This window comes from Anarhichas minor, unplaced genomic scaffold, assembly GCF_050575085.1.
Source record: "Anarhichas minor isolate MPS153535 unplaced genomic scaffold, ASM5057508v1 ptg000058l, whole genome shotgun sequence".
Classification (NCBI taxonomy): Eukaryota; Metazoa; Chordata; class Actinopteri; order Perciformes; family Anarhichadidae; genus Anarhichas; species Anarhichas minor.
In genome coordinates, this window is record NW_027466504.1 from 4,895,013 (window position 1) to 4,967,101 (window position 72,089).

Consider the following 72,089-nt stretch of genomic DNA (forward strand, 5'->3'; position numbering starts at 1 on the left):
GCTGATTAATGTGCACACTTTAAAAAACAAATCTTTATAAAATGGTAAAACGTCTGGCAGCAGAAGTTCCCATTAAATTACAGTAAAATATAAATATATTCTACTGCAATAAAATACCATTAAATACAGATATTAGCTATGGATACCTACTCTGTAATTGTACAGCCAGTAAGTAGATATGAGAAAATATGTTAAAGGTATAAGAGAATACTGCTAATAGAATTGAACTAATTGAACTTTGGTTATGTTTTAACCAAATGTTTTGGTTATGTCCATCTGTCTGTTAATGTTTAGATTTCTGGAGATAAAACTAACTTAATGTTTTATCAACATGACAAAAGACGTCATTTTAAATGCTCATCCTATAAATTTACAGTGTTTTACAAGTTAAATATTGTTCATCAACCTCCAACAAATGGAGCTGAGCTGTTTCTCCTCATGATCTAGCTTCAGAGTCCAGAAGTCAGTAAAACACAGAACAGTAAAATGACATGTAAGTGTCCTCATAGAAAACACTGTGGGCACTGTGGGAACATGTGGAAGCTTTCATTTGATGGATTGTTCACTTCACCATTTGATCAGTTAGTAAAAGGTCGACTACAACCTGGTGATCAATGAGAGAAAAGCTGAACACTAAAGAAAACACATTCAAACACTATCAAAAATGGAGTAAATGTGTTGAGAAGCAGATGAAGAAATGAACATGAAGCTTTGTGGACTTAAAGGATTGAAAGCAGCAGGTGAGAGCAAACAGAGAGTAGGCTCGTTCGACATAAGCCAGGCGTGCGCAGAATCGATCACCGGCGATCGGCGCACAATGCATGCTGGGTAGATTTGCGTCCGATTTGCTCTGACGTCATGAAAATGTGGGCAACGATAACCTCACGAGAGCGGGGTGGCCGCAGATTTTAGAGCCAGGCGCTGCAGTTGCTCTCCACTGACTGCGTGACCCCAAAGATCAAAGAGCTGATTGCTGGGTTAAGAGGGTTGTCTGGTGCCCACAATGTCTGCTGTTCAAGCCTTGGCCTTTGACCTGTCTCCTGTCAAAGACAGCCCACTGCTCCCCATATATAGGGATGGGTCAAATGCAGAGACAAATTTATCCTTAATTAACAAGATAAATATAGTATAAAAAAATGTAAATCCTAAATGTCTGTCTAATTGTAATACTTAACGCTAGATTGTTGGCTATTAGTCTCATTTTGTGCAATAACAATAATAATATATAAGGTTATTTATTTAGCATCTGTAAATAAAGATAGGGGCTGCACGGTGGTGTAGTGGCTAGCACTGTCACCTCACAGCAAGAGGGACCCGGGTTCGACCCCCGATCCCGGGTGGTCCTTCTGTGTGGAGTTTGCACGTTCTCCCCGTTGCAGCGTGGGTTCCCTCCGGGTTCTCCAGCTTCCTCCCACAGTCCAAAGACATGCAGCTTAGGTTATTTGGAGACTTGAAATTGCCCGTAGGTATGAATGTGAGCGTGAATGTTTGTCTGTCTCTATATGTGCCCTGCGATGAACTGGCGACCTGTCCAGGGTTTACCCTGCCTTCGCCCAATGTTAGCTGGGATAGGCTCCAGCGCCCCGCGACCCTCAACAGGATAAGCGGTTTGGATAATGGATGGATGGAATAAAGATATTTATTGAGAAAGCCTACGTCCTACTTGGTGTCAACATTTTTTCAGTCAGAGCTCTGGAATGTGTCCATCGATTAATGATTGTGAAGCATCACAAAACATATTAAAAGAAAAGCACAATTGTCACTGATGGAAACTTGCAGCGTTGCTTTTCCTCCGTGTAGCCTGTTTATGTAGCTGTGATGTTTGGACAGTTGGTTCAGTTTTTAAATTTACGGTTGTATGATTTAGAAATGACGCTATCTTCACATATATTTATTTTAGTGCTGGGCAAGTTAACGCGTTCATTTCCCGTTAACGCATTCATCAATTAACGCCAACAATTATTTTATCGCTCGTAAACGCATTCTTTTAATTTATTATAATTGAAAGACAAGAGACAATACATAGACATAACAACAAGAGGATGACAAGAACAGTGGCATAAAAGGCAGCAAACATCCTATAGTCAGTTGTGTATGTGTGTGTGTGTGTGTGTGTGTGTGAACGCGTGTGTATGTCCTTGAGCCTTTTTTAAGATGGGAAAAAAAATGATCTCCGTGGTCAACTCAGCAGACACTTACATGTTAGTGCACCTATATGCTGAAATTCATGGTAAACACATTTAAACGGCACAGATCGGGAGCGAGCGAAGGATTTTGAAAGTTAGCGGAAAGATTAACGTGAGACAACATCCGGTTTCTTCAGACGAACATCCGGTTTTCAGAATAAGATGCCAACAAAGTATGAATTATATTCACATTAAGTATAAAACATGTTACCTGCATCTCGTGAACCAAATGTTATTGCCCTTTTGTTCATATAGCAGTACTTTTAAAATAAAAGTGCGCAATACACTACTTTTGAATTCATTATTGAACTTTGCCATAACAATGCGATTAATCGCGATTAATCCCAAAAAATCCATGCGATTAATCGCGATTAAATATTTGAATTGTTGCCCAGCACTAATTTATTTATATAAATGTTTAAATAAATATGACATCCAAGAACTAAAATATGCCCAATCTTATATCCTCAATTATAATAATAACATAGTTAAATATATAAAAAGACATCCAAACTTAAAGACCAGCAATTTTGGGGTTAAGTGTCTTGCTCAAGGACACATCGACATGCTCCCAGCGGAGCCGGGGATCGAACCGCCGCTCCTCTGATTGAAGGACGGCCCTGCACTCCACTTAGCCACAGTCGCCCAAGATCAGTTCTAGACTATGGCTGTGTGGCTTAAAGGTCGGCGTCTAAAACCTTGTTGGGAAAACTGGATGTAATACAAGCATCAAGAATATGTAGTGGGGTCTTTAAAACAACATCTGTGCCGGCATTGCAGGTAGAAATGGGGGAAATGCCGTTGGAATTGAGAAGAATACAGATAATGATGACATATTGGGTCAGTTTACAAGGACATAACAACCATCCAACAATAAGTGCAATTGAGCCATGCTGGGAACATGACAAAAAGGCCAACAAAGAGCTTTGGTTGGGTTGTTAAGAAGAAGGCTAGTGAATTAGGTTATAGGAGTTATTCTCCAGCTATTCCTCTTTGGTTACTGCCACAGCCAGAAATTGATCTTGGCCTCCTTGAACTGATGAGACATGAACGTGGGGGAAACTGTAAGATCTTCAAGTCATACATCAGTTAACACAATTAAATACAGATTTATGGATCTAAAGACCCTAAAACTGGTAGAACAGCAGTAGCAGCAGTAATCCCAGAATTCCATTTGGAGTGTGAAGAGACTCAGTGATGATTTATTTGTGTTTACATGTGAGATGATGGCCATATAGTTATTGCGTTACAGTGGGTAGAGGAGGTCAGGCCAGAGAGAGTGGTGATTGCATCAGACTCATGTGCAGTGCTAATGAGTTTGACATTGTGCCACTCCAGAAACAGAGAGGATTTACTGTTTGAAATTCTACAATCATTTTTAAGAATCCATCAAATGCGGATAGCGGTTGATTTAGTGTGGGTCCATGTTGGAGTCGATGGCAATGAGAAGGCGGATAAAGCAGCAAAAAGGGCTTTGAAGAGTTGGAAAAATAACGTTAATGTAAATATAAGTAAGTCAGAAGCTAAAGTGGTGATTAAGGAACAAATTAAAAAGATATGTCAGAACGAATGTAATAAAGGGAGTAAAGGAAGATATCTGTTTAAAATAAACCATTGGTTGGGAGTGCAGGATCTAGTGGACGAACTAGAAAAGAAGAGATGATTATGACAAGACTAAGGAATGGCCATACTGGTCTGAACAGTTCCCTCTATGTTATTAGAAAGCATAATAATGGAAAGTGTAAATTTTGTGGAGAAGAAGAAACCGTGGACCATGTTTTATTGTCCTGTCAGAGGTACGAGTCAGAGAGAGAAGTTTTGAAAAAAAGGTCTAAGAGAGATTGGAGAGGAAAGCTTTAGTGACAAATGTTGGAAACTTTTTCTGGAATATTTAGAGTCAACAACACTAATGAATAGAATTTGAGAAAGAAATGTATTATTATTTATTTGTTCTATTTTATTATTTTATTTTTTCTATATGTATATATATATATATATATTTATTTATTTATATACATATCTTTATTCATTTACACACATATGTATATGTATGTGTGTGTATATATGTATATGTATTTCTTTTCGTTTGGTTGTCGTATTAGAGTCCTTAGTCCACACTCCAGATCAGTGAGAGGCGGTAATGCACCCGAAAGCTGTTTGCCAACCGCCAAAAAAAGCAAAAGAAATAAGAAGAAGAAGCAGGCGGCTGAAAACGGTCCGACTTGAACACAGTTTTTTGTCAACGCCCCTTTCTACGTCCGCCTGCTCTCGTCTGCTTTCCAGGCGAGGCGCAGTTCAACTCGAACAAGCCTATTCTCTCAGGTGTGTTTCAGTGCAGGAACAAAGGCCCAGGTGAGCTCTCTGGTCCCTGTTGGGTCCTAGTGCTCCACAGCAGTAACAGTCCTGACAGACCCCAGATCAGACTGAACTCATCTTCTTCATCACAGTGTCATCATTCAAAGCAACACTTCATCTGGACTTCAACATTCAAACTAACAGCAGCTTCTCTCTGCCTGCTCACACATCTTGTTTCCCAGCTGACGTTTGTGTTTGAAAGCAGCTATAAACAATCACACGTTCACAACAATCAATGATGTCATTTCAACCAATCACAGCTCCACTTACTGAACTTTTAGCATGAACTTCATCAGTGTGCAGCTCTCTTCTGTCCTCAGCAGGTCTGTGTAGAAAAGGAGCTCCGTGCTTCACTTCAACTTCAACTTCCATCAGACGAAGTGAAGTGACGCAGCTTGTTATGCTTCATTAGAGAGAGGGTGTGTTCTCACGTCACCATCACAGTATGCAGTCTGACTGGTTGGACTGAGTCTCAGTCTGAGCTGCGTTCACAGGATCAAATGTCATTGTGAACAGAAACCTCCTCACAGCTCAAACAAGAGTCTTTCAGGATCAAACTCTGCATCTTTGGAAAAATCATTTCAACTTGTAAAGAGTTGCTTTGACATCAGACTGGATTCTGTTGTTTAGACCAGATAGTTTAGAGGATCCATGCACGCCCCTCTTTGTCACCTTGTCTTCTTGTATGTAGACTAGTAGGGAACAGATGATCAAGCAGAAACCTTTGCAGCAAATGTTGTGTAGAGTTTATCTTCAATAAATACATTCACTAAGACAACAGAGTCTGACCTGAGAGTGTTTTTATTCTTCACTCCACTTTGTGGATCTGGTTGAACCTGTTGGGGCGGGACAACTTACCCACGTATCAGTCTCAAGCTGCGTTCTAAATCATTTACTTTTTCTTTTTACTTTGAGGACATACTGCAGCTTCCCTACAAAGTACATACTGATGCATGCAGTCTGTATTCAACTGGGACATACTGCTTCCTTATAACATGGCACCTTGAACTTTGACCCTCTTGCTCAAATATCTACTGTGCAAAGGATTGTGGGTCAGAATAGCCAGGAAAGCATGCTGGCTTGCATGCTGCAAAATGTGACCGAATATAGAACACAAACTGTAATTCCTGCAGCAAACACCCCCAAGGTGGAAACAACACGACGAGCTGTTGCCGTCCGGCCCGCGGGAGGTCATTGGGAAATTAGGAATGAAACGTAAATAAGTGTACATCATGCACAGAATAGAGCTGCATTGCTTTTATTTTGAAGGCGACTTTTGTTGTTTTTTTTCTTCTCAATTTAAGCACGTTAGTGAATGTGTGTGAGCAGCAGCGTCACTGCAATGTGTTGGCGAACTGAGTTTACGGGAGATGTGAGTTAGCTGTTAGCCCTCAAAAATGTCAGCCTGTGTTAAAAAAAGAAAGACTGACACAGAGTGCAGAGTTTTTAACAAAACATGGACTTTAAAGTATTTCTTTACTGAAGTCAAAGGTAAAGCCGTGTGCTTAGTTTGTGGAGAACAAGTCGCAGTGTTTAAGGATTACAATTTGAATCGTCATTACGAGAGGAAACACACGGAGAAATACGAAAGATTGACGGATGCAGAGCGGGAACGGACGTCTGAGGCTTTGCTAGCTAAGCTGCAAAAGCAACAAGGCCTTTTTACACATCCAGCTTCACACATCAGGGATGCAGCCGCCAAGACCAGCTTTGTGATATCCCACAAAATGGACTCCAAGTGCACCGTAACGAGGAGGATCGAGGGCATCGCGGGAAATCTGGAGCTTCAGCTGCAAAAAAAAACAGATCATTTCGAATTGTTCGCCTTGGCTCTGGACGAGAGCTGCGATGTCCGCGACACAGCCCAGTTACTCACCTTTGTACGAGATTACAGAGGAGCTGGCAGCAATGCAGTCAATGAAAGGGACGACGACGCGGAGTGATTTGTTCACGGAGGTAGATGCATGCTTCCACAAGCTGGGACTGAAATGGGACAAACTGGCACGTGTCACAACTGATGGTTGTCCAAATCTGACGGGGAGAAATGTCGGACTTTTAAAGCGGATGCAAGATAAAGTGACTGAAATAAACCCAGAACTGAAATGTGTATTTTTGCATTGCATTAAACATCAGAATGTGCTCAAACTTAACCATGTTATTGATGTTGTAACTAAAATAGTTAACGTCATCAGGGCAAGAGCATTGAATCACAGACAGTTTGTTGCACTCTTGGAGGAGCATGAGACTGAACACAGTGACATAGGCTAACACACAGCTGGCAGGTGGCTCAGCCTGGGCAAAGTGCTTCAAAGAGTTAAGAGTTCGGGACCTGAGAGCAGAGATTCAAGAGTTTTGTGAGAAGAAAGGCGAGGACATCCCAGAGCTCTCTGATGTAAACTGGATGAGAGATTTGGCATTTGCTGTTGATGTGACTGCACTAATGAATGATCTGAATACCAAACTGCAAGGCAAGGGCCTCTTTGCACATCACATGTGCAGCCTGGTGAAGGCTTTCATGACAAAGTTGCAGTTTCTTTCAAGCCAGATGCAGGTAACACTCTCACCCACCTGCACACCCTGAAAGAAGCCACACCATCAGTTGAACATCTCCACAGGTATCATCCATGTTAGGGGCACTGCATGGTGAGTTTTCAAGACTTCAAAACAGTTGAGAGTGAAATGCACATGATTTCTTCTCCCTTCACGTGCAGTGTGGATAATGCTCCCAAAACTTTGCAAAAACATGATCCCCGTCAGTGTTCTACTATTATATATGGATATTACAAATGTATATGTTGTTTGGATTAATCCTGCTGCAGATGTTTAAGGTGGAGCTCATTTTAACTCCTTTATACTCTGTTGTTCAGTTTGGGTAGTTAGGAAAGGTTTGACAAATTATAATGTGCAAAGTAACTAGTAACTAAAGCTGGCAGACAAATGTAGTGGAGTAAAAAGTACAATATTTCCCTCTGAGATGTAGTGGAGTGGAAGTACAAAGTTGAATAAAATAGAAATACTCAAGTAAAGTACCTTGAATTTGTACATAAGTATAGTACTTAAGCAAATATACTTAGTTACATTCCACCACTGATCATAACATTTACTGTTACCACTCACAGCTCATCAAAACCATACAATGTACTGCTTGTTATAAAGAGGTGGAATAATATTGAGCAGGATTGAGTTCAGTCTATTGGTCCGGCCCTCCACAACAGTCCCTGTTTCTCATGTGGCCCCTTGGGAAAAATAATTGCCCACCCCTGGTCTAGACAATAGGGGGTGGTAGACCCAGGTCGCTCAATATCATCCCTGAAACCTCCAGACCATGAGGTGTTGCCCCAGAATCGGGCATGAGAGGATGGAGTCCTCTGCTTGATGCAGAGCCATGGGCAGGTCTGGTAACCGCTCGTGATGCAAGGTGCAGGAACCACCTGGTGCCCGGACTCTCCAGGGCTACCAGTAACATGGACAGGTGCTGCTTACCAGTAACATGGACAGGTGCTGCTTTGAATCCTGTTGAAGTGTCCACTCCCAACGGGGGACATTGGGTGTTTTCTCTATTAGTGAATAAGAGAGAAAAGGTGATGATCTGCCCACATCAGAACAGACACTGCTGCCCTGTGAAGGGCCGGGGATCTGACAACCTCCTGTCTGTTGAGGTTCACCTCCACAGTGGTGTTGTCCAACCTCAACATGACGTGCTTCCCCCTCATTTGTGGAGCGAAATGGTTCAGAATCTTCTCGACAGCAACAAGCTCCAGCAGGTTGATGTGATGGGAGGAGTCCAGCCATGTGCCTCCACCCTGGCTTCTTGATGGTCCCGCCAATTTATTTTATTTCAGAATCAGGCAGAGTGAACAAAACAAACTTCCTTAATAATATGAGGAACTCTGATACTATAGGACCCCAGAATGACTGCAGCTTTTAGAAAAGATCACTTGATCAAGGCCGAGGTTGACCTCAAAAGCTAAGGGTCATAGATCTTTTTTTAGTACCAAACTTGGTTGAACAGTAAATATAATCACAGTTGGATTATGAGACAATCGGCACCTAAAATACCTCACCACCTCTCCTTCATAGGAGCAAGACACAACGACTTTAGTTTAGCCTCCTTTTGTAGCTTTTATCTCTTTGTAGTCATTTTGAGTCTCTTATACAGTTGTTTTGAGTCTCTGTAGTTGTTTTGTGTAACCTTCACTGGTTCAGGCAGACTTGAATCAAAAAGCCTGACAATGAGACAGTTGAAGGAAAGTTCAGTTTACTTATCAGGTCGGGTGAGATCAAAACAGGGAGATCAGTCACTCAGGATACCAAATCTGAAAAGGTTCAGGTAGAAAATCCAAAGTCCAAGAAGCAGACAAGCAGAGTCAGAACAGGCAGATCAGATAACACGGACTAGGAAACACTGGAGAGTTTGACAGAAACATACAAGTCAATCTGACAAGGACAGAGTGAAAGTAGACTTGTAACAATACTGAGGGACTAATGAGAGGATGAGCTGCAGGTGAGGAGACGGTCGGGGAAGACCAGAGGTCTCATTTATGAACCAGAGTGTAGGATCCACAGTGAAAGTTTGCATACGTTGAATTGTACATACGCTAAAAAATATTATGATTTATAAAACCTAGTGTACTCCTGTTAGTGAGCTATTTCCTGTTTTAAATCTCAAATCAAGCTGTAAATGTGAGCAGCTGGTTCAGCCCCACATCCCTCCCTCTACACGCCCACACTCAACCGTTAATGGTCAATGCAAAGCACCTTATGAATGTTGATGTATAGAAATGAGCTGCTGATCAATGAGTCTTTACAGTGAATCACGGACCAAGAGGAAGACCAAGAAAATACATTTTAAATTAAGGTTCATGTGGATGAGGTGATCCCTGAACACTAGTTCCGTCCTTGTGACGCACACAAAATGTATCGTCACATTTTTTGTTTATTTGATAGAACGAATTTCTGTGATTTTGCTAATCATAATAAAACGTCCTCAGAAGTGTATTCCTATCTATGCCCAGGTAGCAGTTCAGCGCTGTGGTTTCGCCTCGCGACAAGGGACTTGTATGTACGCATGCAGCGTATTCTCATAGCTGGAGAATACGTTACATGAGGGAAGCCACACGTTTAGTCATTTCCTGTTTTTCTCAGGTTAGTGACATGTAAAGTGCACCAAATATGACATATGAAGTGGGGACCAATGTGTACTGAACATTTTTATAGATTATTTAGTGTTTCATGTAGTTGTTTGGTAGCTACATGAGTGTTGTTTTAAGACTGACTGTCGAGTGCTTGCTAAACGGAAATTGTGTTTCGCAAGACAGAAGGAAAGGTTATGCTGGGTGCCCCACAGTCGAAAGACAAGAAGGTTAGGCTAACTGAAAACTCTGAAGACAATATGGACAGCTGTCTGTCTTTATACGTCGGCCCCGTAAAAGTCTGTTCATTATCACCTATCATACACACAGTTTCACTCAATGACAATGATAAAACAATGGGCCCGGGACAGCAGCTCGTATTGGGACATGAAGGGGACCCATGGGTCTGTTTAAAGTTGGGAATTCTAAAATGAGACAGATCTGAAATGTGCCTGGTCCTGGCTCGAGATCTTGACTCACATGTTGGATAGCATCGGCCTGAGTCAAGTGTCGAGTGTCATTTGGCCTCTATTTCCCCTTTACTTCCTGTCATCCTGACTTTAAAGAAGGGGTGTCCTCGAAAAATACCAAGTATTTTCATAGCGTCAACTGATTGTCAAATCACGTTTTTTTTTTGCCCATTCATCAAGCTCTGTTTGAGCAAAAGTACAGTACAGAAACAAACTAATATGAATACAATTAGAAAACAGCCGTGACCGGGTCGATCGGCCGCTGGGACCTCTGAGTGACGGGGCAACCAATCGCCCCGAGGCAGCAGAGCGAAGAGGTCGGGCGGGGGTGTAGGGCTTGACCATGGCCTGGAGATAGGAAGGAGCTGTTCCTTTCACTGCCCTGTAGGCTGCACCAGAGTCTTACACTGGATGTGAGCTCTTACAGGGAGCCAAAGTAGTGTTAGGGGCCTTAATCTCTCTTGTTTTGACATGTTTTGCTCAAAAATTCTTGAAATAAGTGAACGTGCTTTGGAATCAAGCATTGCTATGTAATTTCATTGGCCAGAACTTGTCTCTTATTCTATCAAGAACATTTCTAGTAGCCTTGCATTACATCCCTTTTTTTTTTTCTGGCTCCTGTCGTACTTTTTGTTTATAATGAAGCGAATCGACTCTTTATGTTCTAGTAGGTTGTGAATAGCTTATGAATAGGGTATTTTAATATTGTTACTATTTATTTATTTATTTGGTTTATTTAGTGAAGTCTGGTTCAACCACACAGCTACTTTCATTTGTTGTCTAATTAGGCCTCTTGTCAGGACTTTGTAGATGTGTACTGACTGAGCTCTCTTTACACCTTCTGACTCTCCTGGTGTGTTACTTCTGTTAAGGTGGTACGATTCACATCTTAATGATTTATTAACTCTCTTTTTATTGTGGAAAAAATAACACCCATTATGTTTTGTGTCAAAATGCCCGACACTGTTTATTAACACTCACAAACAAGTTCAAATTAGTAATATTTTATTTTGTCTTGTCAGAGTATTCAGATAGAAGAAATGGTAATAATAATAATAATAATATAGTTTATATATCATTTGATTTGATTTCTTTTTTCTGTTTTATTTTTTTACAATTTATGGTATTTTGACACTTTTCACCTCTCATAGATAATCCTACATTTCTTAAAGGCAGCTCTAAATATCAACAGTGAAACCAAATGTCACAAACTGTAAGAGAAATATTAGTTTTCAAGGTGAACACAACGAGGTATTTTAGTAAACTAACATTGTTTGAAATCTGTTTAAGAAGTTCTAGATTTCGTTCTAACTTCTACGAATATATCAAATATTCTGTCAGTTAATCATTCTTTTGTGAATTTCAGGTGAGTTTTGAGACTCATTTAACAGTTATGTTCAGATTTCAGTGACAATTATTTTATGTAAGCAATTGGTATTACAATATAATGAACCATAGCTATTTAATCCAGCACATCCACACCTGGATCAGTGGGTAATGGTTTTTACTGTTTTAATTCTAATCATAGAGAGGGCCATGTGACTCATCTGAGACACTTGTAGAAAAAGATCCATAAAAAACTCTCATCATAACTTTCCCCAATTCGTGTGAACGAGGTTCTGTGAAGAATTTTAACCCACACACAATGCATGCTGGGAAGTGTGCTTACAACTTCTCTAAACAAGTTAGTTTGATGAGTTTAGGTAAACAAAGATAATGTGTTGTGTGAATATATCATACAGCTCCAGACCTCCATTAAAAATCAAAACATTTGAGTTTATTCCTCAAATATTATTCTCAGATGTTACATTACAATTATTTTATAAAACATCTGGTTTCAACTTAATGAAAACAGGTTTAATCATTTCTAACATGCATTTAAAATCAGATGAACTAAATATACACGAACAGCCATTGAAACAGCTCATATTGTGCATTACACTGATAACAGTACCTTGAGTGCAAAGCATATTCACATAACACTGCAACATTTGACAAGTGAAATAAAATGTTACATGAAGCTCAACACAAATACACCAGCTGCAGACTGCAGAAACATGAATACGCGCATGACGGGATGGTTATAGTCAAAATCAATGTAATTAACACAATGACAAGAACAAACTCACAAGAACCAGTCACATATATAATATGACAACAAAGCAACAAATCAATCCAGCAAACCTGCGGCGCTAAAACACGTATATTCCACCGCACACTGAAGAGCACGGGCCATTCAAAAAGTATTCACATCAGAGGGAACAATATTAACCATATCATAAAAACGACACCATAGACAAATGAACTCAGTAGTAACGCTACTGCAGATGTAAAACAACAAAAGCAGTTCACTTATCAAAGCTGCTGTTAACTATTTAAATACAAAGTCCATCCTCCTTTCTTTGATTACAAAGAGTTTAATACCGCGGTTGTACAGAACATCAGTGCGGTTCAGTTCTAGCCAGAGGTCCTCTTGCGAACGTGTTCGTTGAGTTGTAGATGCACTCGGGTTGAAAAGGTTTTCAAAAGCACCGTAGCTTGTAAGTGTCCTGCCGTGCTATGGTGTGTTGTTGCTGCCTTGGTTAGCCACCTCAGGTGAGCAAATCCAGCGTAGCTCCAAACACCAAGACGCTCAGTCGCAAATAAAACGCATTCATAGCCATAAAATGTGCAACGCTTCTCCGACGCTGTCAGCCAGAAATACCGTTCGTAGTTGCTGGACTGAAAGTGGCGCACAAATCCTTTTCCTGGCTGGGTTAGGGCTGATCTCCAGCTTTTCTTGAAATGTCCTTCTCAAGAAATCCATTTCTCCTCCTCCTTCAGCCATTGAGTGTTAAAAAAACAAAGCTCGGTAAATAAAAGAATCTACACCAAGCAAAACGCTAAAAATGTCATGTCAATGTCATAACTTCTTACATATATTTCAACTTGAACTCTTACTACTACTAACTTCTGCTAGCTGCTTCAGCTGCAAAGGGTTTCCTGCAGGCCTCGGGCCTCTCTTCTTACCTAGAGACAGCATAGGGGCGAAATCTGATTGGATAAAAGCTCTCCTTAAAACAAGCTGTAAGCAGAGCAACTGAGGAAGACAGTAACTATGCAATGAGATAATAAGCTAATGGGAAAAATAATTAGAATACATGTAGTGTATTTATGAAAAAATATTAAATTATATCTCAGCAAATTATTAAATTATATAATAGCTATGAATTTGTGATTCTGTTTAGGCCAGCAGAGAAGGCTTTGCTGGCCCTGACGCCCCACCACTGGAATGTGGGTAGGAGTTTATCCTAAGGGTGGTGTTTGTAGTGTTCTCTCTCCAGTATGCTAGAGGTTGATGAAACAATACTCTGAACAGAGTGATGTAACTTCAACAAACTTACTCTCATTCTTGAAGGTCGTACATCTTATGTGTCCAAACAGAACATCATGTATTCCTTGGATTCCCCGGAGAGAGCAAGTCTCACTATATTACAACCCTCTCTTATCTCTAGATGAACATAGATGTGTTATTAGCAATGCTATAAATGAACTGAAATAAAAAAGTCTCCGTATTTTAACTCAAAGTGTCCATGAGTCTTTTCTTCTTCTACTAACAATGTGCTACTTTGCAGTGATATTTGATCAACAATCTCTTGATTTCTCCAGAAGTCACAAAGTACCTGCTGAACATGGTGCATCCAGATAAATGTTCTTCTCTTGGTGATGAAGACCTTCATCATCTGGAGGGTCTGGAGTTTATGGTCAGATAATGCGCAATGTTGAAATATTAATCAGACAAGTTTTAATATTTATTTTGGGTAAATTATGAATTACATATGATATAAATCAGGACATACAAATATGATAATTACATAATTGATTACTTAACAATCATTAGATTAAGCGATAAAAAATAATCATTAGGTGCACACAAAGAAAATCTATATAGATTTTCTTTGTGTGCACCTAATGATTATATTTATATTTGTATATATATACATTTTAAATACATCAACTTGCAATCTGGAAAACCGTAATGAACATTTTTCCCTATTTTCTGACATTGATTCATGAATTAAGAAAATATCTGACATATAAAATCAATAATACATTTTTAGATGTACTTAATTAAAGTATCTTTTACTCAAATCAGATATGTGACTAACTTTTCTGACTTCATGGGGTCAAAGGTCAACTGTGATCAGTTATTAGATAACTCGGTGAATCTGGATCAGAGCTGTAGATATTTTGATTGACAGCGAGACCAATCGCTCACTTAAACTGAAGCATAAAGTCATATTTATATTTGTAACTAAATTATAGACTCATTCAAAGACAGCCCCCTTTAATTCATCATATAACAGTTTTATAACAGCTTTATAACAATTTTACAACAGTTTTATAACAATTTTATGACAATTTTATGATGTGCCATGATATAAATCAGATGAGTGGAGACACTCAGAGTTTACTATTTAGTAATAAACTATTTAAATGAAGCCAGATTTTCTTTTTCTTTCAACAGAAAGTGTGAAATCTTTTAAATTTGATGCTTTTAAAAGAAAAAAAGAAAAGAAAAATTAGTTCACAAGAAGAAGATAAAACATATAAAAGATCAGTGTTCAGATTACAGAAAAGTAGTCTTAAAAAATATAAAATGAAAGTATCAATAACAGAATTAATTAAAATAAATGAAATCAAATTGTATTTTATTGATATTTCATGTAAAACGTATTTTGTTTCATATTGTTTGAAACATATTGTCACTTTAGTGCAGAGGTCTTCAACAGGGGGTCCGCGACCCCTAGGTGGTCCGCGGCGGTACTGCAGGCGGTCCGCGAAATTTGTGGTTGATTAGACAATTACATTTTTCTTTTTCTAAACATGAATCTGTCCATTATTTTAATAGTTCAGTATTGTATGCAAGATAACAGGTATGTTTATGCATGGCAGTGGCACTAATTTTCATTTCCACCTTTATGTTTAAAATGAAAACGTCAATTTGAATAGCTTGTATGCATGATTATCATGCAATTGACAGACAATGTTGATATTGGCATTGGTATCAGCTGACAAGGTATGTTTATGAATGGCAGTGGCACGGCCTCCCTACTCACTGTACCTTGCACATGTTTAAAATAAAAACATGAATATATGAACCTGTGTATTATTTGAAAAGCTTAGTATTGAATGCACAATAAAGAGGTATTCATGGTACTAGGCCTAGTTTAATATAAAACACAATTTTATACAATATATATAGTCGGGGGTCCCTGCTCCATCTCTCTCTCAGTTTGGGGGTCCTTGGCCTGAAAAACGTTGAAGACCCCTGCTTTAGTGTGTTTGATTTGTAAATTTGTAAAGGGAAATATTTTATTCCACAAAAAACGTTAATATAAGATATTTCCTACAGCACCTGAAGGCACCACAAGAGCCCGCCTCCGAGAAGCCCTGATTGGTGGAGAGCTGGTGTCGTCAGAGGAGCAGGAAACAAGAAGTAGAGAACCCGGAGGACAGACTTTAAATAAACCATCAGAGATTCAATCTTCAAACATTTGTATCTGCTGCAGGTGAGTTCACTTCCTGTTTGTGTTGTGAGACACGTGACTGACAGAGAGACAACAGCTGATTGACGCTGTGAGTGTGAAGCAACAGCAACATGATGAGACAACGACAACTCTTTACTTCAGGAAACTACAGTATACTGCAGTACGAGGAAAAGTACTGCATGTTCCACATAAAAGAATACAGAAGTATTATCAGGTAGTAGTTCATCATACAGGACGATTCCATCAGTGTGATGTAGTCTGATATACAGTATATATATACATACAGTGCCTTGCATAAGTATTCACCCCCCTTGGATGTTTTCCCATTTTGTTGCTTTTATACATGAAATCATGGTCAATATAATTTTGCTTTTTTGTCAAAATTTGCAAAAAAGCTTCTTTCATGTCAAAGTGAAAACAGATTTTTACGAACTAATGTCAATTAATTAAAGATATATAGTGTAAAATAAGTGTTTGCATAAATATTCACCCCTTTAAAGTGACTGACCTAATTCAACAGAAGTCCAGCTAGTTGATGCCAGCAGTGTCACACGTAGTGAAATGGAGATGACCTGAGTGCAGTTGATGTGTGTCGAGTGATTGTAGTATAAACACACCTGTGTCTGGGAGGTCCAGTCTCTGGTTCATCAGTATTCCTGCTACAATTGCAACATGAAGACAAAAGAACACTCCAAGCTACTCAGAGAAAAGATCATTGAAAAGTACAAGTCAGGAGATGGCTACAAAAATATTTCCTACACACTGGACATCCCACAGAGTTCAGTTCAGTCCATCATTAAGAAATGGAAGGAGTATGGCACTTGTTTAAATCTCCTAGAGCTGGCCGTCCTCACAAACTGAGTGACCGGGCAAGAAGAGGACTGATGAGGGAGAACACCAAGACACCTAGGACCACTCTGAAGGAGTTCAAAGCTGCAGTGACTCAGATGGGAGAGACTGTACATACAGCAACTGTTGCCGGGTTCTTCACCAGTCGAAGCTGTATGGGAGAGTGGCAAAGAGAAAGCCACTGTTAAAAAAAGCTCATATGAAATCTTGCCTGGAGTTCACTCAAAGGCATGTTGGAAAAATTGAGCTTTTTGGCCATCAGACTAGACGCTATGTTTGGTGAACACCAAACACTGCACATCACCACAAACACACCATCTCCACCGTGAAGCATGGTGGTGGCAGCATCATGCTCTGGGGATGCTTCTCAGCAGCAGGCCCTGGAAGGCTTGTAAAGGTAGAGGGGAACATGAATGCAGAAAGATATCGCCAAATCCTGGAGGATAATCTGACTCAGTCTGCAAGAGAACTACGACTTGAGAGAAGATTTATTCTCCAGCAAGACAACGACCCAAAGCATACAGCAAAAGCTCCACAGAATGGTTCAAAGACCACAAGGTGAATGTTCTGGAGTGGAAGTCAAAGCCCAGACCTCAATCCAATCCAGAATCTGTGGCTGGACTTGAGAAGAGCTGATCACGCCCGATCCCTGAGCAACCTGACAGAGCTTGAGCTGTTTTGAAGAAGAATAGAGAAAAATCTTAGTGTCCAGATGTGCCAGCCTGAGTGAGACACATCCACACACACACTCAGTGCTGTGATTGCAGCCAAAGGTGCATCTACTAAATACTGACCTGAAGGGGGTGAATATTTATGCAATTGTTGGGGCTAGATGTTTTCAAGGGAGACCCAGACCGCACCAAAAATGAACTGGATCCGGTTAACAATCAAAAAGTATTTAATAAACAAGAGAAGCTATAACAGTTGCAAACTGAATTACTCTATCGATATCAATATGTCCCCAGGGCAGAGTTCTCACAAGGCCCACTAAATAGCCCAGCCCAGCTGGTAAACTACCCAGAGTGGTAACGGCGCAAACTCTGGCAAAACCCTCTGGAACTAAGCCTATATTTAAAAGTCTCTGTCCGAAAGTTTAAATGTCCATTATCAGCCTCTGTGATTGGCCGAAATTCAATAGCCCCTCCTGGCTTGGGGCAGTTATCATCTCAGTGTTTGGTTGAAGTCGTCCGGACTCCTCCTCTGGTCCTGGTGGTCAGTTGTCCCTCTGTCCTCTGCTGCACCTCTGTAAAGTCTCACTCAAAATGTTCCCTTTCTGACCCTCAAAACTATTCATACAGTGTTTTAATACCTTTAGTGACTATACTTCTATGGTTTAATACATTCAATGAGTAAAATACTGTAACATATAATATCCTCTACAAGTAAGAATATTGTAAACATAATACATTCCATAAGTAAATATTTTGTGACTCTAACATATTTTGACATTCTTATTATTGTGACACTTCTACTCACCACTAGGGGTGTTATTTAATCCTACTTATAATATTTATTATACTGAAATCCTTAACACAATTATTTACTTTACCTTATATATTTTTAATTAATTAACATTATTTTGTAAAAATCTGTTTTCACTTTGATATTAAAGAGGTTTTTTTTGCAAATTCTTGTCAAAAAAGCCAAATTATACTGACCATGATTTCATGTATAAAACCAACAAAAGGATGAAACATCCAAGGGGGGTGAATACTTATGCAAGGCACTGTACATGTACATCAGAAAGAGGAGAGTCAGGACTACAGTTGTCTTCCCTAACACGTCTTGTTCTGCTGCGCCCTCAGGTGGTGGAGGTCTGCTACGACGTCCTGAAGGAGCGTATCTTCTCCAAATAATGAGGGAAACAAGGGAAGGTGACCTTTGTTGACTGATTGAAATGTCATTAATACAATAAATGACTTAAGCAGGATTTCCTCTTTGCTCTATTTCTCTAAGATATCCAGTTTATCCTACAACGTTCGGCCTGTTGTGACAGTCAACAAAGACAGTATATGGAACATATTTCACTGGGGATGTAACAATATACGGTGACTCAATACATCATACTGAGCAGCTGAAAAGTGGATCACAATGTGGACACATTTTCTTTATTTGAATAATAAAAGAGAGAAAAGTGTCTGGTTTGGGACTACTTTTCTCTCCAACGTTTCTGTGACACTTAAATTGAGGTGTGATGAGGTTTAAAAAGCCCTTTAACCTTTTGTTTCTGTATTCTGAACTTGTTCGACTGGTAATATGTTGATAATATCTGAGCCTTTGGTTTTCTTTAGTGAAGCCTGGTTCACCCACACAGCTGCTTCCACTTGTGGCCTAATTAGAGCTCTTGTCAGGACTGTGTGGATGTGAACAGACCGAGATCTATTAACACCTTCTGACTCTCCTGTTCTCTAACTTCTGTTAAGCTGCTGCAGCTCACAGCTTTATGATTTATTAGTCATTGATTATATGAGTTGTTTGTTCAAATTAATAATATTCTAACATTTCTTTTCAGGGAATTCAGAAAGAGGAAATATAAGATTATTTGATATTTACACAATATTTAACAACTATTTGAACCTTTTTTTTAACAAACTATGAGATTCTAACAATTCTTCTGTTAACATGAAGCAACTTTGAACCTTTTCGAGACATCGAGGTGAAATCTGATTGGATAAAAGCTCTCCTTAAAACAAGCTGCACTGGAAGCAGCGCTGCAGGCTGGAAGCAGAGCAACAGAGGAGGACAGTAGCTGTGCAATGAGAAAATAAGATAATGGGAAAAATAATTAGAATACATGTAGTGTATTTATGAAAAATGATTAAATAATAAAATAGCTATAACTTTGTGATTCTGTTTAGGCCCTGACGGCCCACCACTGCCATTCATAACATTGCTGATGTCTTCCTGCTCACCAATCTCAACACAGATCTCCTCCACGCTCCATGAAAACAAAAGAGGGAATAACTCAGGTTATAGAGCTCCTCTTTAAACCATCCATCTGCTGAGTCCATATTTTCGGTTGGTTCCTTCTGTCAAGTTAAGGCAAAAAGGTAGCAGGAGATGGACCCAAACACAGAGACACGGGGAGCAGAAGGATGAAGAAATGGTGATTTTAATAAAGAAAATGTCACACACATGTATACTACATGTGTATATAACCTCCAACACACACTCAGTCACAGTTAATTTATTTCTTTAAGATTAAAATCTAATTAAATCTAACGACTGAATGTGTCAGTTTATTTCCTTGTTTAATTTAATTAAAGTTTATAATTAGTTTGAATCTTTAGTCCAAACGTGTTCAGTTGTTCAGGACTCTGAGACTTGATGTGCAGGGAGAGGACGCCCCCTGCTGGATGAACAACACCACAGTCTGTGTCCCAAATCCATCATTCTACACACAATGTACTAAATACTGATCATATAGTGAACAAACAATCACCTTTATCATTTTAGAGTCACTGTTATTAACACGTATTGTTGGAAAGTCACAGAGCTCAGTTAAAGTTCATCAGATACAAGTTTTATTTACATTTTATTATACACATATACACCTACACACATACATATGCACACACACACACACACACGCTCATTTAATGAATTCCAAAAAGATAAAAAGATGATTGTTGGCTGCAATGTTTTTCTGATGGAATATAGGTTATATTTTATGTGTATACAGTATATATAAAACAAATTGGATTATTTTGTTTTTATAATCCTCGAATAATAAACAGAGTAAACACCTAATGATTATTTCTTTATCGCTTAATCTAATGATTGTTAAGTAATCAATTATGTAATTATCATATTTTTACGTCCTGATTTATATCATATGTAATTAATAATTTACCCAAAATAAATATTAAAACTTGTCTGATTAATATTTCAACATAGCGCATTATCTGACCATAAACTCCAGACCCTCCAGATGATGAAGGTCTTCATCACAAAGAGAAGAACATTTATCTGGATGCACCATGTTCAGCAGGTACTTTGTGACTTCTGGAGAAATCAAGAGATTGTTGATCAAATATCACTGCAAAGTAGCACATTGTTAGTAGAAGAAGAAAAGACTCATGGACACTTTGAGTTTAAAATAAGGAGAATATTTTTTATTTCAGTTCATATATAGTATTGCTAATAACACATATATGTTCATTTAGAGATCAGAGAGGGTTGTAATATAGTGAGACTTGCTCTCTCCGGGGAATCCAAGGAATACATGATGTTCTGTTTGGACACATAAGATCTTCAAGACCTTCAAGAATCAGAGTAAGGTTGTTGAAGTTACATCACTCTGTTCAGAGTATTGTTTCATCAACCTCTAGCATACTGGAGAGAGAACACTACAAACACCACCCTGAGGATAAACTCCTACCCACATCCTCCTAACTCACACCAGCTGTGTGTGATCCTGTACACACTGAACTATCTGGTCAGCAGAGAGAAGGTTTCTCTAGCAGGAGGAGACTCTCCCTCCTACAGAGAACACAGAGACACTGAGGAACCAGACCTGGACCAGAACAAGAACCCAAACCCAAACCCAGGATAAAGAGGTTCAGTGAATGTGGTGTTGAAGGTGTGGAGGTGGATCAGTGTGTCAGAGGAGACTCTGTAGAAGGACAGAGAGCCAGCAGGACAGTCCACATACACTGCTACTCTACCAGAGGAGGAGGAGGAGGAGGAGATGTATGTTCTTGTGTTATTGTGACAAACATAGTAACCACCACCAGAGCACAACAGACTCCAGGACTGATCATTCCTTCCAAACAAACAGTCTCTACTGCCTCCTCTCCTTCTGATTCCTCTGTAACTCACTGATATAGAAACTCCTCCTCTCCACTCGACCTCCCAGTAACAGCGACCAGTCAGACCAGTTCTACACATCAGCTGCTTCCAGAAGTCAAATCTGTCTGGATGATCAGGATATGAGTGATCCTCCTCCATATATGTCACCTTCCTGTTGTTGTCAGACAGTTTGAGGTTTCTGTTCACTGTGTTTGTGTCGAGTGTGAGTTCACAGGAATCTGATGGAGAGAACAAGACACAATACAGCTGCAGTTTTTAATCTATCATCTGTTTGATGATGACATCAGAGATGTGAATGAGTGATGTCACAGTTTGAAGATGCTTTGTTTTCATGAATCAAAGTCAAAGCACACTTACACTTCCTCAGACCTGGTCTGAACCATCGGACTCCAGCAGGCTCCACCCTGAAAGGAGGAGGGGGGTCAGAGCAGCATGAAACATGGACATTACATCGCTCTCATACACAGAGCTTTGTTATTCATGTTCACATGGAGCACTTATTATTCATCAGCTCATACTCTTTTACTTCACTGGAGCTTCTTCTGATTGGCCCATGACGACAGCTCATTATGTTCACTTATTCATGATATATTATTATCAGTATTATATTGACAATCATCCATTTCAGACTCAGTTTCCTCTTCCAGTCAGTCAGTAAATAAAATGTTTAAACCTGCATCACTTGATTTCTTTGTCCACTTGTGGTTCAGTGAAAACAAGCTGTAAACACAACATCTGACATATTATCAGCTTATAAAGTAGTTGTGTCGGTTCTGGGTCATGGTCGCACGTGCGTGAGTCGCACTGCATGGGCGGAGTCAGTTTGTTAATAGAACCTCTACAAGTTCAAACCAACGGATGTACGACCTTTAAACTAGTGAACAAGTAGCTGATTACCTGTGAAATCTCTGACATCTAAACCAAAGTCAAGTCTCCCTTCAGTCACTCATGGACGCAATCAGCCAGTGTAAAACAGACTTAATATCACGGCTTGATGCTTCTATGAAACCATGAATACGGTGGTGATATTAATTATTATCTTTTATACACAGTATATATATATAATATAAGAGGTAAACACCAAATCACTGCAGTACAACAAAGAGTCAGTTGCAACGAAGACGACGTTGAGGACTTAAAAACCTGCATCGGTCACATTGAAAAAGAAAACAGTGAGCTGAAACAGAAGGCGGACTCAATGGAGAATTACAGCAGGTAATGGAGAGAGCTCACTCAGCCCCACACAGATGTATGTGGAAGGTGTCAGCAGCATGTAGGCACCTATGTGCATTTAATGTGGCTCTGTCCAGAAATTCATGAATTTTGGGTTGAAATTGGTAACCAAGTATCCTCCATAATACAGTGTCCTATTGAGCTCAATCCTGTACAATGCATCCTAGGCCTAGACGCTGCCTCACCAGTATTAAACAGAATTCTTAGTCTTCTATCATTCTGTGCACGGTTATCAATCTTACAGTATTGGCTAGACGGCGCACAACCATCTGTTTCAAGTTGGCTTTATAATGTTCTACAACTACTCCCATTGGAGAGGCTCACACATGTTCTCCAAGGAGACATAAATGGGTTCTTCTCTGTTTGGAAGCCATCCATCCATGCATTTTCCACCGCTTATCCGGGGTCGGGTCGCGGTGGCAGCAGGGCAAGCAGGCCGACCCAGACCTCCCTCTCACCGGCAACATGTTCCAGCTCATTCTGGGGGATCCCGAGGTGTTCCCAGGCCAGCTGGGAGATGTAATCTCTCCAGCGTGTTCTGGGTCTTCCCCGGGGTCTCTTCCCAGTTGGACGTGCCTGGAAAACCTCCAGTGGGAGGCGTCCAGGAGGCATCCTAATTAGATGCCCGAACCACCTCAGCTGACTCCTTTCGACGCGAAGGAGTAGCGGCTCGACTCCAAGCTCCCTCCTGATGACCGAGCTCCTTACCCTATCTCTAAGGCTGAGCCCGGCCACCCTACGGAGGAAACTCATTTCGGCCGCTTGTAGCCGCGACCTTGTCCTTTCGGTCACGACCCAGAGTTCGTGACCATAGGTGAGGGTAGGAACGTAGACCGAGTGGTAAATTGAGAGCTTTGCCTTCCGGCTCAGCTCCCTCTTCACCAAGACGGTCCGGTGCAGCGCCTGCTTTACTGCTGCAGCTGCACCGATCCGTCTGTCGATCTCCTGCTCCATCTTACCCTCACTCGTGAACAAGACCCCGAGATACTTGAACTCCTTCGCTTGAGGTAGGCACTCCGTCCCCACCTGGAGGGAGCAATCCACCGGTTTCCGGCAGAGCACCATGGCCTCAGATTTGGAGGTGCTAACTCTCATCCCCGCCGCTTCACACTCGGCTGCAAACCGTCCCAGTGAATGCTGGAGGTCACGATCCGAGGAGGCTAACAGGACCACATCATCTGCAAATAGCAGAGAGGCGATCCCGAGACCCCCGAAACTGACGTTCTCCGCCCCCAGGCTGCGCCTAGATATCCTGTCCATGAAAATCACGAACAGGACCGGTGACAAAGGGCAGCCCTGGCGGAGGCCAACACCCACCGGGAACGTGTCTGACTTATTGCCGAGAATGCGGACACAGCTCCTACTGCAGTCGTACAGAGACCGGATCGCCCGTTGTAACGGGTCCGGCACCCCATACTCCCGCAGCACCCCCCACAAGATCCCCCGAGGGACCCGGTCGAAAGCCTTCTCCAAGTCCACAAAGCACATGTAGACTGGTTGGGCAAACTCCCAGAGCCCCTCCAGTAGTCTTGCGAGGGTAAAGAGCTGGTCCACTGTTCCACGGCCGGGACGGAATCCGCACTGCTCCTCTTGAAACTGAGGTTCGACAAGCGGTCGGAGCCTCCTTTCCAGCACCCTGGCATAAGCCTTCCCCGGGAGGCTGAGTAGTGTGATACCCCGGTAATTCGAGCACACTCTCCGGTCCCCCTTTTTGAAGATGGGAACCACCACCCCGGTCTGCCATTCCATGGGCACTGATCCCGACCCCCATGCGACATTGAAGAGGCGTGTCAGCCAGGACAGCCCAACTATGTCCAGCGCCTTCAGCATCTCAGGGCGGATCTCATCCACCCCCGGCGCCTTGCCACCAAGGAGCTTTTTAACTACCTCAGCGACCTCTGCCAGGGATATGGGTGAGCCTCCCCCTAGGTCCTCAGGTGCTGCCTCCTCTGCAGAGGACATGTTGGTCGGGTTTAGGAGTTCCTCAAAGTGCTCTTTCCACCGCCCGACGATGTCCTCCGTCCGGGTTAGCAGTTCCCCCCCCCTGCTGAGAACAGCCTGGGGTAAGCCCTGCTTTCCCTTCCTGAGCCGTCGGATGGTTTGCCAGAACCTCCTTGAGGCCAACCGAAAGTCCTTCTCCATGGCCTCCCCGAACTCCTCCCATGCCCGAGTTTTAGCATTCGCGACCACCGCAGCTGCAGCCCTTCTGGCCTGCCGATACCTGTCAGCTGCTTCAGGAGACCCCTGGGCCAACCAGGCCTTGAAGGTCTCCTTCTTCAGCTTGACGGCTTCCCTCACCTCCGGTGTCCACCACCGGGTTCTCGGGTTGCCGCCACGACAGGCACCGATGACCTTCCGGCCACAGCTCCTAGCGGCCGCGTCCACAATAGAGGCTTTGAACATGGTCCACTCGGATTCCGTGTCCCCAACCTCCCTCGGGATGTGTGAGAAGTTCTTCCGGAGGTGGGAGTTAAAGACCTCCCGGACAGGGTCCTCCGCCAGACGTTCCCAGTTTACCCTCACTACACGTTTGGGTTTACCGGGTCTTTCCAACCGGTTCCCCTGCCATCTGATCCAACTCACCACCAGGTGGTGATCAGTTGACAGCTCTGCTCCTCTCTTCACCCGAGTGTCCAAAACATACGGCCGCAAATCAAATGATACGATTACAAAGTCGATCATTGATCTCCGGCCTAAGGTGTTCTGGTACCAGGTACACTTATGAGCCACCTTATGTTCGAACATAGTGTTCGTTATGGCCAAACCGTGGCAAGCACAGAAGTCCAATAACGAAACACCATTCGGGTTTAGATCGGGCAAGCCGTTCCTCCCAATCACCCCCCGCCAGGTTTCTCCGTCATTGCCCACGTGAGCGTTGAAGTCCCCCAGGAGAACTATGGAGTCGGTAGGCGGCGCCCTTTCCAGGACCCCTCCCACCGACTCCAAGAAGGCCGGATACTCCGAACTGCTGTTTGGTGCATAAGCACAAACCACAGTCAGAGCTTTGCTCCCCGCAACCCGTAGGCGCATGGAGGCGACCCTCTCGCTCTCCGGGGAGAACTCCAACACAGCGGCGCTCAGCCGGGGGCTCGTGAGTATCCCCACTCCCGCCCGGCGCCTCTCACCCTGGGCAACTCCGGAAAAGGACAAAGTCCAACCCCTCTCCAGGAGCTTGGTTCCAGAGCCAACGCTGTGTGTGGAGGTGAGTCCAACTATTTCTAGCTGGTATCGCTCCACCTCCTGCACCAGCTCCGGCTCTTTCCCCGCTAGCGAGGTGACGTTCCACGTCCCTAGAGCTAGTCTATGTCGCCGGCGATCGGCATGCCCGGGCCTCCCGCCCGACCTACCGCCCGGTCTGCATAGCACCCGACCCCAATGCGTGTCCCTGCGGGTGGTGGGTCCACAGGGTGGCTGCTCCATGATGTTTATTCGGGCTGAGCCCGACCGGGCCCCATGGGCAAAGGCCCGGCCACCAGACGCTCACCTACGAGCTCCCATCCTGGGTCTGGCTCCGGGAGGGTGCCCCGGTTTCCCTGGTCCGGGCGAGGTGACTGTAGTCCGTGGGCTGCTCATCATTAGGGTCGTCAATAATACAGTGTCCTATTGAGCTCAATCCTGTACAATGCATCCTAGGCCTAGACGCTGCCTCACCAGTATTAAACAGAATTCTTAGTCTTCTATCGTTCTGTGCACGGTTATCAATCTTACAGTATTGGCTAGACGGCGCACAACCATCTGTTTCAAGTTGGCTTTATAATGTTCTACAACTACTCCCATTGGAGAGGCTCACACATGTTCTCCAAGGAGACATAAATGGGTTCTTCTCTGTTTGGAACCCTGTTATGGATTTTATTGGAGAGGACTATGCCTAAACCATACGAATAGGTTTTGCAACGTGGGATCCAAGTGAGCTGGTGAAGGTAAAAGTCCACAATATTTAATATTATTTAATTGTTGTGACAGGTATAATATGGACGATGATGATCTACAACTGTGGTGTTTTCTCAGATTTAAAAAAAAAAAAATATGGTTTGTTGCTGAGTTTGACTGCCTGTATAGTTAGCCGCAATTAATATTTAATTGTTATTGCAGGGTCAATATGGAGGGTGATGATTTATGTTTGTTTTGGTTTCTTGTGTCTCGATTTTTTTTGTGTCTGAGTCTGATTGTTTGTATAGTTAGCAGGCATGTTATGTTATGTGCTGTTCTTTTTGGGGGTAACATGTGGTGTGTAAACTATATAAACTGAAATTAATATGATTGAAAGAAAGTAGTTGTGTCTAACATGATATCAACTAGCTGCTTCCACATCCAGCAGTTACACATCAACATGATGATTCATCAGGAGTCTTTGTGTTTGTGTCACCTGATGAATGGAAGTCCAATATTCTCTCTCTTTTAGCTCTGTTTTTGGTCTCCACCACCTCCTGAGGGAAACATGTCTCTTTAGCTGCTAAATGCTCCACTATGTTCACCAGCTAGTCTCTAACTGAGTCTGTCTGCTGTTTGCTGCTGAGCAGGTAGTGAACAGTGGCTTCATCACAGCTTGTTGGATGAAAACAGCTGCTGCTGGAAACACTGAGACTGAACCAAACAGGAAATGTGCTGCAGAACCAAAACTAGGAGCTAAAAGATCTGTAGAGATGGAGACAATTCTCTGTGGGTACACGACTCTTCACCATTACACAGAGTCAGCTGATCCGTTGTCAATATAGAAGTATTAATTGTTGGATGTTTTGGTCCTGACAAGTGACCTCTTGTGTTTGTGTAATAATGACTGTTGTCTCTCAGAAGTAAAGGAGAAAGTAGCCTGAAATCACTACAGCGCCACAAACCCTCTGATGGAGGAGGTCGGGGGGATGGTTGGATGTACAAAGTGTCTGACTTTGACACTGCTGTTCACATCCCGTCTCCTAGCAACAGTCAACACTGGTTTCTATTATCTGTAATCTGAGATTGAAAATATTACAGTTCAAGTCCGTCTGTAGCCACAGAGCACTGCCTGTGTCCCCTTATATATTTGGTCCAGTCCTAAATAAACCTCTTTGGGCTCTGACACACCATGTCCACAATCAGCTGTTGGTTCTTCACTGAGCGTCTGTGGCCGACTGTCACCTGTAGTTTCAACAAGTCGACTCTTATCAGCCAGAGAACTGGCTCTCAGTGTAAAACAAACCAAAACCAGGTAAAGCTGAACTCTTTTAAAACAGCAAAACATTCCTATTGTGATGATTTATCAAGACGGTTTAAACAGATTGTTTCTGTCGGTTTGTCTTTTCACAATAATGTCTGGACTAAAGGGCAACACACACGAGCATCAAAACATCATCTATTGTTTGATATGAGCCCACAAACCTGCAGCGTGACGACGTTGACGCATGTCAACCCACCATGATACCCGTCGACGTGTCAGGATACACCACTGTCCTATTTTCTAATGTTGAAACAAGACAACGCTCCAGAAAAACAACAGTTTCATCACCTTCCCTCCCTGTTTTGGCTCATCCTGGCTACTGTTCCCTGACTACTTCTGTCTGTATTGATGGTCTGATGTGGGACACAAACAGTTTGATGAGTCTCTGGTCGTTTGAGATTAGCTTGGTGTGTCAGGGTCATATTAACCAGGCAGACAGTGTGACAGAGAAAACGTTTCCAGCTCTACCTCCTCTATCAGACTGATTTTCTGTAGCTGTAGCAGGCCTCTTCATACCTGAGAGTTTCCAGTCTCCAGTGTGGATCATTCAGTCCAGAAGACAGCAGCTTCACTCCTGAGTCTCCTGGATGATTGTAGCTCAGGTCCAGCTCTCTCAGATGGGAGGGGTTGGAGCTCAGACCTGAGGCTAGAGAAGCACAGCCTTCCTCTGTGATCAGACAGCCTGACAGGCTGCAAACACACAAAACAACACACGTCACATAATCTGAGGTAACTGTGAGGGCTGGAAGGTTACTGCAATACTGAGATGATGTTGGCTACTGTGGGGTTACATTAACATTGCTATTGATTATTTTCTAGTCACAACCAAACACCCACAAATATCCATCAACAATCTGACAACATTACTGCTAACTCTCTGATTCTCCTCTGATATTTTAAGTTGTAATAACAGAGTGAGAAAAAACAGTAATATAAATGTTCATGAAAATATACTGAGACTAAAATATTGATTGAAATAATACAAGCAGCATCTTATACAGGTTGCGAGTTTATCTATGAATCTAAGTCAGGACTTGAGAGGACATTAATTGAAAATGTTGATGAATTCTGACCTGAGAGTTTCCAGTTCACAGTGTGGACTCTCTAGTCCAGCAGACAGCTGCTTCACTCCTGAATCCTGCAGGTTGTTGTTACTCAGGTCCAGCTCTCTCAGACTAGAGGACTGGGAGCTGAGAACTGAGGACAGAGCTCCACAGCTTCTCTCTGAGAGGTTACAGTCACTCAGTCTGATGAGACAATGATTAAGAAAAAATAAGCAATATGTAGAAAAGATAAAGTATTTAAGTAATGATATATGAATCTAACTCTCTCTGTACTTACAGAGCTTTGTTTGAGGCTTTGACCACTGGCAGCAGCCTCAGAAGAGCCTCCTCTGAAGCAGAGTATTTCTTCAGGTCAAACACGTCCAGATCTTTTTCTGATGACAGTAAGATGAAGACCAGCGCTGACCACTGAGCAGGAGACAGTTCATCTGTGGTGAGACGTCCTGAACTCAGGGACTGTTGGATCTCCTCCACTAGAGAACCATCATTCAGTTCATTCAGACAGTGGAACAGATTGATGCTTTTCTCTGGAGACACATTCTCACTGATCTTCTTCTTGATATACTGGACTGTTCTCTGATTGGTCTGTGAGCTACTTTCTGTCTGTGTCAGCAGACCTCGTAGGAGAGTCTGATTGGTCTCCAGTGAAAGACCAAGGAGGAAGCGGAGGAACAAGTCCAGGTGTCCATTCGGACTCTGTAAGGCCTTGTCCACAGCACTGTGGTAGAGACGTTTTGGTTTAGGTTTGTTTCTAAAGACTTTAGACAACCGGGAGGTTGTTTGTTCTTCTGACAGCAGATTGAAACCAGAGTTGATGAAGGTCAGATGGACATGAAGAGCAGCCAGAAACTCCTGAACACTCAGATGGACGAAGCAGAACACCTTGTCCTGGTACAGTCCTCTCTCCTCTCTAAAGATCTGTGTGAACACTCCTGAGTACACTGAGGCTGCTCTGATATCGATGCTACACTCTGTCAGGTCGGATTCATAGAAGATCAGGTTCCCTTTCTGCAGCTGATCGAAAGCCAGTTTTCCCAAAGACTCAGTCATCTTCCTGCTCTCTGGACTCCAGTGTGGATCTGTCTCAGCTCCTCCATCATACTTGACCTTCTTCAGTTTGGACTGAACCACCAGGAAGTGGATGTACATCTCAGTCAGGGTCTTGGGCAGCTCTACTCCTTCTCTGGTCTTCAAAACATCCTCCAGAACTGTAGCAGTGATCCAGCAGAAGACTGGGATGTGGCACATGATGTGGAGGCTTCGTGAGGTCTTGATGTCGGAGATGATCCTGCTGGCCTGCTCCTCATCTCGGAATCTCTTCCTGAAGTACTCCTCCTTCTGTGGGTCAGTGAACCCTCTGACCTCTGTCACCATGCCAACACACTCAGGAGGGATCTGATTGGCTGCTGCAGGTCGTGTGGTTATCCAGAGGCGAGCAGAGGGAAGCAGTTTCCCCATGAAGAGGTTTGTCAGCAGCACATCCACTGAGGTGGACTCAGTAACATCAGTCAGAACCTCATTGTTGTGAAAGTCCAGAGGAAGTCGACACTCATCCAGACCGTCAAAGATGAACAGAACCAGGAACTCTTCAAACCTGCAGATTCCTGCTTCTTTAGTTTCACTGAAGAAGTGATGAACAAGTTCCACCAAGCTGTACTGTTTCTCTTTCAGCACATTCAGCTCTCTGAAAGTGAATGGAAATGTGAACTGTATGTCCTGGTGGTCTTTGTCTTCAGCCCAGTCCAGAGTGAACTTCTGTGTTAAGACTGTTTTCCCAATGCCAGCCACTCCCTTTGTCATCACTGTTCTGATTGGTTCCTCTCTTCCAGGTGAGGCTTTAAAGATGTCTTCTTGTTTGATGGTTGTTTCTGGTCTGTCTGGTTTCCTGGATGCTGTTTCAATCTGTCTGACCTCATGTTCATCATTGACCTCTGCAGTCCCTCCCTCTGTGATGTAGAGCTCTGTGTAGATCTGATTCAGAAGAGTTGGGTTTCCTGCTGTAGCGATCCCCTCAAACACACACTGGAACTTCTTCTTCAGGTTGGATTTGAGTTCACGCTGACAAACTGCAGCAAGATGTCCTGAATGAACACACAGCAAAGAAGATCAATGAGTCAAAGAATATATTTCAACATGTCCTTTCCTCAAAGAATGAGTCTATGAATATATGTTGGTCCATCTCTTGAGACATTAGTAAACGTCCCATTTATCCAGCATGTTAAATCTTTAGAGAAATCCTCTTACTGCTCTGCAGACAGTCAGCCAGCTCCTCCTGCTTCATTCTCCTCAGGAAGTGCAGTGTGATCTTCACAAATGCCTCTCTGCTGCTCCTCCTCTGCTCTTCATCCTCACCGTCCAACACCTCCTCATCCACCCTTTGACTCTCTAAGCATTCTGGGTAATCTGAACTCACAAACTTCTGGATCTTCTTCAGCTCGTTCTTCACAAAAGTGCCGATGTTCTCCTCCAGCAGCTGGAACAGAATATTCTATGAATGACACAAACTAAAACCATGGAACCAAACATCAGATCCATGTTGGACACTAGTCTACAAAGTGCAGCATGGAGATGATTGTGAACAGAATAGATGTAAAAGTAGTTGTACATGTACAGACCATAAATATGGAGTCCAGGTGTGTTTGATGCTGCTGGGCAGACTGACCTCTGGGAACCTCTGAGCTCTCCTGGTCCTCTCTGTGGAGGAATCATAAAGAATCAGCTCACATTGTGTCTGTCCACACAGAGACCAACACAAGGTAAAGGTCCCTGAAGTGATATCTGGATGTGGATCAGATGAGTCCCTGTAGTGGTAAAGGTTTACTAGTCCTGCTGATCCAACTGAGAATCAACAGCTCAGTCTTTCAGCTCACTGTTTTCTTCACCAGTCAGTTTGGTTTAGTCCCAACAGCTCTCACCAAGCCCTCCATGTAGCTATCCCTCCCTCACTGTACACTGCTGAAGTGCACTGGAGCAAGGCACCCAGAACCTCCAGCTGCTCCAAGTCTCAGTGTCAGAGTTTGTACTGGGCAGCTCCCAGTATGAAAGAATGACACTAAACCAGTATATTGCTGCTGCTAAGGGCAGACGCCCCTCGATTACAAATCTCCCTGTAGAGTCCAAGCACCAAAGACTCTGTCAAGACTTTATCATCACATATCATTGGTTAATAAAAAACAATTATCTTTTCTTCATCTAACTTGTCTCTCCTGATTGAACTGCCGCAAGTCTGCATACCTTGATAACTTGTTCCCAGGCCTCTGAATGTAGTCCCCAAACCCCTGCAGCTAGTCCCCAGACCTCTGAACCTGGTAATCAGTCTTCTGAAACTACTCCTCATACCTCAAAACCAAAACTCTGGAGCTATTTCCCAGACAACTTCAGCTAGTCCCCAGAGCAGTGAAGCTTTTCTAAAGACATTTGCAGCTAGTCCCATTCCTCTGTCTCCAGACATCTGCAGCTATCTGAAAATATGACCTCTCCTGGTCGACTCTGTGGAGGAATTAGCTCACATTGTGTTTGCACCAGAAACTGTTTACAGTTAATGACTTACACACAAACACATACAGACCGGTTAGTTAAATATATTGAGTTATGTCATGATTGATCATCATGAAAACAACACTGTAAACAATGCAAGACCAATTCTGTGTTTCATAACTGAGAATCAGAACAGTTCATCATTGGTTTCATTGGTTTTAAGAACTTACTCTGGGTCATAAGAATGGCGTCCATCTTTGAAGTTAATCAGACGACCTGTAGACCAATCACTCTTCATGGACACACAGCTGGGTACAGGAAACTTTTCTCTCTGCTGCTGTGAACTGATAGAAACACTGACATTACATCATCATCATCATTCAATCATGAAGAATCAGCTCACATTGTGCCTGTCCACACAGAGACCAACACAAGGTAAAGGTCCATGAAGTGATATCTGGATGTGGATCAGATGAGTCCCTGTAGTGGTAAAGGTTTACTAGTCCTGCTGATCCCACTGAGAATCAACAGCTCAGTCTTTCAGCTCACTGTTTTCTTCACCAGTCAGTTTGGTTTAGTCCCAACAGCTCTCACCAAGCCCTCCATGTAGCTCTCCCTCCCTCACTGTACACTGCTGAAGTGCCCTGGAGCAAGGCACCCAGAACCTCCAGCTGCTCCAGTGGAGCGTCTCAGTGTCAGACTGGTTGTACTGGGCAGCTCCCAGTACGAACAAATGACACTAAACCAGTAAAATTTCTCTGAGTTAACAACAGTTCAAACATGAATCATCACACCCACCTCACTCAGTGATTGGTCAGCTGATTTTAGGTGAGAAAGTAGGCGGAGTTTGAACTTGTCTCACAGCTCTCTAAGACGGATGGCTTTTTACAAGAAATAGAAACAATTTAGATTTATTTTTTAGCATAACCCGACTCTTACTCTCAGTTACAGCTTACATCTGATCAGCACATGGAGGTTGTCCTTTAAAGTCAATGAAATCTTGTGTTGACTGGTCGCTCTTGAAGGACAGACAGCTGGCCTCGGGACAGTCTGGTCTCTGCTGATGGACCCTGAAACAAAAACAGTATTGATACAAGTTGAGGAAACTTTGTCCTTGTCCTTAATGAAGAAAAACATGTCATGTGTCCACTTTATTAAGTACATCTGTGAAGTCTAAAACAATTCAATAAAACAGTGCTGCACTAAATTCTACCTTTACAAAGATGATAATGTCCAGTTTTTGTGTCAGAAGTGTGTTAAATCAGTTCTATGTCTATTACTGAAGTAACAGTTAAAGGTGGTGTTGTACTGGACTACATTATACTGACTCAGTTAAATGTGGTGTTGTACTGGACTACATTATAAGAACTCAGTTAAAGGTGTTGTTGTACTGGACTACATTATACTGACTCAGTTAAATGTGGTGTTGTACTGGACTACATTATAAGAACTCAGTTAAAGGTGGTGTTGTACTGGACTACATTATACTGACTCAGTTACAGGTGGTGTTGTACTGGACTACATTATACTGACTTAAAGGTGATGTTGTACTGGACTACATTATACTGACTCGGTTAAAGGTGGTGTTGTATTGGACAACATTATACTGACTCAGTTAAAGGTGTTGTTGTACTGGATTACATTATACTGACTCAGTTAAAGGTGTTGTTGTACTGGACTACATTATACTGACTCAGTTACAGGTGGTGTTGTACTGGACTACATTATACTGACTTAAAGGTGATGTTGTACTGGACTACATTATACTGACTCGGTTAAAGGTGGTGTTGTATTGGACAACATTATACTGACTCAGTTAAAGGTGTTGTTGTACTGGATTACATTATACTGACTCAGTTAAAGGTGGTGTTGTACTGGACTACATTATACTGACTCAGTTAAAGGTGGTGTTGTACTGGACTACATTATACTGACTCAGTTACAGGTGGTGTTGTACTGGACTACATTATACTGACTCAGTTAAAGGTGGTGTTGTACTGGACTACATTATACTGACTTAAAGGTGATGTTGTACTGGACTACATTATACTGACTCAGTTACAGGTGGTGTTGTACTGGACTACATTATACTGACTCAGTTAAAGGTGGTGTTGTACTGGACTACATTATACTGACTTAAAGGTGTTGTTGTACTGGATTACATTATACTGACTCAGTTAAAGGTGTTGTTGTACTGGACTACATGATACTGAGAGCTGTGTTTGATGGTCAGAATATTAGGAACCCCTCTGAATATAATGAAGTCCGGTACAACACCATCAGTAACTTTGACCTCAGTGATAAAACATAATGAACTGAGTGAACTCCTCTGTGACGGTGTCAGTAAAAAGTGAACACTATGTGTGAACAGTTAGAGATGGTCATCTCACCTCTGAGCTTTGGTCTGGCTGGTTTTAGAGGGAGGGACTCCCTCCTCTCTGTCCTCACACTGATTCATAGCAGAGTCCACACCTTCACACAAACACAACAACATTATTTCTCTTCATCATGACAAACACACACAGCTCATTCACCTCAATACTAAAGACACTCATGGGACAGTTTCCATGTTGTTGTCACTTTGAGCTGCAGAGTCATCTCTAAGAAATGACGTTCACAATGCTCTTTAGTCTGTTGGCTTGTTTGAAGACTAGAGGAAGACACTTCATGTTCTCTGGGGATGACGTCACTTTTCACTTTCTTTGACTGACTTTGAAAAGCTCTTCAACGTTTGAAATGTTCATGTGACCTTGTTAGCTGCTGCTGAATTCACATCACTTTGTACCTTCATGTGTAGAGGAACCAGTGAGAGCAGAGCTGAAAGCATCAGTCCAATCATTGATCAGCACATCAGCACTCATTCATCCTTTACATCATCTCTCCTGTATCAGCTGCTTCTCTCTGTTTCCTGTCAGTGTCAGCTGAATCCCTTTGGCTTCTTGTTGCTCACACTAAAGACTGAAGTGAACAAACCTTTAGTTAATTGTGACTTCAGTTGTTTTTACAGTGAAAACTCAAAGCACACGAGGAAACATTCTCTCTCTGCTGCTCAGCTCCTCTTTAACTCAGAAAAGTCTGAAGAGAAAAGTTAGATAGAAAAACTGTCTCAGACAGTTGAGTTAAGAAAAGGTCGACTACAACCTGCTGATTAATGTGCACACTTTAAAAAACAAATCTTTATAAAATGGTAAAACGTCTGGCAGCAGAAGTTCCCATTAAATTACAGTAAAATATAAATATATTCTACTGCAATAAAATACCATTAAATACAGATATTAGCTATGGATACCTACTCTGTAATTGTACAGCCAGTAAGTAGATATGATAAAATATGTTAAAGGTATAAGAGAATACTGCTAATTGAATTGAACTAATTGAACTTTGGTTATGTTTTAACCAAATGTTTTGGTTATGTCCATCTGTCTGTTAATGTTTAGATTTCTGGAGATAAAACTAACTTAATGTTTTATCAACATGACAAAAGACGTCATTTTAAATGCTCATCCTATAAATTTACAGTGTTTTACAAGTTAAATATTGTTCATCAACCTCCAACAAATGGAGCTGAGCTGTTTCTCCTCATGATCTCCCTTCAGAGTCCAGAAGTCAGTAAAACACAGAACAGTAAAATGACATGTAAGTGTCCTCATAGAAAACACTGTGGTCACTGTGGGAACATGTGGAAGCTTTCATTTGATGGATTGTTCACTTCACCATTTGATCAGTTAGTAAAAGGTCGACTACAACCTGGTGATCAATGAGAGAAAAAGTGAACACGAAAGAAAACACATTCAAACACTATCAAAAATGGAGTAAATGTGTTGAGAAGCAGATGAAGAAATGAACATGAAGCTTTGTGGACTTAAAGGATTGAAAGCAGCAGGTGAGAGCAAACAGAGAGTAGGCTCGTTCGACATAAGCCAGGCGTGCGCAGAATCGATCACCGGCGATCGGCGCACAATGCATGCTGGGTAGATTTGCGTCCGATTTGCTCTGACGTCATGAAAATGTGGGCAACGATAACCTCACGAGAGCGGGGTGGCCGCAGATTTTAGAGCCAGGCGCTGCAGTTGCTCTCCACTGACTGCGTGACCCCAGTGCATGATGGGAAACTTCTTTCTGTCTTCGGATCAAAGAGCTGATTGGCTCTTAGATTTTCTTTAGTGGAAAAGGTGGGCGATCGTGGCTCACTGGGTTAAGAGGGTTGTCTGGTGCCCACAACGTCGGCTGTTCAAGCCTTGGCCTTTGACCTGTCTCCTGTCAAAGACAGCCCACTGCTCCCCATATATAGGGATGGGTCAAATGCAGAGACAAATTTATCCTTAATTAACAAGATAAATATAGTATAAAAAAATGTAAATCCTAAATTTCTGTCTAATTGTAATACTTAACGCTAGATTGTTGGCTATTAGTCTCATTTTGTGCAATAACAATAATAATATATAAGGTTATTTATTTAGCATCTGTAAATAAAGATATTTATTGAGAACATCCTACTTGATGTCAACATTTTTTCAGTCAGAGCGCTGGAATGTGTCCATCGACTAATGATTGTGAAGCATCACAAAACGTATTAAAAGAAAAGCACAATTGTCACTGATAGAAACTTACAGCGTTGCTTTTCCTCTGTGTGTAGCCTGTTTATGTAGCTGTGATGTTTGGACAGTTGGTTCAGTTTTTAAATTTCTTAAATTTACGGTTGTATGATTTAGAAATGACGCTATCTTCACATATATTTATTTTAGTGCTGGGCAAGTTAACGCGTTCATTTCCCGTTAACGCATTCATCAATTAACGCCAACAATTATTTTATCGCTCGTAAACGCATTCTTTTAATTTATTATAATTGAAAGACAAGAGACAATACATAGACATAACAACAAGAGGATGACAAGAACAGTGGCATAAAAGGCAGCAAACATCCTATAGTCAGTTGTGTATGTGTGTGTGTGTATGTGTGTGTGTGTGTGTGTGTGTGTGTGTGTGTGTGTGTGAACGCGTGTGTATGTCCTTGAGCCTTTTTTAAGATGGGAAAAAAAATGATCTCCGTGGTCAACTCAGCAGACACTTACATGTTAGTGCACCTATCTGCTGAAATTCATGGTAAACACATTTAAACGGCACAGATCGGGAGCGAGCGAAGGATTTTGAAAGTTAGCGGAAAGATTAACGTGAGACAACATCCGGTTTCTTCAGACGAACATCCGGTTTTCAGAATAAGATGCCAACAAAGTATGAATTATATTCACATTAAGTATAAAACATGTTACCTACATCTCGTGAACCAAATGTTATTGCCCTTTTGTTCATATAGCAGTACTTTTAAAATAAAAGTGCGCAATACACTACTTTTGAATTCATTATTGAACTTTGCCATAACAATGCGATTAATCGCGATTAATCCCAAAAAATCCATGCGATTAATCGCGATTAAATATTTGAATTGTTGCCCAGCACTAATTTATTTATATAAATGTTTAAATAAATATGACATCCAAGAACTAAAATATGCCCAATCTTATATCCTCAATTATAATAATAACATAGTTAAATATATAAAAAGACATCCAAACTTAAAGACCAGCAATTTTGGGGTTAAGTGTCTTGCTCAAGGACACATCGACATGCTCCCAGCGGAGCCGGGGATCGAACCGCCGCTCCTCTGATTGAAGGACAGCCCTGCACTCCACTTAGCCACAGTCGCCCAAGATCAGTTCTAGACTATGGCTGTGTGGCTTAAAGGTTGGCGTCTAAAACCTTGTTGGGAAAACTGGATGTAATACAAGCATCAAGAATATGTAGTGGGGTCTTTAAAACAACATCTGTGCCGGCATTGCAGGTAGAAATGGGGGAAATGCCGTTGGTATTGAGAAGAATACAGATAATGATGACATATTGGGTCAGTTTACAAGGACATAACAACTATCCAACAATAAGTGCAATTGAGCCATGCTGGGAACATGACAAAAAAGGCCAACAAAGAGCTTTGGTTGGGTTGTTAAGAAGAAGGCTAGTGAATTAGGTTATAGGAGTTATTCTCCAGCTGTGGTTAGCTGTTCCTCTTTGGTTACTGCCACAGCCTGGAATAGATCTTGGCCTCCTTGAACTGATGAGACATGAACGTGGGGGAAACTGTAAGATCTTCAAGTCATACATCAGTTAACACAATTAAATACAGATTTATGGATCTAAAGACCCTAAAATTGGTAGAACAGCAGCAGCAGCAGTAATCCCAGAATTCCATTTGGAGTGTGAAGAGACTTAGTGATGATTTATCTGTGTTTGCATGTGAGATGATGGCCATATAGTTATTGCGTTACAGTGGGTAGAGGATGTCAGGCCAGAGAGAGTGGTGATTGCATCAGACTCATGTGCAGTGCTAACGAGTTTGACATTGTGCCACTCCAGAAACAGAGAGGATTTACTGTTTGAAATTCTACAATCATTTTTAAGAATCGGTTGATTTAGTGTGGGTCCATGTTGGAGTCGATGGCAATGAGAAGGCGGACAAAGCAGCAAAAAGGGCTTTGAAGAGTGGGAAAAATAACGTTAATGTAAATATAAGTAAGTCAGAAGCTAAAGTGGTGATTAAGGAACAAATTAAAAAGATATGTCAGAACGAATGTAATAAAGGGAGTAAAGGAAGATATCTTTAAAATAAACCATTGGTTGGGAGTGCAGGATCTAGTGGATTGATTATGACAAGACTAAGGAATGGCCATACTGGTCTGAACAGTTCCCTCTATGTTATTAGAAAGCATAATAATGGAAAGTGTAAATTTTGTGGAGAAGAAGAAACCGTGGACCATGTTTTATTGTCCTGTCAGAGGTACGAGTCAGAGAGAGAAGTTTTGAAAAAAAAGGTCTAAGAGAGATTGGAGAGGAAAGCTTTAGTGACAAATGTTGGAAACTTTTTCTGGAATATTTAGAGTCAACAACACTAATGAATAGAATTTGAGAAAGAAATGTATTATTATTTATTTGTTCTATTTTATTATTTTATTTTTTCTATATGTATATATATATATATATATATATATATTTATTTATTTATATACATATCTTTATTCATTTACACACATATGTATATGTATGTGTGTGTATATATGTATATGTATTTCTTTACGTTTGGTTGTCGTATTAGAGTCCTTAGTCCACACTCCAGATTAGTGGGAGGCGGTAATGCACCCGAAAGCTGTTTGCCAACCGCCAAAAAAAGCAAAAGAAATTAGAAGAAGAAGCAGGCGGCTGAAAACGGTCCGACTTGAACGCAGTTTTTTGTCAACGCCCCTTTCTACGTCCGCCTGCTCTCGTCTGCTTTCCAGGCGAGGCGCAGTTCAACTCGAACGAGCCTATTCTCTCAGGTGTGTTTCAGTGCAGGAACAAAGGCCCAGGTGAGCTCTCTGGTCCCTGCTGGGTCCTAGTGCTCCACACCAGTAACAGTCCTGACAGACCCCAGATCAGACTGAACTCATCTTCTTCATCACAGTGTCATCATTCAAAGCAACACTTCATCTGGACTTCAACATTCAAACTAACAGCAGCTTCTCTCTGCCTGCTCACACATCTTGTTTCCCAGCTGACGTTTGTGTTTGAAAGCAGCTATAAACAATCACACATTCACAACAATCAATGACGTCATTTCAACCAATCACAGCTCCACTTACTGAACTTTTAGCATGAACTTCATCAGTGTGCAGCTCTCTTCTGTCCTCAGCAGGTCTGTGTAGAAAAGGAGCTCCGTGCTTCACTTCAACTTCAACTTCCATCAGACGAAGTGAAGTGACGCAGCTTGTTATCCTTCATCAGAGAGAGGGTGTGTCCTCACGTCACCATCACAGTATGCAGTCTGACTGGTTGGACTGAGTCTCAGTCTGAGCTGTGTTCACAGGATCAAATGTCATTGTGAACAGAAACCTCCTCACAGCTCAAACAAGAGTCTTTCAGGATCAAACTCAGCATCTGTGATAAAATAATTTCAACTTGTAAAGAGTTGCTTTGACATCAGACTGGATTCTGTTGTTTAGACCAGATAGTTTAGAGGATCCATGCACGCCCCTCTTTGTCACCTTGTCTTCTTGTATGTTGACTAGTAGGGAACAGATGATCAAACAGAAACCTTTGCAGCAAATGTTGTGTCGAGTTTATCTTGAATAAATACATTCACTAAGACAACAGAGTCTGACCTGAGAGTGTTTTTATTCTTCACTCCACTTTGTGGATCTGGTTGAACCTGTTGGGGCGGGACAACTTACCCACGTATCAGTCTGAAGCTGCGTTCTAAATCATTTACTTTTTCTTTTTACTTTGAGGACATACTGCAGCTTCCCTACAAAGTACATACTGATGCATGCAGTCTGCATTCAACTGGGACATACTGCTTCCTTATAACATGGCACCTTGAACTTTGACCCTCTTGCTCAAATATCTACTGTGCAAAGGATTGTGGGTCAGAATAGCCAGGAAAGCATGCTGCAAAATGTGACCGAATATAGAACACAAACTGTAATTCCTGCAGCAAACACCCCCAAGGTGGAAACAACACGACGAGCTGTTGCCGTCCGGCCCGCGGGAGGTCATTGGGAAATTAGGAATGAAACGTAAATAAGTGTACATCATGCACAGAATAGAGCTGCATTGCTTTTATTTTGAAGGCGACTTTTGTTGTTTTTTTTCTTCTCAATTTAAGTACGTTAGTGAATGTGTGTGAGCAGCAGCGTCACTGCAATGTGTTGGCGAACTGAGTTTACGGGAGATGTGAGTTAGCTGTTAGCCCTCAAAAATGTCAGCCTGTGTTAAAAAAAGAAAGACTGACACAGAGTGTAGAGTTTTTAACAAAACATGGACTTTAAAGTGTTTCTTTACTGAAGTCAAAGGTAAAGCCGTGTGCTTAGTTTGTGGAGAACAAGTCGCAGTGTTTAAGGATTACAATTTGAATCGTCATTACGAGAGGAAACACGTGGAGAAATACGAAAGATTGACGGATGCAGAGCGGGAACGGACGTCTGAGGCTTTGCTAGCTAAGCTGCAAAAGCAACAAGGCCTTTTTACACATCCAGCTTCACACATCAGGGATGCAGCCGCCAAGACCAGCTTTGTGATATCCCACAAAATGGACTCCAAGTGCACCGTAACGAGGAGGATCGAGGGCATCGCGGGAAATCTGGAGCTTCAGCTGCAAAAAAAAGCAGATAATTTCGAATTGTTCGCCTTGGCTCTGGACGAGAGCTGCGATGTCCGCGACACAGCCCAGTTACTCACCTTTGTACGAGATTACAGAGGAGCTGGCAGCAATGCAGTCAATGAAAGGGACGACGACGCGGAGTGATTTGTTCACGGAGGTAGATGCATGCTTCCACAAGCTGGGACTGAAATGGGACAAACTGGCACGTGTCACAACTGATGGTTGTCCAAATCTGACGGGGAGAAATGTCGGACTTTTAAAGCGGATGCAAGATAAAGTGACTGAAATAAACCCAGAACTGAAATGTGTATTTTTGCATTGCATTAAACATCAGAATGTGCTCAAACTTAACCATGTTATTGATGTTGTAACTAAAATAGTTAACGTCATCAGGGCAAGAGCATTGAATCACAGACAGTTTGTTGCACTCTTGGAGGAGCATGAGACTGAACACAGTGACATAGGCTAACACACAGCTGGCAGGTGGCTCAGCCTGGGCAAAGTGCTTCAAAGAGTTAAGAGTTCGGGACCTGAGAGCAGAGATTCAAGAGTTTTGTGAGAAGAAAGGCGAGGACATCCCAGAGCTCTCTGATGTAAACTGGATGAGAGATTTTGCATTTGCTGTTGATGTGACTGCACTAATGAATGATCTGAATACCAAACTGCAAGGCAAGGGCCTCTTTGCACATCACATGTGCAGCCTGGTGAAGGCTTTCATGACAAAGTTGCAGTTTCTTTCAAGCCAGATGCAGGTAACACTCTCACCCACCTGCACACCCTGAAAGAAGCCACACCATCAGTTGAACATCTCCACAGGTATCATCCATGTTAGGGCCACTGCATGGTGAGTTTTCAAGACTTCAAAACAGTTGAGAGTGAAATGCACATGATTTCTTCTCCCTTCACGTGCAGTGTGGATAATGCTCCCAAAACTTTGCAAAAACATGATCCCCGTCAGTGTTCTACTATTATATATGGATATTACAAATGTATATGTGGTTTGGATTAATCCTGCTGCAGATGTTTAAGGTGGAGCTCATTTTAACTCCTTTATACTCTGTTGTTCAGTTTGGGTAGTTAGGAAAGGTTTGACAAATTATAATGTGCAAAGTAACTAGTAACTAAAGCTGGCAGACAAATGTAGTGGAGTAAAAAGTACAATATTTCCCTCTGAGATGTAGTGGAGTGGAAGTACAAAGTTGAATAAAATAGAAATACTCAAGTAAAGTACCTTGAATTTGTCATAAGTATAGTTAAGAAAATATACTTAGTTACATTCCACCACTGATCATAACATTTACTCTTACCACTCACAGCTCATCAAAACCATACAATGTACTGCTTGTTATAAAGAGGTGGAATAATATTGAGCAGGATTGAGTTCAGTCTATTGGTCCGGCCCTCCACAACAGTCCCTGTTTCTCATGTGGCCCCTTGGGAAAAATAATTGCCCACCCCTGGTCTAGACAATAGGGGGTGGTAGACCCAGGTCGCTCAATATCATCCCTGAAACCTCCAGACCATGAGGTGTTGCCCCGGAATCGGGCATGAGAGGATGGAGCCCTCTGCTTGATGCAGAGCCATGGGCAGGTCTGATAACCGCTCGTGATGCAAGGTGCAGGAACCACCTGGTGCCCGGACTCTCCAGAGCTACCAGTAACATGGACAGGTCCTGCTTACCAGTAACATGGACAGGTCCTGCTTTGAATCCTGTTGAAGTGTTCACTCCCAACGGGGGACATTGGGTGTTTTCTCTATTAGTGAATAAGAGAGAAAAGGTGATGATCTGTCCACATCAGAACAGACACTGCTGCCCTGTGAAGGGCTGGGGATCTGACAACCTCCTGTCTGTTGAGGTTCACCTCCACAGTGGTGTTGTCCGACCTCAACATGACGTGCTTCCCCCTCAGTTGTGGAGCGAAATGGTTCAGAACCTTCTCGACAGCAACAAGCTGCAGCAGGTTGATGTGATGGGAGGAGTCCAGCCATGTGCCTCCCACCCTGGCTTCTTGATGGTCCCGCCCTGCAGGGTGCTTTACAACAAAACATGAACAAGGATGCCATTAAGTTAACTATAACTAAAGGACAAGTTAGAAGGACGGGTCTAATATTATAATATATATATATACATATATATATATATAAATAATAGTAATCACAAATACACAACATATTATTTTAAAAGATATTTGTCACAAATTGGGTTTCAGTGTTAATTTCAGGTTCAATTTTCCTGAATATAAATCTTAAGCTTCAAAGTTCACAAAATATCAGCAAATATATATTTTATAAATAACATAATCAAAATGAAACACAAATGTTTGAGATAGAAAGGTATTTTGGTTTCATTTCACTGGAGTCTCATATTGTTACACGGAGTTTATTTTATTTCAGAATCAGGCAGAGTGAACAAAACAAACTTCCTTAATAATATGAGGAACTCTGATACTATAGGACCCCAGAATGACTGCAGCTTTTAGAAAAGATCACTTGATCAAGGCCGAGGTCAGACCACTGTTGACCTCAAAAGCTAAGGGTCATAGATCTTTTTTTAGTACCAAACTTGGTTGAACAGTAAATATAATCATAGTTGGATTATGAGACAATCGGCACCTAAAATACCTCACCACCTCTCCTTCATAGGAGCAAGATACAACGACTTTAGTTTAGCCTCCTTTTGTAGCTTTTATCTCTTTCTAGTCACTTTCAGTCTCTTATACAGTTGTTTTGAGTCTCTGTAGTTGTTTTGTGTAACTTTCACTGGTTCAGGCAGACTTGAATCAAAAAGCCTCACAATGAGACAGTTACAAGGAAAGTTCAGTTTACTTATCAGGTCGGGTGAGATCAAAACAGGGAGATCAGTCACTCAGGATACCAAATCTGAAAAGGTTCAGGTAGAAAATCCAAAGTCCAAGAAGCAGACAAGCAGAGTCAGAATAGGCAGATCAGATAACACGGACTAGGAAACACTGGAGAGTTTGACAGAAACATACAAGTCAATCTGACAAGGACAGAGTGAAAGTAGACTTGTAACAATACTGAGGGACTAATGAGAGGATGAGCTGCAGGTGAGGAGACGGTCGGGGAAGACCAGAGGTCTCATTTATGAACCAGAGTGTAGGATCCACACTGAAAGTTTGCATACGTTGAATTGTACATACGCTAAAAAATATTATGATTTATAAAACCTAGTGTACTCCTGTTAGTGAGCTATTTCCTGTTTTAAATCTCAAATCAAGCTGTAAATGTGAGCAGCTGGTTCAGCCTCACATCCCTCCCTCTACACGCCCACACTCAACCATTAATGGTCAATGCAAAGCACCTTATGAATGTTGATGTATAGAAATGAGCTGCTGATCAATGAGTCTTTACAGTGAATCACGGACCAAGAGGAAGACCAAGAAAATACATTTTAAATTAAGGTTCATGTGGATGAGGTGATCCCTGAACACTAGTTCCGTCCTTGTGACGCACACAAAATGTATCGTCACATTTTTTGTTTATTTGACAGAACGAATTTCTGTGATTTTGCTAATCATAATAAAACGTCCTCAGAAGTGTATTCCTATCTATGCCCAGGTAGCAGTTCAGCGCTGTGGTTTCAGCTCGCGACAAGGTACTTGTATGTACGCATGCAGCGTATTCTCATAGCTGGAGAATACGTTACATGAGGGAAGCCACACGTTTAGTCATTTCCTGTTTTTCTCAGGTTAGTGACATGTAAAGTGCACCAAATATGACATATGAAGTGGGGACCAATGTGTACTAAACATTTTTATAGATTATTTAGTGTTTCATGTAGTTGTTTGGTAGCTACATGAGTGTTGTTTTAAGACTGACTGTCGAGTGCTTGCTAAACTGAAATTTTGTTTCGCAAGACAGAAGGAAAGGTTATGCTGGGTGCCCCACAGTCGAAAGACAAGAAGGTTAGGCTAACTGAAAACTCTGAAGACAATATGGACAGCTGTCTGTCTTTATACGTCAGCCCCGTAAAAGTGTTCATTATCACCTATCATACACACAGTTTCACTCAATGACAATGATACAACAATGGGCCCGGGACAGCAGCTCGTATTGGGACATGAAGGGGACCCATGGGTCTGTTTAAAGTTGGGAATTCTAAAATGAGACAGATCTGAAATGTGCCTGGTCCTGGCTCGAGATCTTGACTCACATGTTGGATAGCATCGGCCTGAGTCAAGTGTCGAGTGTCATTTGGCCTCTATTTCCCCTTTACTTCCTGTCATCCTGACTTTAAAGAAGGGGTGTCCTCGAAAAATACCAAGTATTTTCATAGCGTCAACTGATTGTCAAATCACGTTTTTTTTTTGCCTATTCATCAAGCTCTGTTTGAGCAAAAGTACAGTACAGAAACAAACTAATACGAATACAATAAGTGCTAATAAGAGCTAATATAATACAATTAGTGCTGAGAGGCTCAGGGTAGTACTTCTTGAAGAGGTGAGTTTTCAGCCTGCACCGAAAGATGGGCAGCGACTCTGCTGTCCTGACGTCAGTGGGGAGTTCATTCCACCACTGAGGGGCCAGGACAGAAAACAGCCGTGACCGGGTCGATCAGCCGCAGGGACCTCTGAGCGACGGGGCAACCAATCGCCCCGAGGCAGCAGAGCGAAGAGGTCGGGCGGGGGTGTAGGGCTTGACCATGGCCTGGAGATAGGAAGGAGCTGTTCCTTTCACTGCCCTGTAGGCTGCACCAGAGTCTTACACTGGATGTGAGCTCTTACAGGGAGCCAAAGTAGTGTTGGGGGCCTTAATCTCTCTTGTTTTGATATGTTTTGCTCGAAAATTGTTGAAATAAGTGAACGTGCTTTGGAATCAAGCATTGCTATGTAATTTCATTGGCCAGAACTTGTCTCTTATTGTATCAAGAACATTTCTAGTAGCCTTGCATTACATCCCTTATTTTAATATTGTTACTATTTATTTATTTATTTGGTTTATTTAGTGAAGTCTGGTTCAACCACACAGCTACTTTCATTTGTTGTCTAATTAGGCCTCTTGTCAGGACTTTGTAGATGTGTACTGACTGAGCTCTCTTTACACCTTCTGACTCTCCTGGTGTGTTACTTCTGTTAAGGTGGTACGATTCACATCTTAATGATTTATTAACTCTCTTTTTATTGTGGAAAAAATAACACCCATTATGTTATGTGTCAAAATGCCCGACACTGTTTATTAACACTCACAAACAAGTTCAGATTAGTAATATTTTATTTTGTCTTGTCAGAGTATTCAGATAGAAGAGATCAGAAGAAATGGTAATAATAATAATAATACTAATATAGTTTATATATCTGTCACAACTCTGTCACTTCTTTCCACCTTTCACTCACCTAATTAGTTCATTCAGGGCACCTGCCAGTCACACTCACCTCATCAGCTCATCACTCTCACCTGCTCACTCTACCTCTTCACTATTTAAACCCCTGCCTCAGACACACTCACTGCCAGATCGTTCTTTGCATTCATGCTCAACTTTCCCGCACTCTCCCTTGGACTGATTCCCTGTTGCCGACCCTGCCTGTCCCGGACTACCTCGCCTTGCCTCTGCCCTGGTAACTTACTCAGCCCTTCTGTCCTTGACCACGAGAAATCTGTTGGATTCTTCCAGAGAATCTTCTGCCTGTCGTGTGATGCAAATAAAAGAACTCAACTCATACCAGTCTTGGTGTTGTCGTACTGCTCCTGGGTCCTAACTACACCCGTTACAGTACGATCTGGCCACATCATGGATCCAGCAGACGGCACCACGGCATGGACCCGGCTCGAGGCGATCGAGGAGACGATGCAACGAACCGAGACCATGGTGGTCACCAACACCGCCGAGGTTCACCACAACCTGGCGAATCAGAACCAGATGCTCACCACGTTGATAGACCAGGTACGACAACTCACGGCAGCCACAGCTCCGGCCAACGTGGCTGCTTCGCCGCTACTCGCTCCAGTTCAGTCGGGAATGGGTCCAGCAGCATCTACGGCGGTCTCGGAGCCCCGGGTGGGGGAGCCCGAACGCTACGCCGGGGATCCTGAGGGTTGCAACGCATTCCTGACGAACTGCTCCATCCTGTTTGCGTTGCAGCCCCGCACTTTCGCGTCTGAAGATGCCAGGGTAGCATTTACCATCAACCACCTGACGGGGAGAGCTCGGCTGTGGGGAACGGCGGAGTGGGATCGTCGTACTCCTGCCTGTGCTTCCTTCCAGTCCTTCTCCGCCGAGCTAAGCAAGGTTTTCGGGGCAGTTTCCGGAGGACCGGACGTCACCGGAGGGCTAATGAGGCTCCAGCAGGGCCACCGATCGGTCACAGACTACGCCATTGAATTCCGGACCCAGGCTCGATTAAGCTCATGGGGGATGGATGCCCAGTGTGACGCATATCTGCTCGGGTTAGCGGATTATATTAAAGATGAACTCATCTCGATCGAGCTACCCACGTCCCTGGACGGACTTATCGAGACTACCTCCAGAGTGGATCGCCGCATCCAAGTCAGACGGCTGGCAAGGCGCCGGGGACAGCCAAGTCAAGGGCAACCGTCTTGCTTTCCTCGTGCTACGGCTCTGGATTACACGCCGACGCAGCCGCTTCCTCAGGCGAGCGAACCCATGCAAGTGGGACGTACTGGGCTATCCACAGAGGAACGAGAGCGACGCAGACGGGGAAACCTATGCATGTACTGTGGTCAGGCGGGTCATTATGCTTACAATTGCATGTTAAAAGGACCGGGCTCGCCAGTAAGGAGGGAGGTACGGGTGAGCCGAGCTGATTCCCGATCCTCCGCCTGTCAACGACCACTTTTCCACGCCCAACTACTATTAACCGGGGGCTCCCATACTATTTCCACCTTCCTGGACTCTGGAGCAGACGCGTCCTTCATGGACGAGGACCTTGTTACCCAGTTGGGAATTGACTGGAGACCTCTTCCACAGGCTGTTCCAGCCAGCGCCCTGGACGGTCATCTTCTGGGAACAGTGACTCACCAAACCGTCCCGGTACACATGCTGTTATCCGGCAACCACCACGAGACCATCAGTTTCCACATCCTGCAAACCCCTCACATCCCTCTCATTCTGGGATACCCCTGGCTGCGTCGACATAATCCGCACGTCGACTGGACTACGGGAGCTTTTCGGGGTTGGAGCCAGGCCTGTCACCTAGTCTGCCTGAAACAAGCCGCCGTTCCACGAAGTGCCAGGCTCTCCAGGTCCACGCCTGAACTTACGGGGGTTCCTGCGGAATACTTGGACTTTAGGGAAGTATTCAACAAGTCCAAAGCCCTGTCTCTGCCTCCTCACCGTCCGTATGATTGTGCCATCGACCTCCATCCTGGTACATTCCCACCTAAGGGGCGCCTGTATTCCCTGTCAGTTCCTGAAAGAGAAGCTATGGACAAATATATTAACGACTCCCTGGCTTCCGGTATCATACGCCCCTCGTCCTCTCCCGCAGGGGCTGGATTTTTCTTTGTGGAGAAGAAGGACAAGACTCTCAGACCCTGCATCGACTACCGGGGCTTAAATGAAATCACGGTTAAGAACCGCTACCCCTTGCCACTCATCGCAACGGCCTTCGAGCTACTTCAAGGAGCCACCATCTTCTCCAAGCTGGACCTCCGCAATGCCTATCACCTGGTCCGGATCAGGGAAGGGGATGAGTGGAAGACGGCATTCAATACACCTAAAGGACATTATGAGTACCTTGTGATGCCCTTCGGCTTAACCAACGCCCCTGCCATCTTCCAGGCCCTGGTCAACGACGTGCTCCGAGACATGTTGGACCGGCACGTATTCGTCTACCTCGACGACATCCTGATCTTTTCCAAGAACCAAGAGGAACATGTGCACCATGTCCAGTCCGTGCTTCAACGCCTACTGGAGAACTCCCTGTTTGTGAAGGCGGAGAAGTGCGAGTTTCATGTTCACACGGTTTCATTCCTGGGGTATATTGTCTCCCAGGGCAGCATCCAGATGGACCCCGCTAAGGTTGCCGCGGTCACTACCTGGCCTGTTCCAAGCTCCTGCAAGCAACTTCAAAGTTTCCTGGGGTTCGCCAACTTCTATCGGAGGTTCATCAGGAATTACAGTGCGGTCGCTTCCCCACTCACCGCCCTCACCTCCTCCAAGACCCCTTTCCGATGGACCTCTGCAGCTGAAGAGGCCTTCCAGAACCTGAAGTCCAGGTTCACTTCTGCACCCATCCTCCGAGTCCCGGATCCTGACAGGCAATTTGTGGTGGAGGTGGATGCCTCCGACATAGGAGTTGGGGGTGTCCTGTCCCAGCGCTCGGCCACTGATCAAAAGCTCCATCCCTGTGCCTTTTTTTCGCGACGGCTTTCCCCTGCCGAGAGAAACTATGACATTGGTAACCGAGAACTACTAGCAGTGAAGCTGGCCCTGGAGGAGTGGCGGCATTGGTTGGAGGGGACCAAGCTCCCATTCCTTGTTTGGACCGACCACAAGAACCTGGAGTACATCCGCACAGCCAAGAGACTCAATTCCCGACAGGCCAGGTGGTCGTTATTCTTCACCCGGTTCCACTTCACGCTCTCCTATCGCCCCGGTTCCCGCAATGTCAAGCCTGATGCCCTTTCCCGTCAGTTCCAGGGGGAGGCGGAATCCACCGCTGGCCCCTCATCCATCCTCCCTGCCTCCTGTCAAGTAGGCGTTCTCACCTGGGAGATTGAGAAATCGGTGAGGGCCGCTACTAGGGGTCAAGCCGGTCCCAGCGCGTGCCCTCCTAACCGCCTGTTTGTCCCTCAGGGCCTTCGGTCCGACGTCCTCCAGTGGGCACACTCCTCTCCACTTACCTGCCACCCGGGCATCCAGAGGACCCAGGACGTCCTGCGGCAGCGCTTCTGGTGGGTCTCGCTCAACAAGGACACCAGGGAATTCGTCAACGCCTGCCCTGTGTGCAACCAACAGAAACCTTCCCATCAGGCTCCGGCCGGCCTCCTGCGGCCTCTCCCAGTGCCTCATCGTCCGTGGTCTCACATCTCCCTGGACTTTGTCACCGGACTACCGTTATCTGAGGGCCACACCGTCATTCTGACAGTGGTCGACAGATTCAGCAAGCTGGCCCACTTTATTCCTCTCCCCAAACTCCCATCTGCTAAGGAGACGGCTGAACTCATCTGTCTGCATATCTTCCGCCTGCATGGAATTCCAGTCGACATTGTCTCCGACCGAGGTCCTCAGTTCACCTCCATCTTTTGGAGGGAATTCTGCACTCTGCTGGGGGCCACTGTCAGTCTGTCATCGGGGTTTCATCCTCAGTCCAATGGTCAGACGGAGAGGAAGAATCAGGAGATGGAAACAGCCCTTCGCTGCATGGTCTCCCGGAATCCTGCCTCCTGGTCCCGTCAGTTGATGTGGGTAGAGTACGCCCATAACACCCTGACCAGTTCCGCCACAGGCTTGTCACCCTTTCAGTGTGCTTATGGGTTCCAGCCACCCCTGTTCCCGGCATTGGAAAGGGAAGTTTCCTGCCCATCTGTCCAGACATTCATCCGCCGCTGCCACCAGACCTGGACTAGGGCCCGAGCAACCCTGCTCCAGTCTGCGGACCGCGCTGCTACAGCGGCGAATCGACACCACACCCCAGCCCCTATCTACCAGGTGGGTCAGAGGGTGTGGTTGGCAACCAGGGACCTACCTTTGCGGGTGGAGTCTAAAAAGCTGGGCCCACGGTTCATTGGGCCGTTCGAGATTGAGAGGATCATCAACCCGGCAGCAGTAAGGCTCAAGCTCCCCAGGTCCATGCGCATTCACCCCACGTTCCATGTATCCAAGGTCAAACCGGTCCGGGAGAGCCCTTTGGTGCCGGCTGCTCCGCCTCCTCCGCCTCCTCGCCTCTTTGAAGGAGGTCCGGTTTACTCTGTCCATCGCCTGCTGCGCTCCCGCCGCTGGGGGCGAGGGCTTCAATACCTGGTCGACTGGGAGGGATACGGTCCGGAGGAGAGGCAATGGGTTCCGGCTCGGAACATCTGCGACCCTCGACTCATCGCCAGATTTCATCGGCAGCACCCAGAACAACCATCTAGGACCCAGACGACTGCCAGGAACACCCAGCAGGTCCCCGGTGCGGACCATGAGAGACCTCCCTCCGGGCCCAAGGAACCCTCCCACCTGAACCCCTCCACCCACCCGGATGGGGATTCTGACTCTGCGGCCTCGGAGGAGTTTTGACCCTCCTCCGGGCCCCCACCACCCTCCCTTGGGAGACGTTTTGTTTTTTGTTTTTTTTGGACTTCCGGAGCCGTCCCTTGAGGGGGGGGTTCTGTCACAGCTCTGTCACTTCTTTCCACCTTTCACTCACCTAATTAGTTCATTCAGGGCACCTGCCAGTCACACTCACCTCATCAGCTCATCACTCTCACCTGCTCACTCTACCTCTTCACTATTTAAACCCCTGCCTCAGACACACTCACTGCCAGATCGTTCTTTGCATTCATGCTCAACTTTCCCGCACTCTCCCTTGGACTGATTCCCTGTTGCCGACCCTGCCTGTCCCGGACTACCTCGCCTTGCCTCTGCCCTGGTAACTTACTCAGCCCTTCTGTCCTTGACCACGAGAAATCTGTTGGATTCTTCCAGAGAATCTTCTGCCTGTCGTGTGATGCAAATAAAAGAACTCAACTCATACCAGTCTTGGTGTTGTCGTACTGCTCCTGGGTCCTAACTACACCCGTTACAATATCATTTGATTTGATTTCTTTTTTTCTGTTTTCTTTTTTTACAATTTATGGTATTTTGACAATTTTCACCTCTCATAGATAATCCTACATTTCTTAAAGGCAGCTCTAAATATCAACAGTGAAACCAAATGTCACAAACTGTAAGAGAAATATTAGTTTTCAAGGTGAACACAACGAGGTATTTTAGTGAACTAACATTGTTTGAAATCTGTTTAAGAAGTTCTAGATTTCGTTCTAACTTCTACGAATATATCAAATATTCTGTCAGTTAATCATTCTTTTGTGAATTTCAGGTGAGTTTTGAGACTCATTTAACAGTTATGTTCAGATTTCAGTGACAATTATTTTATGTAAGAAATTGGTATTACAATATAATGAAGAGAAGGCTTTGCTGGCCCTGACGCCCCACCACTGGAATGTGGGTAGGAGTTTATCCTAAGGGTGGTGTTTGTAGTGTTCTCCTTCCAGTATGGCTAGAGGTTGATGAAACAATACTCTGAACAGAGTGATGTAACTTCAACAAACTTACTCTCATTCTTGAAGGTCGTACATTTTATGTGACCAAACAGAACATCATGTATTCCTTGGATTCCCCGGAGAGAGCAAGTCTCACTATATTACAACCCTCTCTGATCTCTAGATGAACATAGATGTGTTATTAGCAATACTATATATGAACTGAAATAAAAAAGTCTCCGTATTTGAACTCAAATTGTCCATGAGTCTTTTCTTCTTCTACTAACAATGTGCTACTTTGCAGTGATATTTGATCAACAATCTCTTGATTTCTCCAGAAGTCACAAAGTACCTGCTGAACATGGTGCATCCAGATAAATGTTCTTCTCTTGGTGATGAAGACCTTCATCATCTGGAGGGTGTGGAGTTCATGGTCAGATAATGCGCTATGTTGAAATATTAATCAGACAAGTTTTAATATTTATTTTGGGTATATTACTAATTACATATGATATAAATCAGGACATACAAATATGATAATTACATAATTGATTACTTAATCATTACATTAAGCGATAAAAAATAATCATTAGGTGTTTATTCCGTTTATTATTGCAGAGGATTATAATCATTAGGTGCACACAAAGAAAATCTATATAGATTTTCTTTGTGTGCACCTAATGATTATTTTTATATTTGTATATATATAAATTTTAAATATATTAACTTGCAATCTGGAAAACCGTAATGAACATTTTTCCCTCTTTTCTGACATTGATTCATGAATTAAGAAAATATCTGACATATAAAATCAATAATACATTTTTAGATGTACTTAAAGTATCTTTTACTCAAATCAGATATGTGACTAACTTTTCTGACTTCATGGGGTCAAAGGTCAACTGTGATCAGTTGTTAGATAACTCAGTGAATTTAGTAAAGCCTCATTTCTCCAACAGAAAGAATAGAACACGACCAAAAGAGATGCTTCCATCTCGAGACCGACACAAAGAGTTAATTTTGTTCATCTTGTTCATCTGGATCAGAGCTGTAGATATTTTGATTGACAGCGAGACCAATCGCTCACTTAAACTGAAGCATAAAGTCATATTTATATTTGTAACTAAATTATAGACTCATTCAAAGACAGCCCCCTTTAATTCATCATATAACAGTTTTATAACAGCTTTATAACAATTTTACAACAGTTTTATAACAGTGATGATGTGACATGATATAATCAGATGAGTGGAGACACTCAGAGTTTACTATTTTGTAATAAACTATTTAAATGAAGTCAGATTTTCTTTTTCTTTCAACAGAAAGTGTGAAATCTTTTAAATTTGATGCTTTTAAAAGACAAAACATTTTTTTTTCTAAACATGAATCTTTCCATTATTTTAATAGTTCAGTATTGTATGCAAGATAACAGGTATGTTTATGCATGGCAGTGGCACTAATAGGCCATCACTCATTTTCGTTTCCACATTCATGTTTAAAATGAAAACGTCAATTTGAATAGCTTGTTTGCATGATTATCATGCAATTGACAGACAATGTTGATATTGGCATTGGTATCAGTTGTCAAGGTATGTTTATGAATGGCAGTGGCACGGCCTCCCTACTCACTGTACCTTGCACATGTTTAAAATAAAAACATGAATATATGAACCTGTGTGTTATTTGAAAATCTTAGTATTGAATGCACAATAAAGAGGTATTCATGGTACTAGGCCTAGTTTAATATAAAACACAATTTTAAACAATATATATAGTCGGGGGTCCCTGCTCCATCTCTCTCTCAGTTTGGGGGTCCTTGGCCTGAAAAACGTTGAAGACCCCTGCTTTAGTGTGTTTGATTTGTAAATTTGTAAAGGGAAATATTTTATTCCACAAAAAACGTTAATATAAGATATTTCCTACAGCACCTGAAGGCACCACAAGAGCCCGCCTCCGAGAAGCCCTGATTGGTGGAGAGCTGGTGTCGTCAGAGGAGCAGGAAACAAGAAGTAGAGAACCCGGAGGACAGACTTTAAATAAACCATCAGAGATTCAATCTTCAAACATTTGTATCTGCTGCAGGTGAGTTCACTTCCTGTTTGTGTTGTGAGACACGTGACTGACAGAGAGACAACAGCTGATTGACGCTGTGAGTGTGAAGCAACAGCAACATGATGAGACAACGACAACTCTTTACTTCAGGAAACTACAGTATACTGCAGTACGAGGAAAAGTACTGCATGTTCCACATAAAAGAATACAGAAGTATTATCAGGTAGTAGTTCATCATACAGGACGATTCCATCAGTGTGATGTAGTCTGATATACAGTATATATATACATACAGTGCCTTGCATAAGTATTCACCCCCCTTGGATGTTTTCCCATTTTGTTGCTTTTATACATGAAATCATGGTCAATATTATTTTGCTTTTTTGTCAAGAATTTGCAAAAAAGCTTCTTTCATGTCAAAGTGAAAACAGATTTTTACGAACTAATGTCAATTAATTAAAGATATATAGTGTAAAATAAGTGTTTGCATAAATATTCACCCCTTTAAAGTGACTGACCTAATTCAACAGAAGTCCAGCTAGTTGATGCCAGCAGTGTCACACGTAGTGAAATGGAGATGACCTGAGTGCAGTTGATGTGTGTCGAGTGATTGTAGTATAAACACACCTGTGTCTGGGAGGTCCAGTCTCTGGTTCATCAGTATTCCTGCTACAATTGCAACATGAAGACAAAAGAACACTCCAAGCTACTCAGAGAAAAGATCATTGAAAAGTACAAGTCAGGAGATGGCTACAAAAATATTTCCTACACACTGGACATCCCACAGAGTTCAGTTCAGTCCATCATTAAGAAATGGAAGGAGTATGGCACTTGTTTAAATCTCCTAGAGCTGGCCGTCCTCACAAACTGAGTGACCGGGCAAGAAGAGGACTGATGAGGGAGAACACCAAGACACCTAGGACCACTCTGAAGGAGTTCAAAGCTGCAGTGACTCAGATGGGAGAGACTGTACATACAGCAACTGTTGCCGGGTTCTTCACCAGTCGAAGCTGTATGGGAGAGTGGCAAAGAGAAAGCCACTGTTAAAAAAAGCTCATATGAAATCTTGCCTGGAGTTCACTCAAAGGCATGTTGGAAAAATTGAGCTTTTTGGCCATCAGACTAGACGCTATGTTTGGTGAACACCAAACACTGCACATCACCACAAACACACCATCTCCACCGTGAAGCATGGTGGTGGCAGCATCATGCTCTGGGGATGCTTCTCAGCAGCAGGCCCTGGAAGGCTTGTAAAGGTAGAGGGGAACATGAATGCAGAAAGATATTGCCAAATCCTGGAGGATAATCTGACTCAGTCTGCAAGAGAACTACGACTTGAGAGAAGATTTATTCTCCAGCAAGACAACGACCCCAAGCATACAGCAAAAGCTCCACAGAATGGTTCAAAGACCACAAGGTGAATGTTCTGGAGTGGAAGTCAAAGCCCAGACCTCAATCCAATCCAGAATCTGTGGCTGGACTTGAGAAGAGCTGATCACGCCCGATCCCTGAGCAACCTGACAGAGCTTGAGCTGTTTTGAAGAAGAATAGAGAAAAATCTTAGTGTCCAGATGTGCCAGCCTGAGTGAGACACATCCACACACACACTCAGTGCTGTGATTGCAGCCAAAGGTGCATCTACTAAATACTGACCTGAAGGGGGTGAATATTTATGCAATTGTTGGGGCTAGATGTTTTCAGGGGAGACCCAGACCGCACCAAAAATGAACTGGATCCGGTTAACAATCAAAAAGTATTTAATAAACAAGAGAAGCTATAACAGTTGCAAACTGAATTACTCTATCGATATCAATATGTCCCCAGGGCAGAGTTCTCACAAGGCCCACTAAATAGCCCAGCCCAGCTGGTAAACTACCCAGAGTGGTAACGGCGCAAACTCTGGCAAAACCCTCTGGAACTAAGCCTATATTTAAAAGTCTCTGTCCGAAAGTTTAAATGTCCATTATCAGCCTCTGTGATTGGCCGAAATTCAATAGCCCCTCCTGGCTTGGGGCAGTTATCATCTCAGTGTTTGGTTGAAGTCGTCCGGACTCCTCCTCTGGTCCTGGTGGTCAGTTGTCCCTCTGTCCTCTGCTGCACCTCTGTAAAGTCTCACTCAAAATGTTCCCTTTCTGACCCTCAAAACTATTCATACAGTGTTTTAATACCTTTAGTGACTATACTTCTATGGTTTAATACATTCAATGAGTAAAATACTGTAACATATAATATCCTCTACAAGTAAGAATATTGTAAACATAATACATTCCATAAGTAAATATTTTGTGACTCTAACATATTTTGACATTCTTATTATTGTGACACTTCTACTCACCACTAGGGGTGTTATTTAATCCTACTTATAATATTTATTATACTGAAATCCTTAACACAATCATTTACTTTACCTTATATATTTTTAATTAATTAACATTATTTTGTAAAAATCAGTTTTCACTTTGATATTAAAGAGGTTTTTTTTGCAAATTCTTGTCAAAAAAGCCAAATTATATTGACCATGATTTCATGTATAAAAGCAACAAAAGGATGAAACATCCAAGGGGGGTGAATACTTATGCAAGGCACTGTACATGTACATCAGAAAGAGGAGAGTCAGGACTACAGTTGTCTTCCCTAACACGTCTTGTTCTGCTGCGCCCTCAGGTGGTGGAGGTCTGCTACGACGTCCTGAAGGAGCGTATCTTCTCCAAATAATGAGGGAAACAAGGGAAGGTGACCTTTGTTGACTGATTGAAATGTCATTAATACAATAAATGACTGAAGCAGGATTTCCTCTTTGCTCTATTTCTCTAAGATACCCAGTTTATCCTACAACGTTCGGCCTGTTGTGACAGTCAACAACGACAGTATATGGAACATATTTCACTGGGGATGTAACAATATACGGTGACTCAATACATCATACTGAGCAGCTGAAAAGTGGATCACAATGTGGACACATTTTCTTTATTTGAATAATAAAAGAGAGAAAAGTGTCTGGTTTGGGACTACTTTTCTCTCCAACGTTTCTGTGACACTTAAATTGAGGTGTGATGAGGTTTAAAAAGCCCTTTAACCTTTTGTTTCTGTATTCTGAACTTGTTCGACTGGTAATATGTTGATAATATCTGAGCCTTTGGTTTTCTTTAGTGAAGCCTGGTTCACCCACACAGCTGCTTCCACTTGTGGCCTAATTAGAGCTCTTGTCAGGACTGTGTGGATGTGAACAGACCGAGATCTATTAACACCTTCTGACTCTCCTGTTCTCTAACTTCTGTTAAGCTGCTGCAGCTCACAGCTTTATGATTTATTAGTCATAGATTATATGAGTTGTTTGTTCAAATTAATAATATTCTAACATTTCTTTTCAGGGAATTCAGAAAGAGGAAATATAAGATTATTTGATATTTACACAATATTTAACAACTATTTGAACTTTTTTTTAACAAACTATGAGATTCTAACAATTCTTCTGTTAACATGAAGCAACTTTGAACCTTTTCGAGACATCGAGGTGAAATCTGATTGGATAAAAGCTCTCCTTAAAACAAGCTGCACTGGAAGCAGCGCTGCAGGCTGGAAGCAGAGCAACAGAGGAGGACAGTAGCTGTGCAATGAGAAAATAAGCTAATGGGAAAAATAATTAGAATACATGTAGTGTATTTATGAAAAATTATTAAATAATAAAATAGCTATAACTTTGTGATTCTGTTTAGGCCCTGACGGCCCACCACTGCCATTCATAACATTGCTGATGTCTTCCTGCTCACCAATCTCAACACAGATCTCCTCCACGCTCCATGAAAACAAAAGAGGGAATAACTCAGGTTATAGAGCTCCTCTTTAAACCATCCATCTGCTGAGTCCATATTTTCGGTTGGTTCCTTCTGTCAAGTTAAGGCAAAAAGGTAGCAGGAGATGGACCCAAACACAGAGACACGGGGAGCAGAAGGATGAAGAAATGGTGATTTTAATAAAGAAAATGTCACACACATGTATACTACATGTGTATATAACCTCCAACACACACTCAGTCACAGTTTATTTATTTCTTTAAGATTAAAATCTAATTAAATCTAACGACTGAAAGCGTCAGTTTATTTCCTTGTTTAATTTAATTAAAGATAATAATTAGTTTGAATCTTTAGTCCAAACTTGTTCAGTTGATCAGGACTCTGAGACTTGATGTGCAGTGAGAGGACGCCCCCTGCTGGATGAACAACACCACAGTCTGTGTCCCAAATCCATCATTCTACACACAATGTACTAAATACTGATCATATAGTGAACAATCAATCACCTTTATCATGTTAGAGTCACTGTTATTAACACGTATTGTTGGAAAGTCACAGAGCTCAGTTAAAGTTCATCAGATACAACGTTTATTTACAACATTTTATTATACACATATACACCTACACACATACATATGCACACACACACACACTTACACACACACACACTTACACACACATATATACACACGCACACACACACACACACTCATTTAATGAATTCCAAAAAGATGATTGTTGGCTGTAATGTTTTTCTGATGGACTATAGGCTATATTTTATGTGTGTGTGTGTGTATATATACAGTATATATAAAAAAAATCGAATGATTATTTTAACATATTATTCTGTTTTTATAATCCTCTGTAATAATAAACAGAATAAACACCTCTCCGGGGAATCCAAGGAATACATGATGTTCTGTTTGGACACATAAGATGTACGACCTTCAAGAATGAGAGTAAGGTTGTTGAAGTTACATCACTCTGTTCAGAGTATTGTTTCATCAACCTCTAGCATACTGGAGAGAGAACACTACAAACACCACCCTTAGGATAAACTCCTAATCACATTCTCCTACCTCACATCAGCTGTGTGTGATCCTGTACACACTGAACTATCTGGTCAGCAGAGAGAAGGTTTCTCTAGCAGGAGGAGACTCTCCCTCCTACAGAGAACACAGAGACACTGAGGAACCAGACCTGAACCAGAACCCAAACCCAAAGCCAGGATAAAGAGGTTCAGTGAATGTGGTGTTGAAGGTGTGGAGGTGGATCAGTGTGTCAGAGGAGACTCTGTAGAAGGACAGAGAGCCAGCAGGACAGTCCACATACACTGCTACTCTACCAGAGTAGGAGGAGGAGGAGGAGGAGATGGGTGTTCTTGTCTTATTGTGATAGACAGAGTAACCACCATCAGAGCACAACAGACTCCAGGACTGATCATTCATTCCAAACAAACAGTCATAACTGTCTCCTCTCCTTCTGATTCCTCTGTAACTCACTGATATAGAAACTCTTTCTCTCCACTCGACCTCCCAGTAACAGCGACCAGTCAGACCAGTTCTACACAGCAGCTGAGGACAGACATCAAACCTGTCTGGATGATCAGGATATGACTGAACCTCCTCCACATGTGTCACCTTCCTGTTGTTGTCAGACAGTTTGAGGTTTCTGTTCACTGTATTTGTGTCGAGTGTGAGTTCACAGGAATCTGATGGAGAGAACAAGACACAATACAGCTGCAGTTATTAATCTATCATCTGTTTGATGATGACATCAGAGATGTGAATGAGTGATGTCACAGTTTGAAGATGCTTTGTTTTCATGAATCAAATTCAAAGCACACTTACACTTCCTCAGACCTGGTCTGAACCATCGGACTCCAGCAGGCTCCACCCTGAAAGGAGGAGGGGGGTCAGAGCAGCATGAAACATGGACATTACATCGCTCTCACACACAGAGCTTTGTTATTCATGTTCACATGGAGCACTTATTATTCATCAGCTCATATTCTTTTACTTCAGAGGAGCTTCTTCTGATTGGCCGATGACGACAGCTCATTATGTTCACTTATTCATGATATATTATTATCAGTATTATATTGACAATCATCATCCATTTCACACTCAGTTTCCTCTACCAGTCAGTCAGTAAATCAAATGTTTAAACCTGCATCAATTGATTTCTTTGTCCACTTGTGGTTCAGTGAAAACAAGCTGTAAACACAACATCTGACATATTATCAGCTTATAAAGTAGTTGTGTCGGTTCTGGGTCGTGGTCGCACGTGCGTGAGTCGCACTGCATGGGCGGAGTCACTTTGTTAATAGAACCTCTACAAGTTCAAACCAACGGATGTACGACCTTTAAACTACTGAACTGAGCTGATTACCTGTGAAATCTCTGACATCTAAACCAAAGTCAAGTCTCCCTTCAGTCGCTCATGGACGCAATCAGCCAGTGTAAAACAGACTTAATATCACGGCTTGATGCTTCTACTGAAACCATTAATACGGTGGTGATATTAATTATTATCTTTTATATACAGTATATATATATATGTATATAATATAAGAGGTAAACACCAAATCACTGCAGTACAACAAAGAGTCAGCTGCAACGAAGACGACATTGAGGACTTAAAAATCAGTCACATTGAAAAAGAAAACAGTGAGCTGAAACAGAAGGCGGACTCAATGGAGAATTACAGCAGGTAATGGAGAGAGCTCACTCAGCCCCACACAGATGTATGTGGAAGGTGTCAGCAGCATGTAGCCACCTATATGCATTTAATGTGGCTCTGTCCAGAAATTCATACATTTTGGGTTGAAATTGGTAACCAAGTATCCTCCATAACACAGTGTCCTATTGAGCTCAATCCTGTACAATGCATCCTAGGCCTAGACGCTGCCTCACCAGAATTAAACAGAATTCTTAGTCTTCTATCGTTCTGTGCACGGTTATCAATCTTACAGTATTGGCTAGACGGCGCACAACCATCTGTTTCAAGTTGGCTTTATAATGTTCTACAACTACTCCCATTGGAGAGGCTCACACATGTTCTCCAAGGAGACATAAATGGGTTCTTCTCTGTTTGGAACCCTGTTATGGATTTTATTGGAGAGGACTATGCCGAAACCATACGAATAGGTTTTGCAACGTGGGATCCAAGTCAGCTGGTGAAGGGAAAAGTCCACAATATTTAATATTATTTAATTGTTGTGACAGGTATAATATGGACGATGATGATCTACAACTGTGCTGTTTTCTCAGATAAAAAACATGGTTTGTTGCTGAGTTTGACTGTCTGTATAGTTAGCCGCAATTAATATTTAATTGTTATTGCAGGGTCAATATGGAGGGTGATGATTTATGTTTGTTTTGGTTTCTTGTGTCTCAATTTTTTTGTGTCTGAGTCTGATTGTTTGTATAGTTAGCAGGTATGTTATGTTATGTGCTGTTCTTTTTGGGGGTAACATGTGGTGTGTAAACTATATAAACTGAAAATAAAATGATTGAAAGAAAGTAGTTGTGTCTAACATGATATCAACCAGCTGCTTCCACATCCAGCAGTTACACATCAACATGATGATTCATCAGGAGTCTTTGTGTTTGTGTCACCTGATGAATGGAAGTCCAATATTCTCTCTCTTTTAGCTCTGTTTTTGGTCTCCACCACCTCCTGAGGGAAACATGTCTCTTTAGCTGCTAAATGCTCCACAATGTTCACCAGCTAGTCTCTAACTGAGTCTGTCTGCTGTTTGCTGCTGAGCAGGTAGTGAACAGTGGCTTCATCACAGCTTGTTGGATGAAAACAGCTGCTGCTGGAAACACTGAGACTGAACCAAACAGGAAATGTGCTGCAGAACCAAAACTAGGAGCTAAAAGATCTGTAGAGATGGAGACAATTCTCTGTGGGTTCATCACCGCTACACGACTCTTCACCGTTACACAGAGTCAGCTGATCCGTTGTCAATATAGAAGTATTAATTGTTGGATGTTTTGGTCCTGACAAGTGACCTCTTGTGTTTGTGTAATAATGACTGTTGTCTCTCAGAAGTGAAGGAGAAAGTAGCCTGAAATCACTACAGCGCCACAAACCCTCTGATGGAGGAGGTCGGGGGGGATGGTTGGATGTACAAAGTGTCTGACTTTGACACTGCTGTTCACATCCCGTCTCCTAGCAACAGTCAACACTGGTTTCTATTATCTGTAATCTGAGGGTGAACATATTACAGTTCAAGTCCGTCTGCAGCCACAGAGCACTGGCTGTGTCCCACTATAACTTTGGTCCAGTCCTAAATAAACCTCTTTGGGCTCTCACACACCATGTCTACAATCAGCTGTTGGTTCTTCACTGAGCTATAGATGCAGCAGGCCTCTTCATACCTGAGAGTTTCCAGTCTCCAGTGTGGATCATTCAGTCCAGAAGACAGCAGCTTCACTCCTGAGTCTCCTGGATGATTGTAGCTCAGGTCCAGCTCTCTCAGATGGGAGGGGTTGGCGCTCAGAGCTGAGGCCAGAGAAGCACAGCCTTCCTCTGTGATCAGACAGCCTGACAGGCTGCAAACACACAAAACAACACACGTCACATAATCTGAGGGAACTGTGAGGGCTGGAAGGTTACTGCAGTACAGAGATACTGTCGGTTACTGTGGGGTTACATTAACATTGTTACTGAATGTTTTGTAGTCACAACCAAACACTCACTAATTTCGATCAACAATCTGACAACATTACTGCTAACTCTTTAATTCTTCTCTGAAATTTCAAATTATAACAGCAAAAAAAGACCATAAAACATGTTTAATTGATATTTTTTAAATAGAAACAAATTAAACACAATTGGTTTAAAACCATGCAAGCACAGACACAATCTTATGCAGGTTAAGAATGTATCCATTAATGTAAATCAGGATTAAGGTGGTTATCAGTGGAACATATTGATGAATACTGACCTGAAAGTTTCCAGTCCACAGTGTGGACTCTCTAGTCCAGCAGACAGCAGCTTCACTCCTGAATCCTGCAGGTTGTTGTTACTCAGGTCCAGCTCTCTCAGACTAGAGGACTGGGAGCTGAGAACTGAGGAAAGAGCTTCACAGCTTCTCTCTGAGAGGTTACAGTCACTCAGTCTGAAGACACAATGATGAAGAGCAAATAATCAATAAGTAGAAAAGATAGCAGCGTAATTAAGAATGATATATGAATCCAACTCTCTCTGTACTTACAGAGCTTTGTTGGAGGCTTTGACCACTGGCAGCAGCCTCAGAAGAGCCTCCTCTGAAGCAGAGTATTTCTTCAGGTCAAACACGTCCAGATCTTTTTCTGATGACAGTAAGATGAAGACCAGAGCTGACCACTGAGCAGGAGACAGTTTATCTGTGGAGAGACGTCCTGAACTCAGGGACTGTTGGATCTGCTTCACTAGAGAATGATCATTCAGTTCATTCAGACAGTGGAACAGATTGATGCTTTTCTCTGGAGACACATTCTCACTGATCTTCTTCTTGATGTACTGGACTGTTCTCTGATTGGTCTGTGAGCTACTTCCTGTCTGTGTCTGCAGAACTCGTAGGAGAGTCTGATTGGTCTGCAGTGAAAGACCCAGGAGGAATCGGAGGAACAAGTCCAGGTGTCCATTTGGACTCTGTAAGGCCTTGTCCACAGCACTCTGGTAGAGACGTTTTGGTTTTGGTTTGTCTCTAATGACTTTAGACAACCGGGAGGTTGTTTGTTCTTCTGACAGGAGATTGAAACCAGAGTTGATGAAGGTCAGATGGACATGAAGAGCAGCCAGAAACTCCTGAACACTCAGATGGACGAAGCAGAACACCTTGTCCTGGTACAGTCCTCTCTCCTCTCTAAAGATCTGTGTGAACACTCCTGAGTACACTGAGGCTGCTCTGATATCGATGCCACACTCTGTCAGGTCGGATTCATAGAAGATCAGGTTGCCTTTCTGCAGCTGATCAAAAGCCAGTTTTCCCAGAGACTCAGTCATCTTCCTGCTCTCTGGACTCCAGTGTGGATCTATCTCAGCTCCTCCATCATACTTGACCTTCTTCAGTTTGGACTGAACCACCAGGAAGTGGATGTACATCTCAGTCAGGGTCTTGGGCATCTCTCCTCCCTCTCTGGTCTTCAACACATGCTCCAGAACTGTGGCAGTGATCCAGCAGAAGACTGGGATGTGGCACATGATGTGGAGGCTTCGTGAGGTCTTGATGTGGGAGATGATCCTGCTGGCCTGCTCCTCATCTCTGAATCTCTTCCTGAAGTACTCCTCCTTCTGTGGGTCAGTGAAGCCTCTGACCTCTGTCACCATGTCAACACACTCAGGAGGGATCTGATTGGCTGCTGCAGGTCGTGTGGTTATCCAGAGGCGAGCAGAGGGAAGCAGTTTCCCCCTGAAGAGGTTTGTCAGAAGCACATCCACTGAGGTGGACTCAGTAACATCAGTCAGAACCTCATTGTTGTGGAAGTCCAGAGGAAGTCGACACTCATCCAGACCGTCAAAGATGAACAGAACCAGGAACTCTTTAAACCTGCAGATTCCTGCTTCTTTGGTTTCACTGAAGAAGTGATGAACAAGTTCCACCAAGCTGTACTGTTTCTCTTTCAGCACATTCAGCTCTCTGAAAGTGAATGGAAATGTGAACTGTATGTCCTGGTGGTCTTTGTCTTCAGCCCAGTCCAGAGTGAACTTCTGTGTTAAGACTGTTTTCCCAATGCCAGCCACTCCCTTTGTCATCACTGTTCTGATTGGTTCCTCTCTTCCAGGTGAGGCTTTAAAGAGGTCTTCTTGTCTGATGGTTGTTTCTGGTCTGTCTGGTTTCCTGGATGCTATTTCAATCTGTCTGACCTCATGTTCATCATTGACCTCTGCAGTCCCTCCCTCTGTGATGTAGAGCTCTGTGTAGATCTGATTCAGAAGGGTTGGGTTTCCTGCTTTAGCGATCCCCTCAAACACACACTGGAACTTCTTCTTCAGGTTAGATTTGAGTTCACACTGACAAACTGCAGCAAGAAGTCCTGAATGAACACACAACAAAGAAGATCAATGAGTCAAAGAATAGATTTCAACATGTCATTTCCTCAAAGAATGAGTCTATGAAAATATTACGGTCCATCTCTTGAGACATTAGTAAACGTCCCATTCATCCAGCATGTTAAATCTTTAGAGAAATCCTCTTACTGCTCTGCAGACAGTCAGCCAGCTCCTCCTGCTTCATTCTCCTCAGGAAGTTCATTGTGATCTTCTCAAATGCCTCTCTGCTGCTCCTCCTCTGCTCTTCATCCTGATCGTCCAACACCTCCTCATCCTCCCTCTGACTCTCTAAGCATTCTGGGTAATCTGAACTCACAACCTTCTGGATCTTCTTCAGCTCGTTCTTCACAAAAGTGACGATGTTCTCCTCCAGCAGCTGGAACAGAATATTCTATGAATGACACAAACTAAAACCATGGAACCAAACATCAGATCCATGTTGGACAGACTGACAATCCACTGGTCTACAACGTGCAGCATGGAGATGATTGTGAACAGAATAGATGTAAAAGTAGTTGTACATGTACAGACCATAAATATGGAGTCCAGGTGTGTTTGATGCTGCTGGGCAGACTGACCTCTGGGAACCTCTGAGCTCTCCTGGTCCTCTCTGTGGAGGAATCATGAAGAATTAGCTCACATTGGGTCTGTACCATTTACACAAATACAACAATTAGTTAAAGATGTTGTGTTCTGTCATGATTGATCACAATGAGAACCAGTAAAAGTTATTTTATTGGCAGCACGGTATAGTCAAAGATTATATTCATACCGGTTTACTTTATATACCTTCTATACCTTCCACCTCTAGATACAACTACAACTAGAAACAACTAGAATCACATCTGATGTGATACTTTTTCATCTTAGGTGTAGTTTCTATTCTACCATTGTGTTGTTAGTCAGATGTACCAAGACTTAATACTGTTGATCTGCCACATCACTTGAAACAAAGGGTCTGTATTTGGTTTTGGCCACAGCACCATTGGGGAGACTTCCTCCTCCTAGTCAGTCTTTCTAGTCTCCAGACCTCTGCAACTAGAGTTAGGATTATATCCAGAATGCTACTTCCTGTCTGATTTAAAACCTACAATTAGTTAAAGATATTGCGTCATGTCATGATCATAATGAGAAGTTAGATCATAATGATAGATCAAAGACTATAAATGATAGACGACCAAATTTTATATCTGTGTAACAGTTAGTCATCCGTTTCATCTGTTTTAAGAACTTACTCTGGGTCATAAGAACGGCGTCCATCTTTGAAGCCAATCAGACGACCTTTAGACCGATCACTCTTCATGGACACACAGCTGGGTTCAGGAGACTTTTCTCTCTGCTGCTGTGAACTGATAGAAACACTGACATTTATTCAACATACAATCTTCATTTCTCTGCTTTCCAACAGGCAACTCTTTAACTACCGACTACTGACTTCATCAAAGTGCTTTCTGCCACCAGACCTCTGCTGGTAGTCACTAAACTTCTGCATTTAGTGCACAGACCTCTGTAGCTCGGCCCCAAACATCTGTCACTAACCAGCATACATTTACAACTTGTTCCCAGAGCTTTGAAGCCCGGACGCAGACCTCTGAATGTTGACCCAGAACCCCTGAAACTACTCCACATATCACCGCTGGTAGTCCCTAGACCTCTGCACATCGTCCCCAGACCAGCTAGTTAAAGATATTGTGTTTTGTCGTGATTGATTATAATGAAAACAACACTGTACTTGATGCACGAACAATTCTGTATCAGAACTGAGGATCAGAACAGCTAGCTCATTGTTTCATAAGGTTTGAATTACTTACTTTGGGTTATAAGAACGGCGTCCATCTTTGAAGCCAATCAGACCACCTTTAGACCGATCACTCTTCATGGACACACAGCTGGGTTCAGGAGACTTTTCTCTCTGCTGCTGTGAACTGATAGAAACACTGACATTTACTCAACATACAATCTTCATATCTCTGCTTTACTGGTTTTATTAAACAGTAAAAGTTATTTTACTGACATTAAAATGTGTCTTTAATGACGAAGAAGACAGCGTTTTCATGGTGACTTGTTTGCTTATTCAACCAAATAGCATCACAATGAGACACAATGACTGTTTACATGCACACTCATATTCCACTATTATTCAGAATGTGACAATATTTCAAAGTTGATGTGGTTCATGTAAACATTATTATCCGTTTGGATGTTCTGAATAAGTCCTTATTCTTTATGGAGCATTTTCCAGTGAAGTCTTGTGGGATATGTTGATATTATTCAGGGTTTTATGAGCATTCTTTGGACATGTAGACGGCTCATTATGAATATGGTAATCAGTATGGTTTTTACGTCACTTTGCACCACATGGTCTCTTTCCTGTTCATGACCAGCTCTGTGCATTGACCACAAAGCAACTAGCCAACAGTATGCAAAGCTGGAGTACAGATGCATGCCCCGAAAAAAAGCTCTCATTTCTGTTCAGAAGGAGAAACACGCCTACTTTTAAGCATTATGAAGGACTTTGACATCAACAGGTTTTTAGATATGAACAAATATCTCAATGTGGACCTTTTCATGAAGGTGTCTGAAGGAATAAGAGAGGGAGGCTGAGTTCACACAGTCCAACAAGTCTGCCACCAGTGGAGCACTTTGAAAAAACATTTTTTAACGAAAAGAAGCAAAAAGGCACAAGTGTCTCCTGCGTTCCACTTTTCCATATGTTGATGTGATAAACTACGTGTGTGGGCATCGACCCGTCAAACACAGCCGACGTGTGATTGACTGGCCTCAGTGATGAGGATGAGCTTTACGTCAATCGAATGCACGGCTGCATGTAAATGAGAATATTAGTGGAATATTAATTTTCATGAGCCATGTAAGAAACTCATTAGGAATATTTTGACTTTATCTCAGTTCAACACAGCAAGAGTCTCAACAAACCTCGTCACCAACAAAGGCTCGGATATATAAGGATGACCTTCCAACAGGCAACTCTTTAACTACCGACTACTGACTTCATCAAAGTGCTTTCTGCCACCAGACCTCTGCTGGTAGTCACTAAACTTCTGCATTTAGTGCACAGACCTCTGTAGCTCGGCCCCAAACATCTGTCACTAACCAGCATACATTTACAACTTGTTCCCAGAGCTCTGAAGCCCGGACGCAGACCTCTGAATGTTGACCCAGAACCCCTGAAACTACTCCACATATCACCGCTGGTAGTCCCTAGACCTCTGCACATCGTCCCCAGACCAGCTAGTTAAAGATATTGTGTTTTGTCGTGATTGATTATAATGAAAACAACACTGTACTTGATGCACGAACAATTCTGTATCAGAACTGAGGATCAGAACAGCTAGCTCAATGTTTCAGAAGGTTTGAATTACTTACTCTGGGTCATAAGAATGGCGTCCATCTTTGAAGCCAATCAGACCACCTTTAGACCGATCACTCTTCATGGACACACAGCTGGGTTCAAGAGACTTTTCTCTCTGCTGCTGTGAACTGATAGAAACACTGACATTTACTCAACATACAATCTTCATTTCTCTGCTTTAAAGTTTGTCTTCGAAACACGTCTTGCTCATGTTTATTCAACATGGGATACTTGTTTGTATTTCTTGTAGCTTTTTTTGAACCAGTGTGTTGTTAGTCAGATGATCATCATGTATGTGGTTTGGTCCACTCCTGTCTAATGAACTAACATCCATGTTCTCCTACACGGCTTCTTTAAATTGGCTCCCAGCCTCAGCTCACATCAGCTCCAGACTCTGGTGCTGGTCTACAGGGAAGTGAAGGGAACTGGTCCTTCCTACTTACAAGCCATGGTCCAACCCTACACTCCTCCTCTACCTCTGGACGTTTGGCTGCCCTGTCCCTCAGAGGACCCTGTGGTCTCTCATCTCCATCATCACTCTGTTCTGTTCTGGTCCCACAGTGGTGGAATGAAGTACTGAAGTCAGGACACCAGAGTCACTGAACATCTTCCACACCATCTGAGAGCCATCTGTCACACACCTGACGTACATCTCATGTCTTTAACATGTTAAAACGTAGCTCTCTAACACACTTTCACTTGTTTATTTGAGAAGGATGTACTTTCATGTTCTCATGACATCTACCTGGAGTTCTGGTTCAGTTTGACGGCTCTGATTGTAAATCACTGTGGACTGTAATGAACTCTGTGCCTCATTGATTGTCTGAACTCAAACACACTGTCCTGGTTGTAGTCTGGACACATATTAGGTAATAAACCACTTCCTGTTTCATCCAGGAAGTGACTGATCACTGATGTAGTTCTGGTTTTACTACTTCTTGTTACTTTTCAGAAAGCAGAACAAACAGCAGTACCATCACCTGTCCACTGTTCTTTACAGAGTACTTTAATATCAGCAGTAGAAGACCAGTTATACTGGGAAGCTGTACATGTACATGTTAAATGTAATTAAACTTACTCTGCAGAAGAGACTTCTCCTCCTTTAAAATCGATGCCATGTTGGTGTGACTGGTTAGTCTCAGGGGACACACAGCTGGGTTCAGGTTCAGGTCCAGGGGACTCTGGTCTCTGATGGATCCTGGCACACAGAGGAAGAGCAGCAGGGAAGGTCATTCAGTTTTTAGTCTTCAGTCTCAGCAGCTGTTGGAAAAACTAGCAGCTATCAACAAGAAAAGGATCAATACAGCAACGTTTTATTAGAAATATATTGTCTCATAAGAATGTGTGTGAGTGTGTGAACGTGAAGATTATGAATAAAGAAGCTGTAATTATGTGACACGTAGCATCTGCTAGCACAGCTGGGATTTGAACTGATGACGTTGAATCAACAAGGTTCACACTGCACCAAGAAGCTAATGCCAGACACAGAGATGCATCTACAACACACTATTGTATTATTGTAGATTAACACTTTAATGTACAAGTATAAAAAGAACAAACATGATCCATGATGATTCCTCAGAGCTCAAGATGTCGTCTTGAAACAGTTCAAAACCCAAAAATATTCAGCTCACAGTGATTGAAAGAAGAGAAGAAGCTGATTGTAGAAAGATGAACTCAGAACATTGGAAGAGATGAATGAATGAACGAATGTTTCTTGAACAATGTCTGAAGTGTGAGTGAATTATTGAAGGTGTTCATCTGTAAAACAAGGTGAACAAAGTAATGAGTGTGAATGAATCCCAGCTGAACATGAAGTCTGTTGACTGAGTGTAAACCTCACTGACCACCAGGGGGAGCTCAGCAGCTGAGGGAGAAACATAAACCTCCACCCTCTGGACCTGAACACTGAGCCCTCCTCTTGTCACTCTGTGATGTGTTCAAGTGCTCTCTGTTAACAAGACCGTCACACTGCTGGGTCCAGAGGGTTAACACGAGGACTTCACTCGTTGCCATGGATACAGCAGGACATGTGTCATGTTGAACCTGAGATCATCTCACAGTTTGTCTAAAGAGCTCCAGTCAGCATTTGAATCAACAACTTTATTGAAAATCTTCAGTCTGCTGCTCCAGTCAGTAAAACAGACACTTGATGTAATTTACAGTAAATATAGAATAGCATCAAATAAAGCTCATATTATTGTGACATGAAACCCTCAGCTGATCCTCTTCACACTCAGATGATCCTATTTGTTTCTGTTGGATTCAATGTGAAGAAAAAACTTACTGCAGATATCATAGAAATCTAAATAATAAACCTCAATGTATCAATACAGCAAGATCAGAAACAATAACTTATAATAACTAATAATTCTTAGTTCATGGATCTAAAATCAGTGAAGTATCGAAGTCTGAACTGAAGTTCAGTCTCAGAATTTAATCTAACGACTGAAACTGTTTTATGGATTTATGGGATTATTATGAGTCAACGTTCAAGTGAAAGAGCAGAGAAACAGACCTCTGCAACTAGTCCCTAGACTAGGCATACACTGATTCTTACTAGATGAAGTGATTAATTAACAGAGTAGAACTGGTCATTTGATCTATGAGAGCACTTTGACCAACAGAGGCCTCAATAAACATGAAATATGAGCTTCATAAAATACCTGAAGGATCAAAGTCCAGACTTTAGTCCAGTATCAGAATTCAATCTAATGACTGTATCTGTTTTATAGATTTATAGGTTTATTATGAGTCAATGTTCAAGTGAAAGAGCAGAGAAACAGTCAACATCAAGTTAGTAAGAATGAATATGTTGAAGGTAAAACAGGATCAAATGTAATGAGAAGTGTTGAGTGTGATACCTTTTCATGTTGCTGATAAGCTGCAGCCACCTGATGAAGACAGACAGACGTGTTCATCATTAGTCTTCAGTCTCATTTGATTTGTGTCTCATCAGGAAATGGGATCTGTTTCTGTATGTAGACTTTAAAGACAGCCAGCTGTAGTTTCAAGTATCTGTTGTCAGATCAGCTTTGTGCTGTGGACTCATTATCAAAGACAGGAGGTCAACACATGAACCAACAAAGAGCAGCTCGTCTGTCATGAATTAAAGTTCCACTTACTCAGTTTCTTCTCATGAACTTCAACACTCTGCAGCTCTCTGCTGTCTG

At 42.6% G+C, this 72,089-nt stretch overlaps 3 protein-coding genes and 2 pseudogenes across 3 annotated transcripts; 2 read left to right on the forward strand and 3 right to left on the reverse strand.

Moving 5' to 3' along the window:
* Window positions 1–6,389: 6,389 nt before the first annotated feature.
* LOC142933153 (general transcription factor II-I repeat domain-containing protein 2A-like) lies at window positions 6,390–8,356 on the forward strand (annotated as a pseudogene).
* A 12,598-nt stretch (window positions 8,357–20,954) lies between these two features.
* On the reverse strand, window positions 20,955–34,968 carry LOC142933154 (protein NLRC3-like). Its single transcript, XM_076077293.1, is given in 10 exon segments — window positions 20,955–21,553; window positions 21,693–21,739; window positions 28,279–28,452; window positions 28,836–29,009; window positions 29,104–30,907; window positions 31,071–31,299; window positions 31,442–31,520; window positions 32,534–32,611; window positions 33,260–33,373; window positions 34,694–34,968. Coding segments are annotated over 10 exon segments (3,402 nt in total). The 5' UTR covers window positions 34,798–34,968.
* Window positions 34,969–41,536: 6,568 nt separating this feature from the next.
* On the forward strand, window positions 41,537–43,538 carry LOC142933156 (general transcription factor II-I repeat domain-containing protein 2B-like; annotated as a pseudogene).
* A 15,654-nt stretch (window positions 43,539–59,192) lies between these two features.
* LOC142933158 (neoverrucotoxin subunit alpha-like) lies at window positions 59,193–61,269 on the reverse strand. The gene is made up of 2 exons (XM_076077295.1): window positions 61,230–61,269; window positions 59,193–60,210 (listed from the first exon to the last, which is right to left on the reverse strand). The coding sequence occupies exons 1-2, from the start codon at window positions 61,267–61,269 to the stop codon at window positions 59,666–59,668; spliced, it is 585 nt and encodes a 194-aa protein (XP_075933410.1). The 3' UTR covers window positions 59,193–59,665.
* A 1,246-nt stretch (window positions 61,270–62,515) lies between these two features.
* On the reverse strand, window positions 62,516–65,628 carry LOC142933159 (NLR family CARD domain-containing protein 3-like). Its single transcript, XM_076077296.1, has 4 exons — window positions 65,622–65,628; window positions 63,727–65,530; window positions 63,457–63,630; window positions 62,516–63,061 (listed from the first exon to the last, which is right to left on the reverse strand). Exons 1-4 carry the CDS (start codon window positions 65,626–65,628, stop codon window positions 62,797–62,799), a joined length of 2,250 nt encoding a protein of 749 aa, XP_075933411.1. The 3' UTR covers window positions 62,516–62,796.
* Window positions 65,629–72,089: the final 6,461 nt, after the last annotated feature.

What these genes read in the sequence shown, in the direction of transcription:
- LOC142933158 (XM_076077295.1), bottom strand. Translation starts at nt 61,269, where the DNA reads ATGCTGCTGACACCTTCCACATACATCTGTGTGGGGCTGA. An exon ending in ATACATCTGTGTGGGGCTGA is followed by an intron (nt 60,211 to 61,229) that starts GTGAGCTCTCTC and finishes TCTCTCCATCAG; the next exon opens with ATTCCTGTGAACTCACACTC.
- LOC142933159 (XM_076077296.1), bottom strand. An exon ending in AAAGCCTCCAACAAAGCTCT is followed by an intron (nt 63,631 to 63,726) that starts GTAAGTACAGAG and finishes TTGTGTCTTCAG; the next exon opens with ACTGAGTGACTGTAACCTCT. An exon ending in TGTGGACTGGAAACTTTCAG is followed by an intron (nt 63,062 to 63,456) that starts GTCAGTATTCAT and finishes GTGTGTTTGCAG; the next exon opens with CCTGTCAGGCTGTCTGATCA.